This window comes from Ananas comosus, linkage group 7 (genome assembly GCF_001540865.1).
Source record: "Ananas comosus cultivar F153 linkage group 7, ASM154086v1, whole genome shotgun sequence".
Lineage (NCBI taxonomy): Eukaryota > Viridiplantae > Streptophyta > Magnoliopsida > Poales > Bromeliaceae > Ananas > Ananas comosus.
The window spans coordinates 3892110-3964198 of record NC_033627.1 but is presented as its reverse complement, the minus strand read 5'-3'; the positions used below and the strand labels follow the sequence as shown (position 1 = coordinate 3964198).

At 36.5% G+C, this 72089-nt stretch overlaps 3 protein-coding genes across 8 annotated transcripts in view; all 3 read right to left on the bottom strand.

Moving 5' to 3' along the window:
• The window catches only part of LOC109712813 (vacuolar protein sorting-associated protein 35B-like), a 12104-nt gene extending 7898 nt beyond the window's left edge, over positions 1-4206 (bottom strand). Inside the window, exons 1-8 of the mRNA XM_020236581.1 lie at positions 3901-4206; positions 3707-3803; positions 3488-3614; positions 2517-2702; positions 671-758; positions 410-466; positions 223-312; positions 14-136 (exon numbers count right to left, since the gene is read on the bottom strand). Of these exons, the coding sequence (XP_020092170.1) occupies positions 14-136; positions 223-312; positions 410-466; positions 671-758; positions 2517-2702; positions 3488-3614; positions 3707-3803; positions 3901-3996 (864 nt within the window). The 5' untranslated portion in view covers positions 3997-4206. The remainder of the gene's footprint in view (positions 1-13; positions 137-222; positions 313-409; positions 467-670; positions 759-2516; positions 2703-3487; positions 3615-3706; positions 3804-3900) is intronic.
• LOC109712933 (inositol hexakisphosphate and diphosphoinositol-pentakisphosphate kinase 2-like) lies at positions 15309-47160 on the bottom strand. Of its 6 annotated transcripts, none has more exons than XR_002217001.1 (33): positions 46966-47160; positions 46591-46650; positions 43183-43229; positions 42378-42461; positions 41357-41420; positions 38485-38638; positions 37725-37795; positions 36925-37029; positions 34235-34327; positions 33261-33335; positions 32570-32655; positions 32228-32434; positions 32048-32147; positions 31887-31957; positions 28354-28435; positions 26694-26852; positions 26307-26349; positions 25686-25768; positions 24999-25061; positions 24845-24919; positions 24069-24194; positions 23369-23610; positions 23171-23215; positions 22875-22941; positions 22396-22467; positions 21796-22049; positions 21643-21700; positions 21254-21421; positions 17437-17514; positions 17096-17311; positions 16472-16565; positions 16197-16344; positions 15309-16004 (listed from the first exon to the last, which is right to left on the bottom strand). XR_002217001.1 is itself a non-coding variant. In XM_020236751.1 (32 exons), exons 1-31 carry the CDS (start codon positions 47020-47022, stop codon positions 16476-16478), a joined length of 3195 nt encoding a protein of 1064 aa, XP_020092340.1. In that variant the 5' UTR covers positions 47023-47160; the 3' UTR covers positions 16012-16344; positions 16472-16475. The 6 variants fall into 6 exon arrangements, 1 of the variants encoding a protein (XP_020092340.1); XR_002217002.1 differs by having other exon boundaries at positions 15309-15981; XR_002217000.1 differs by having other exon boundaries at positions 15309-15599.
• LOC109712763 lies at positions 65813-71873 on the bottom strand (the record flags this gene model as incomplete). The annotated part of the gene is made up of 4 exons (XM_020236517.1): positions 65813-66411; positions 66495-66572; positions 70954-71153; positions 71237-71873. Coding segments are annotated over 4 exons (1338 nt in total), but the record flags the coding sequence as incomplete, so codon positions are not given.

Here is a 72089-nt window from a genome sequence, read left to right as displayed (position 1 = left end):
AAAAAAATCTTACCTGAAGCTGGGGAAATGCACTTAATAATGTTTCAAGAGTCTGCAAATGGTACTCATCCGGAAAGACTTGGATTAGGCAATCCATCAAGTAATATTGGGCCAGTTCATCCTTACAATTAACAACCTGCCAAAGAAGTGCTCTACTGAGATTCATTGTATGAATGTGCATGTAACATTACATAATTGCAAAGATCATTATAAGACTCTAACCTGTTCCAACACCCTAGGAAGAACAGTTTCTTTGTACATCTCAAGGTCAACACCTTCTATCTGACTTAGAACATGAAGATTCTTACCCACCTAAGAAAATTACCACAAGAAAAAATTTCATAAAGTTGTGAACAAGCTAATTTATATAGGTTGATTAGATTTGTTTGCCTGAAAATAATGATATTACAAGATCACGAAGTTCGCTCCTTTCCTTTTCCCTCTTCTCCTTCTCCCGAACAGGTCCCTGCAGACCAGACGGTTTTTTAAAGTCACAACTCACCATATTCTAACAGAAAAAGTATAAATAATTCAAAATCACTAAAATAAACTGCACAACCACTTAGATGGTTATGGTACAGAAACACGCCAAGTCTATAACATGCCCGTATTATGGTACTATACATGCAAAATATATAATAGGATTGATAAACTTAACACTATAGCCAACCTGATGCTGCATTCTGACCCAGAGTTTATTCATTTCTATAAAATTTTGGAGAACAAATTCAACAGCATCATTAACAGTGTCACCGTCCCTGCGAATTTGATAAAGTGAATGAAATGAGACAAAATCTGAAATAACATGCATTAAGGTAACTAGGTTATCATTGGATCTCTTATAACAGGTCAGAGTAATCTTGACAATCTATTTTATCACATTAATATTCACATATATATATAAGCAACATTAAGTTCCTCTTGATCTCAAACAAGGTCCCTAGAATTTGAAATTGGAAAAAATAAAAATTAGAACCCCTGATTTTACATCCAGTGGAAGACATGATCATTTCAACCAAATATTCCTTTGTCTTTTTTGGAACTCAAAACTGGCAAACATACCTAATTTATAAGCAAGAAGACCATATAAGATGAAAAGTGCATGGTTTGCATAAAGTAATATTAACAGGGAAAATTTGTGTTCTTAATGTAAAGGTACGTATTTGCTGATAAAAATAACTTGAGGCAATGCTAGCATGATTTTAGAATTGATTCATATCAAACTTACAAGAGTTTTAAAAAGTTTACGACTCCTGTCAATGCAGGGTATGCAGTAAGCAACTAAGCATGGTGTATGTAGCTTTGGTCTTTACTACAGAAGAGACTGTTTCCAGGGCCCAGACTCATGTAACCTGAATCATTAGATAAACCCTAAATTGACCTGTGGTAATGCTGTTAATAACTATATTACTCATATAAAAAATGATCATGTCAAAATGCAAAATATCAGCATCATGGACATTCATGGGTAAACAAATACTGCAGTTCCAAATGAAAAAATAGTTCTTCTACAGTGCATCCTAAAGTCCTGTTTTCCTAGATTTTGGACTGAACTTAGCCATTTTGGATGTTTTCTCCAGGATTTTAAAAAACAACCTGAATCTACTGCATCAAGTATAGTGCTCAAGTTCTGCTAGGAATTTCAGACCTTGATTTTGATGCACAGAAACAATTATCTGGAATAAGTTGTGTTCGGTGAACAGCATGGACTCAAGAGTTGGATCACTTACTATCCAGAAGAATGGGAAAAAGAGAACATCTCTCTTTGGGTAAAGGGAAAGGGTGAGGAAGGAAAATTTAGTTAGTAAATGAATTTAAATATAAATAGCCACTCCACATTAAGGGAAACGATGTTGCCTTTGGCTTAGGTGTGCATACTTGTACATCAATGATGTATATGAACAGCAAACACTCATGATTAATAGTGTGATCCACAAGACGATATTGTCAAGTATTAACATCTGACAAGATAGATATCCAAACATACAGAAACTAAAATAAAATAGAAGCACGAAGAGATGAATGAATGCTGCTCTGTATACAACTACTCTGTTAGATGCAAAAAAACAGATGGACATGTATGTCAAATTGAGTATATGTACACTAGGCAGTTATGCTCAGAATTAACCTGTCATGGGCCATGTAAACCAACAACCAAGCTATCTTTACTTTGCTATTACTCTTAGACCAAAGTCAAGTTGCAAAATAAGGGCCCCAAATTCTTGAAGAGAAATGTTATAGAATGAACAGCAATAAGTATTGACTAGCCTAGGCGGCTACAACCGTTTCAACAAAAGTATAGTGAAGAAAATCATAATCAAGTCCTAGTACTGTGCGACAACAAAGATCAAGTTGTGCTTTTAATGTAAAGGAAACATATGAAACAAATAGAGAAAAAGCATTTTATTCACATCACATTCTGCATGAATCATATGTATAATACATGCATACATACAAACATTGCTGATGAAAAATGCAACCATTTGGATTTTATAGATATCATAAATGCTCCTTACCCTTCATACTCAGAACCAATATCTGGCAGCTTGTCCCTGCTAATTTGACAGAGGTAACTCCTCAAGAAAAGCCCACGAAGTGGATGCTGAATTCCGCGGCACATTTCTACAAGATCTTTAAGAACATCCTTGGCAGGGGCCTCTTTTGATTTTATATATACAGAACCCACTGTGCAGAGGAGATACCTGATAAATAAAACTATTGAACTTCACATAGAGAATTTTAAGTAGAACCTGACTTGCATGACAAACCTCTTTTGATCTTTTATATACACACTCCAACAGCCACACATGCACATGCACAGAAGGAAGATGTGCACATATGCACAAAACACATGCAGATGCACAGACATGCAAATGTGCATGCATAAGGAGGGATACTTGTGCTGAAATGCGTGTGCAAGCATGCCAGTGCATGTGATATGTGTATCTAGTGATATGGACGCATTAACAGGGAAAGGTTAAAGTCTCATAGATAAAATGAAACAAAAAAGAACCAAGACTCACAAATTAGGAACTAAGTGAAAAAACAAGCCCAACAATGTTGTTTTTAGCATTTTCAAATAGTAAAATTCAAAATCTTTGTAATTCTCTATATTACTACTTCAAAACCTATTGTAAACATGGTATCAAGCTATATCATTTTAATTATATCTTTCCATCCTTCCACAACCTTACTGGGGACTCTAACTACCATATACAAAGCACCTTATGCTATATATACAAAACTTTCAATCTAATAAATAACTTGTGAATTCATAACTACCGGGCCAGTTGTAACACTACTAACATAGGCTTCAGCCAATGGTGAGTTTAAGTTAGTTTGCACATTGGCAAATGCCTACAAAGAGAAACAACATTGATATAGTACACAATTAATTCATCAATCAAACGGGAGGTTGGATCACAAACTTGGAGAATTCCAAGAATCGATACGAAAAGGGAGCAGCTGCCGCTGCGATCAAACTTACAGCCTGGGCAAGACATTCCCTGCATGCTGCACGAGCTCGTAGAGAGCGATGACGGAGCAGCTGCCGCGCGCGGTCTCGTCCCTGAAGAACATCTCCAGCTTCCTCAGCTCATCAAATGCCCGCATATCTAAACACACAATTCAACACGAATGAGACCCGAAAACACACTAGACGACCACCGCGATCGAAAGAATCATGATAGCTAGATCGATCGCGTACACATCTCGTAGTACTTGTGGGGCGAGAGCCGGGAGGTGCGGAGCTCCGAGAGCATCTGCGCGGAGAACTTGAGGGCGTCCTTCAGATTGTTCGAATCCTACGAGGAAGGAGAATGAGATCATGAAGAAGAATCAGAAGAGGGAGCTGCTAGGCTTAGGGTTAGGGTTAGGGTTAGGGTTGGGGGGGTTGGGTACGAGGGCGCGGTGCATGTAGAAGGCGTTGTGTTGGAGCCCAGCGATGCCCTCGGCGAGCCATTTCTCCTCATCCTCCGCACCCACCTCCGGCAACATCTCCGCCGCCGATCCTTCCTCCGCCGCCGCCGCCTCCGCCGCCGCCGCCGCCTCCGCCGCCGCCGCGGCGCTTGATCTCGGATCCCTCGAACTGGCCCTCGGATCTCGGATCGACGACCCTCTTCTTGGATCGAGGAGGTGTAGGAGGCGATTAAAAATTTCTTCTTTTTTTTTTTTTTGAATTCTTCTTTTTCCTTATTTGGGGGTGTGCTTCGGTTTGTTTGTGGATGCTGAGCTGGAGAAGGGGGAATGAATGCGTTAGAATTCTATGAGCCGGGTCTACCACGTCATCCGTGGTATGAAGCGGTTTACCGGTTTCCTCTCTCGGTTGACGGGTCAGTAATTTGACCTAATGCCAACGGAGTTTAGGTACATTATTATTTTTTTCCTTTTTCTTTTTTCTTTTTTTTTTAATAAAAAAAGCTTAGATTAGATGTCATTAGTTTAGGGGGCTTTTTTTACAAATAGCCCCCTGACAAATTTTATTTACAAAACTAGTCCTGTGTAAAATTTATTTGCAAAAATGGCCCTGGCCCTGCCACGCCAGCGCCACGTCAGCGCCACGCGGGCAGGGCCTGGGCCTGGTATTCAAGTTAAACACGGTGATTGGTTCACCGTGTTTAGAGACGGTGAACCAATCACCGTGTTCAGTGTGTTCTCCACCGCCCGGGGGTTTAGGATTGCATAAGACACGGTGATTCGTTCACCGTGTCTAAACACGGTGAACTGTTCACCGCGTTTAAACACGGTGAACCATTTACCGTGTCCTTCACTTCCATTTTTGGCCAAACACGGCCTGGCTACTTGTATTGGACACGGACTTAACCATTTTCGGGGTTGCTGAATACATTTGTATTGGACACGGTGAATGGCCAGTCACCGTGTCCAGAGAACACGGTGAATGGATCACCGTGTCCAATAGATTTTTATTGGACACGGTGAATGGATCACCGTGTCCATTACATTTGTATTGGACACGGTGAATGGATCACCGTGTCCAATAGATTTTTATTGGACACGGTGAATGGATCACCGTGTCCATTACATTTGTATTGGACACGGTGAATGGATCACCGTGTCCATTACATTTGTATTGGACACGGTGAATGGATCACCGTGTCCAATACGACTACCAGCCCACTAGTACTTTGCCGCAGAAAAATCAATTACAAGATTCAATGCAAGAATACGATACAGATACATGTTGAAGAAAAGTGAATTACAAGATTCAATACAAGAATACAATAAAGATACCTATCAATACACATCACAACATCACAAAAGTAATACACATCACAACATCACAAAATTAATACACATTATAACATCACAACCAATAGAATCTCAATAATATAATCAATACCAAATAATCAAAACAGAATATACAAAATAAATGCAAGTTATACAATAATATTGTTTGAAGTGAAAATTTTTTTTTTTTTTCTAATCATAATCGAAACTGATTAGATTCAGACTCAAACAATTTTGATAGGTCTCATGTTGACTAGAAAATTTTGGGGCCAATAATTACAATTTAAAATCCACAATAGGCCCATTCATAAATGTGAGTTGGTGGGCCTCATAAAAGCCCAAACAAATAAAAGAAAACCGGGGGGGGGGGCCTTATTCCAGCCCATTAAATATTATCATTTGGGCCCAATAAATTAAAGCGGGCCTGATCAACGACGGCCCACATCCACATTATATAAAANTTTGGGCCCAATAAATTAAAGCGGGCCTGATCAACGACGGCCCACATCCACATTATATAAAATATCTGTTCGAAATTCGATTTCAAATCACAACCTATTCAAAATTCGATTTCGAATTTCGAACTCCCAACCAATTCCCAAAACATCATCCAATAACCGATTCAAAATTCGATTTCGAATTTTGAATACCTAACCATCTCATAACCCATTTGAAATTCGAATTCGAATTTCGAATTCCCTAACCAATTCCCAAAACATCCTCCAACAACTTATTCAAAATTCGATTTCGAATTTTGAATTCACTAACCAATTCCCAAAATATCATCCAACAACCCATTCGATTTCGAATTTTGAATTACCTAACCAATTCCCAAAACATCATCCAACAACCCATTCAAAATTCGATTTCGAATTTTGAATTCCCTAACCAATTCCCAAAATATCATCCAACAACCCATTCAAAATTCGATTTCGAATTTTGAATTCCCTAATCAATTCCCAAAACATCATCCAATAACCCATTCAAAATTCGATTTCGAATTTTGAATTCCCTAACCAATTCCCAAAATATCATCCAACAACCCATTCAAAATTCGATTTTGAATTTTGAATTCCCTAACCAATTCCCAAAACATCATCCATTCAAAATTCGATTTCGAATTTTGAATTCCCTAACCAATTCCCAAAATATCATCAAACAACCCATTCAAAATTCGATTTCGAATTTTGAATTACCTAACCAATTCCCAAAATATCATCCAACAACACATTCAAAATTCGATTTCGAATTTCGAATTCCCTAACCAACTCCCAAAATATCTTCCAACTATCCAACAACTCATTCGATTTCGAATTCGAATTTTGAATTCCCAACCACTCCCCAAATATCCTCCAACCATCCAACAAATAATTCAAAATTCGAATTTCGAATTTTGAATTCTTAACTAACTCCTCCCCTCCCATTATAAATACGGGAACCGAAATCAAATTCAAGGAATTTTTTTTTACGGAGACGATACGATAGACAAAGAACAAAAAAAGATAGATAGATTGCTACACTCGTTTCGACATACAAAAAAAAAAAAGAAAAAGGAGATATCGCCGAGCCGCGGAAAGGAGGAGGATCGCCGAGCCGCGGAAAGGAGGAGAGATCATTGAGCCGCTTCATCGAATCCATCAGCAGGTAGTAAAAAAGAAAGATAAAAAAAAGAAAGAAAGTAAAACTAATAATAAAACAAAAAAAGATCTCTTTTCTTTCCCCTCTTTTTTTTTTCTTTTGTCCGACGATCGTAGCCATCTATATCATCTAGATAGCTTCGGTGGGAGAGTGGAAGGGAATCTTTGATTCCCCGTTTCTTCGAACCTCTCAATACCCCATTCGAAGTCGTTGATGATGGAATGGATGATCTACATTGCCGCGACCACCCCAACATCGCCGGTTTGATACTTTCGAAAGAAAAGGGGAGGGGAATCTTTGATTCCTCGTTTCTTCGGACCCTTCAACATTTCTTCGAAAATGTCAAATCAAATCCGATGGCCGAATAGATCCACGCCACCGTCATCAACTTCACTGACGACATCAACGACATCGCCGGTTTGATACTTTCGAAAGAAAAGGGGAGGGGAATCTTTGATTCCTCGTTTCTTCGGACCCTTCAACATTTCTTCGAAAATGTCAAATCAAATCCGATGGCCGAATAGATCCACGCCACCGTCATCAACTTCACTGACGACATCAACGACATCGCCGGTTTGATACTTTCGAAAGAAAAGGGGAGGGGAATCTTTGATTCCTCGTTTCTTCGGACCCTTCAACATTTCTTCGAAAATGTCAAATCAAATCCGATGGCCGAATAGATCCACGCCACCGTCATCAACTTCACTGACGACATCAACGACATCGCCGGTTTGATACTTTCGAAAGAAAAGGGGAGGGGAATCTTTGATTCCTCGTTTCTTCGGACCCTTCAACATTTCTTCGAAAATGTCAAATCAAATCCGATGGCCGAATAGATCCACGCCACCGTCATCAACTTCACTGACGACATCAACGACATCGCCGGTTTGATACTTTCGAAAGAAAAGGGGAGGGGAATCTTTGATTCCTCGTTTCTTCGGACCCTTCAACATTTCTTCGAAAATGTCAAATCAAATCCGATGGCCGAATAGATCCACGCCACCGTCATCAACTTCACTGACGACATCAACGACATCGCCGGTTTGATACTTTCGAAAGAAAAGGGGAGGGGAATCTTTGATTCCTCGTTTCTTCGGACCCTTCAACATTTCTTCGAAAATGTCAAATCAAATCCGATGGCCGAATAGATCCACGCCACCGTCATCAACTTCACTGACGACATCAACGACATCGCCGGTTTGATACTTTCGAAAGAAAAGGGGAGGGGAATCTTTGATTCCTCGTTTCTTCGGACCCTTCAACATTTCTTCGAAAATGTCAAATCAAATCCGATGGCCGAATAGATCCACGCCACCGTCATCAACTTCACTGACGACATCAACGACATCGCCGGTTTGATACTTTCGAAAGAAAAGGGGAGGGGAATCTTTGATTCCTCGTTTCTTCGGACCCTTCAACATTTCTTCGAAAATGTCAAATCAAATCCGATGGCCGAATAGATCCACGCCACCGTCATCAACTTCACTGACGACATCAACGACATCGCCGGTTTGATACTTTCGAAAGAAAAGGGGAGGGGAATCTTTGATTCCCCGTTTCTTCGGACCCTTCAATATTTATTCGAAAATGTGAAATCAAATCCGACGGCCAAACGAATCTGCACTGCCGTCATCAACTTCATCGACATTATCTACAACACCGATAGTTTGATACTTTCGAAAGAAGAGGGGAGGGGAATATTTGATTCCCCGTTTCTTCGGACCCTTCAACATTTATTCGAAAATGTGAAATCAAATCCGACGGCCAAACGAATCTGCACTGCCGTCATCAACTTCATCGACATTATCTACAACACCGATAGTTTGATACTTTCGAAAGAAGAGGGGAGGGGAATCTTTGATTCCCCGTTTCTTCGGACCCTTCAACATTTCTTCGAAAATGTCAAATCAAATCCGATGGCCGAACAGATCCACGCCACCGTCATCAACTTCGTCGACGTCATCCGCAGCATCGCAAGAAGAGGGGAGGGGAATCTTTGATTCCCCGTTTCTTCGGACCCCAAATCAAAATTAAAATGGGGATATCTTCGGACCCTAAATTGGAATCAAAACGGGGATTTCTTCGGACCCCAAATCAAAATCAAACGGGGATTTCTTCGGACCCCAAATCAAATCAAGATCAAACGGGGATTTCTTCAGACTCCGAATCAAATCAAAATCAAACGGGAAAATCAAATTCGGACCCCAAATCAAGTTGCAAATCCGAATCAAGTTCACATATGAACCCAAACTCAAATCAAACACAAACCCAACCCAAATCAAGTCCACAAATAAAATCCGAACCCATTCCACACATAAAACCAAAACCCGAACACAAATAAAATCCAAACCCATTCCACACATAAAACCAAAACCCAAACCCAAATCAAATCCAAACCCAACCTGAACCAAGTCCACAAATAAGACCAAAACCCGAACCCAAAATCAAACCCAAACCCAAATCCAAATAAACCTAAACCCAAAACCCAAATAAACCCAAACTTGGACCCAAATAAATCCAAACCCAAACCAAGTCCACACATAAAACCAGAACCCAAACTTGGACCCAAATAAATCCAAACCCAAACCAAGTCCACACATAAAAGCATAACCCAAACTCGGACCCAAATAAATCCAAAACCAAACCAAATCCACACATAAAACCAGAACCCAAACTCGAATCCAAATAAACCCAAACCAAACCAAGTCCACATACAAAACCAAATCTTATGGACCAAATCCCATGAACCAAAACCAAGTTCATGGACCAAATCCCATGAACCAAAATCAAACTCATGGACCAAATCTTATGAGCCAAAACCAAGTTCATGGACCAAATCCCATGAACCAAAACCAAACTCATGGACCAAATCCCATGAGCCAAAATCAAACCTCATGGACCAAATCCCATGAGCCAAAACCAAACCTCATAGACAAAATCCCATAAACCATACACCATACATCCAACCTAATACCCATATCCCATGAACCAATACCCAAATCTCATAAACCAATGCCCATATCCCATGAACCAATACCCAAATCTCATAAACCAATACCACCCAAATCTCATAAACCAATACCCATATCTCATGAACCAATTAGACTCTAATACATAGAGTTTAATATCGATTAGGTCTTAACACATATACTTAGGGCCTAATCAACCTCAAATCCAACTGAATTCTAATACATATACTTAGGATTCAATAAACCGAGACGCGATTCAACTCATCCCATCTATGAAGGTCTCCTAATCGAAGGTGCCCCAATTTACAGGGGGTAATTAACAGTAGATGCTTGCATCTATTGGAAGCCATGGACCCGCAAAACCTGATACCCACATACATATAAATACCAATCTGAATCATGAATACTACCCCACGGCCCCGAAAATCCATCGACCGTGCGAGGTGCGTCATTCGTGGTGGCAGACAAATATATAAATATAATATCATGTTCTCCTCCCTCGACCTCCTCGACCACGTCGCCTACCACGTCCGCGACCACGACCAACATCATGCTCATCAAAAGGCTCCAAGATCTCCAACTGGTCTAGATGCTCGATAGCAGCACCCTCAATAACCGGCTCAATCACAGCAGTAGCATGTGCCGGTAGTATGTCTGGCCGTGGAGGAGCTGAAGAGGACCTTCATCTACATAAGGAGGGTTAGTATTTCTTACTTTCCAAGCCGGCCATTCAGGAACACTAGATGATCCTGGACCTTCATCTACATAGGGAGGGTTAGTATTTCTTTCTTCCCAAGCCGGCCATTCATGAACACTAGATGATCCTGGCCCTTCATCTACATAGGGAGGGCTAGTATTTCTTTCTTCCCAAGCCGGCCATTGATGAACACTACATGATGGACCTTCATTTTGATAAAGAGGGATAGTGGTTCTGACTTCCCAATCCGTCCATTCGTGAACATAAGATGATGGTCGTGGACTTTGATAAGAAGGGACAGTAGACCTGTAGAGATATATAAGATTAACTATCCACATTNGACAGAGTTCGGGGGTGGGGGTGGGGGGGGGAGTGTATTCAAAGAGGACACGATGAATGGATCACCGTGTCTTGGACACGGTGATCCATTCACCATGTCCAATACAAATCTCTGGACACGGTGAGTGGTTCACCGTGTCCAATACAAATGTATTCAGCATCCCCGAAAATGGTTAAGTCCGTGTCCAATACAAGTAGCCAGGCCGTGTTTGGCCAAAAATGAAAGTGAAGGACACGGTAAATGGTTCACCGTGTTTAAACGCGGTGAACAGTTCACCGTGTTTAGACACGGTGAACGAATCACCGTGTCTAATGTAATCCTAAACCCCCGGGCGGGGTGTGAGAACACACTGAACACGGTGATTGGTTCACGGTCTCCAAACACGGTGAACCAATCACCGTATTCAACTTGAATAGCTGGCACAGGCCCTGCCCGCGTGGCCCTGACGTGGCGCTGGCGTGGCAGGGCCAGGGCCATTTTTGCAAATAAATTTTACACAGGGCTAGTTTTGCAAATAAAATTTGTCAGGGGGCTATTTGCAAAAAAACCCCTAGTTTAGGAGTAGAGAGGCGGGAGAGGAAAAAGTATAAAATATGACCGCCATATTATTAATGTGGTGTTTCTAATCAATTAAATTACATTAATAAATTTTACTCACCTCATCATAATTTTTTAAAAAATATTTTTATTATATTTTTATTGTAACGAAAGAAATATGATTGGGAGTTGAAGGGCAAACTCTTTAACGGGAGAAAAAAAAAATCTAAAATATGACAGTCACATTGCTGATGTGGTATCATTAGAATAATCAAATTGTATTTCTAAGATTTATCCATTCCATGATTTTTATTGGCTGGTTATTATTATAGATGATGCCACATAATAGACTTACTCCGTTGAGAGGCTGGAGGATACTATTGCTAACGGGCTTTTTTTGCAAATAGCCCCCTCACAATTTTTTTAAAAAAAATAGCTCTGTCCAAAATTTATTTGCAAAAATGGTCCTGACCCTGCCACGCAAGCGCCACGTCAGCACTACGCAGGCGGGGCTGGAGCCACGTGTTTAAGTTGAACACGGTGAACCATTCACCGTGTTTAAACACGGTGAATGGTTCACCGTGTCCTATACTAATACCCCAACTAAGTCTGGGTATTTGTATTGGATACTGTGAATGGTTCACCGTGTCCAGATACGGTGAACCATTCACCGTGTTCTTTTTGAATACACCCACCGAGCTGTCTTCCTCTTCCCCCTAACTTTTTGAATGGTTTACTGTGTCCAATACGCGGTGAACTGTTCACCGCATTTAGACACGGTGAACCATTCACCGTGTCCTATACTAATAACCCAACTAAGTCTGTGGTATTTGTATTGGACACGGTGAATAGTTCACTGTGTCTAGACACGGTGAACCATTCACCGTGTTCTTTTTGAATACACCCCCCGAGCTGTCTTCCTCTTCCCCCCAATTCTCTCTCTCTCTCTCTCTCTCTCTCTCTCTCTCTCTCTTCCTCTTGCTCTCTCTCTCTGGCCGACGCCGACACTGCCGCCATCCTTCGCCGTCGCCGCCGCCCTTTGTTGCCCGAGGTAGCTCCCCACCCTCATTCTCTCTTTAGCCCTAGAAGCCCCCCCACCTCTCTCTCTCNATCGAGACAGAGTTCGGGGGTGGGGGTGGGGGGGGGAGTGTATTCAAAGAGGACACGATGAATGGATCACCGTGTCTTGGACACGGTGATCCATTCACCATGTCCAATACAAATCTCTGGACACGGTGAGTGGTTCACCGTGTCCAATACAAATGTATTCAGCATCCCCGAAAATGGTTAAGTCCGTGTCCAATACAAGTAGCCAGGCCGTGTTTGGCCAAAAATGAAAGTGAAGGACACGGTAAATGGTTCACCGTGTTTAAACGCGGTGAACAGTTCACCGTGTTTAGACACGGTGAACGAATCACCGTGTCTAATGTAATCCTAAACCCCCGGGCGGGGTGTGAGAACACACTGAACACGGTGATTGGTTCACGGTCTCCAAACACGGTGAACCAATCACCGTATTCAACTTGAATAGCTGGCACAGGCCCTGCCCGCGTGGCCCTGACGTGGCGCTGGCGTGGCAGGGCCAGGGCCATTTTTGCAAATAAATTTTACACAGGGCTAGTTTTGCAAATAAAATTTGTCAGGGGGCTATTTGCAAAAAAACCCCTAGTTTAGGAGTAGAGAGGCGGGAGAGGAAAAAGTATAAAATATGACCGCCATATTATTAATGTGGTGTTTCTAATCAATTAAATTACATTAATAAATTTTACTCACCTCATCATAATTTTTTAAAAAATATTTTTATTATATTTTTATTGTAACGAAAGAAATATGATTGGGAGTTGAAGGGCAAACTCTTTAACGGGAGAAAAAAAAAATCTAAAATATGACAGTCACATTGCTGATGTGGTATCATTAGAATAATCAAATTGTATTTCTAAGATTTATCCATTCCATGATTTTTATTGGCTGGTTATTATTATAGATGATGCCACATAATAGACTTACTCCGTTGAGAGGCTGGAGGATACTATTGCTAACGGGCTTTTTTTGCAAATAGCCCCCTCACAATTTTTTTAAAAAAAATAGCTCTGTCCAAAATTTATTTGCAAAAATGGTCCTGACCCTGCCACGCAAGCGCCACGTCAGCACTACGCAGGCGGGGCTGGAGCCACGTGTTTAAGTTGAACACGGTGAACCATTCACCGTGTTTAAACACGGTGAATGGTTCACCGTGTCCTATACTAATACCCCAACTAAGTCTGGGTATTTGTATTGGATACTGTGAATGGTTCACCGTGTCCAGATACGGTGAACCATTCACCGTGTTCTTTTTGAATACACCCACCGAGCTGTCTTCCTCTTCCCCCTAACTTTTTGAATGGTTTACTGTGTCCAATACGCGGTGAACTGTTCACCGCATTTAGACACGGACTGAACCATTCACCGGGATCCTGAATACATTTGTAATGGACACGGTGAACCAACTAACCCTGTCCAGAGATTTGTATTGGACACGGTGAATAGATCACCGTGTCCAAGACACGGTGAACCATTCACCGTGTCCTCTTTGAATACACTCCCCCGAGCTGCCCACCCCCACCCCCCAACTCTGTCTCGATCTCTCCCTCTCTCTCGATCTCTCTCTCTCTCGCTCTCATCCTCTTGCTCTCTCTCTCTCTCTGGCCGACGCCGACGACTGCCGCCATCCTTCGCCGACGCCGCCGCCCTTTGCCGCCCCAGCCGCAGCCCCCCAAACTCAGTCTCGATCTCTAGCCCTAGAACCCCCCCCACCTCTCTCTCTCTCGCTCTCTTCCTCTTGCTCTCTCTCTCTTTCTGGCCGACGCCGCCGACGCCGACACCGCCGACGCCGCCGCCGCCCTTTGTTGCCCGAGGTAGCTTCATTCCTCGTTCTCCCTAGCCCTAGAAGCTTCTCTCTCTCTCTCTCTCTCTCTCTCTCTCTCTCTCTCTGTGGCCCACACCGCTGCCGCCGGCGACGCCGCCGCCGCCCTCACCCACCTCTGTGAGGCTTCTCACAGTGAGAAGCCCCCTCACAGTCCCTCACTGTGAGAAGCTTCTCACTGTGAGAAGTCCCCCCACAGTCCCTCACATTGGCTTCTCACAGTGAGAAGCCCTCACTATGACTACCGGCGACGCCGCCGCCACCCTCACCCGCCTCTGTGAGGCTTCTCACAGTGAGAAGCCCCCTCACAGTCCCTCACTGTGAGAAGCTTCTCACTGTGAGACAGTGGCCCACCACACCCCCTCACAGTGGCTTCTCACAGTGAGAAGCCCTCACTATGAGTCTCACAGAGGCTTCTCACAGTGAGAAGCCTTTGTGAGGCCTCTTACTCACAAACCCCCCCCCCTCACAGTGGCTTCTCTCTGTGAGAAGCCTCTGTGAGTCTCACAGAAGTTTCTCATAGTGAGAAGCCTTTGTGAGGCCTCTCATTGTGCAAACCCCCCTCACAGAGTCCTCTCATTGATTGTTTTCGGTGTCTTTGTCACAGGTCAATCCTTAGCTCTTAATTGGCAAAATAGTCACGCCGACCGTGCATGTACAATGATAATAGCATCTCTTACCCTCTCTTTTGTTGTATATTAGAAATGTGGTATGCCTTGAGTTTAATATTTTTGTGCATTTTATTACATTACTTTAGAACTCTATATCTGGCGATTGTGTTCCTTTCTATATCATTAGAATGAAAATTTTGTCAAGAATAATAATGTACCACGATATATTAGTGGCCGTAAAGAATTGGTTGCGGTCCAACGCAATATCTCATTTTGAGATTTAGAGATGAAAATATATACAATGTTACTAATTATAATCGAGTGGAAGACCGTGGTTTTTGGCGCCAAAAAATTTGTGAGGAAGCTATTTGCAAAAAAAGCCCATTGCTAACAAAAGTTATTACATTACATTTGTTCATTATCAGATAAAACGACTTTATTTTTCCTGCAACGACTTTATTTTTCCTGCTTATCTGTAAAAGCATCGTGGGGTTTGTTTGGTTGGCTCTTTTGTCACCCAGGAATCAGGAGTAGACAATTTTCATTTGTAGAGAAAGCGCCTCCGTCGTAGAGAAAGCGCCCATGTGCAAAAACAGAGCCCCTTGCTTAGAATTCAGAGAGATTTATTACCAGATCTGTTTTCGATGATTATGTTCTCCTGCAGAAACATAAACCAAGCCCATCATTTTCCATCCAAGTTGAAGGTGAAAATGGATACCGAAAACATGCAAGACGGTGAAGAATCAAATAAATAGTTCGACAACTAGATCAAAGCATCTATAATCAAGCCTCTTTCTTTCCTCTGAAATTATTATTATCCATCATTAAGCTTTAGAATATAAATATCAACCACACATGCCAGGGAGACTGCACAGGCATAATCGACGAGTTAGATCGGGGCATTAGAAGCAAAAATTGACGCAGATAAATTCCTACGAGCTATTAAAAACTGTACAAATACCGACTGGACCATCTCCAACCCATACGACCACAGACTGTCTGCAGGCCCATTGCGCTCCTGAATGGGGCCGAGGAGAAGACTGTTAAAAAGCACCTTCAAACACTGAATATCAAACAATAAATGCACGACGCAAACTATAATCACTTCCGAGTGCAGAATAATATGCAGAACGAACTTAAACAGTCTGACAGATAAACAATTTCAATTTGGCTGCAGTAACATTCGACAAGCATCAATGCTCGTTACTCGTACAGAAAATCTACTAACAGAAGCGAAAGAAGTCAACTCACTAACCCGAGCAACCTGAAATTCACCAGGCTAGGATGCTTTCTTTGCCTTCAACTTCTGTTTGATACCGAGTGTTTTAGCCTACCTCGCTCTTATACTCGTCGTCTCCAGTCTCTCGAGGATGCGGATAGCTCAGTTCCCCTAATGGCCATACCTAAACAAAAGTACACTTTCAGCAAGCTGCTTTCACAAAAGCTTCATGAGATAGGCACTTCAAAGGATCAATAGTTGAGTTATTAAGAAAATTCCAAATTTGTGAATATTCTTCTACTAAGAGTGACCTGCTCAACTTTTCTTTGGTTCCTTTGGAAAACCCAAAGTCCAAGGCTCAAACTTCCTCTTGGTGTTCAATTTGCAGTCCTCCTCACAAGCACTCTGCAATTTGAAAACAAGATCACGTCCAACAGTGGAAACGGGGAACTTCCCAGACATCTCAAAATGATGGTGCTGTGTCAACTCAACTGCGTGATTCTTAATACTGTCTTTTCCATCGATCAAACGGTAAGGAAATTGCAAAGAACTTTTTTTTAACACCACACAATGAATACTCACTAAAACAACAACAACCATAAGCAGCGAACAATTTTTTCACCGAAGAACAGTCGAAACGACTAAAGGAAAGAAAAGTCTAAATTCATCAGGTAAATCATCCATGAAAGTGAAAAACTGAGCCTGTGTAATCAACAAGAAAAGTACTTAACCTGCTTATCATGTACAAAATGAACAAATTTAAAGATCAAACCACAAGAGACCACTCTCCCGTTCCAGGAGAGCAAAGAGAAAAACAAGAAACGTCTGAGAAAGGAGATCGAGTAAAAGATAGTAAACTCTGAGAAAAGAGATCAAGTAAAAGATGGTTATTTTGCACTAGCAGTTTGGTTCTTATGGAAGGGCCAGAGATTAACCAAACGTTCTAGCACTCCGGCACTTTTCGAGAAGTAGCCTGAGAAAGCTTGGGAAGGGGCAGGAGGCGGAAAGTCCTCAGCCGGCATAGCGAATGGCCGGACCATCTTTTCAAACTTGTCAAGCGTGAGATATGACCCAGCTTCCTGCAACCTCTCTGGTCCCATTATAGGCAATGTGTGTTCTTGATGCAACAAAGAAGCTTCCCCACCATCACTCTGCACCACAAAAAATTTTATAGATTATACTGCATTACTTCATAATTTGCTTTACAAGGATCGAAGAACTCTAGATGAATTATTTCTTTATATTTTACTTTTCAGTAGAATGAGAATCAGATCACCTCTAAAGGGCTTAAATCGGCACCACGGCTAAATGTCATCTCTATTCGGAACCTCTTCGGATCTTCTAGAGCTGCTACCTGCAGTGAGGAGTGTATATACTCAATCAGCAGCAATATGATAATAGAACAACAATCAAGCATCTTAACACCAAATTCCATCCATCAGAATGTAATGTCGATTTCAATCTTATAAATACATGTATCCGCAGGTGTTATTATGTAAATGAATTCTAATTCACCCAAAATATCTGAGTGGAGGGGCCAACATCATAAAGGAAAAAAGGCATAGGACCTGTTATGTTGTTGCCATGTCTACAGGTTGAGTGATAAGGTTAAAAAGAAAGGAAAAGATATTAGGAGGAGCAAAAAATAGGCTAGAAAGGGTGACTTAATACTGTTAACAAGGCTATTAATTTCTACAAGCTAGAGTAAGAAAGCTTTTGATATCCTGTGCATATGTGCTCATATGCCTTTACCCTCTAATACAGAGGATGATCAAAATGCTGCAAACTACGGACTGGGAAGAACCAGTCAGCAGACGCTAGGGAGAAGCAGCTGCTGTTATGTTTTATGTTCCTTGCTACTCTTGATGTTTTCATTTGTATAAATTTATCGAGCCTGAATGTTGATCTTTTCTGGTCTTTCTCGTTGATATTTTAACTTTTTCTTGGGTTTGAATAAACGAATTTTTTTTTAATCTGACTTGTGATATGCCCTGTATATACTTGACTGTGTATGATGGTGGCAATGTAAAACTTACCTAATAGTTCTAAATAGAGAGGTCCATTCAATCATCCATTTCACTTTGGGTGGTTTCCTCCCACTCTCCCCCCCTCGCTCCCTCCCTCTCTCTCTCTCTCTCTCTCTCTCTAAACAAAGGTTATGTACAAATCCAAACAGCTGTGTCAAGTATCACGGCACAACTTACCATGCTTGTTGATTATTTTAATACTGAAGTAGTAACTCATTGTAGAAAATATGATGCTTTCTTCTGATTTCACGGGTACGCAGGGCAATTTGAAGAGATGGTATGCTGGACTTTTATCAGGTCAGTAATTGCATCCATCCACATCTAACAAGACCAAACTTTTACACTCCTATATTTGAAACCAACACTCGCTATAATACAATAAATACACTCAACATTTACACTCTCAAGCGCCTACATGTATTAACTAATGTCGCACATCCATAAATCGTGCAAGTACAGTAACACATACATAGCATACGTATAAGCAAGGATTGCCCGTCCTACCCGTGCAGTACCATACCAAGACTCTACCGGCATGTGGCAATTGATCCTGCCGATAATGTATTGACAAAAAGATTGTTTTTAATAGTTTTTAAAATCTTTTAGAGTTTTTTTGAGGTAAAAAGTTTTATACACGTTTTTTCATACTTAAAATATGTAGATCTTGTAAATCTACTTACATTTGGAGCAATAGTATGCTCCATTGCATAATAAGACCAACTCTTAAGTGAAAAAGATAAAAATAAATTTCCTCCAATTTGTTTTATCATTTTAGAAATAGTGAATTCACCCATGGTAATATTTTCCAACAAATTTTTATCCAATTATGATTTTGGTTTTAATTTCTTGCATATACTTTAATAATATATATAAAATAATTTTTTAGTTATAATGATGTTTATGATTCTATTTCTACTAAATAGTGTGAAAAAAAAACTATAAACTATTTTTATCATCACTAGAAAAATTTAAACACTCAAAAAAACTAATTTCGTGATGATTTAATAAAAAAAATTCATGCCAAGGCGTGCCAAGCACCATTGGCATGGGGGGGTGTGCCGACATTGGCACGCCTTGTGCTGTTGCGCCTATGCTAATGCATGAGTCGTGCCAGTGGCACGACAATCCTTGTATATAAAGTAATAAGACTATATGTACATCCATCTGTACCTAAATTTTATAAATAGCAAAAACTAACAAAAAAAAGAAAAAAGATACAACTTAAGAATTATTAAGTCTAACCTCTACTAACCTCCTCCTCAGTTGACTCCATTGAGAAAGCCAAAGAAAGAGATCCCACTGAGGTAGCCAAAGAAAGGCCTTTACGACGCCTTTCTTTTGTCATGTTGGCCCCACTTTGGCGCCAAATTTGACCCGAAAGTGGGGTCGACAAGTAAGATTGTGCTGCTTTAGGCGAGCTCTAAAACAACGCTATCCTTCAATCTTGTGGGCAAAGTTTAAAATGTCGTGGCACGGAGGTGTGCCGTTGTCTGCCTGGCACGGTACGGCACCGGCACGCTTCCGTGTCGACACATGGTACGCTTGCGTGCAGATGAATACACATGACCTCCTATTGCACGCTTTGGCACAAATTTATTTCAACTTTTTTAGTTCCAATTAGCTCTTATAATATTATTTTGAAAGATTTAATCAAATAATTATGAATATTTGCTATGTATAGCTTCAATTAATATATTTGTAAGTTTTTTTGTATGTAAAGTACAACTATCGGCCCGAGCCCTCCGCTTCTACCACAAACATCCATTTTTTCTTCGCAAAATATTTGTCAAAATTTGTCGCATCGCGAAGCTTTCGGTGAATCAGGGGAACAAAAATCGATCTCCTAAACAAATTTTGATCAGATATTTTTTTAAAAAATAAAAATATGGATGTAATATCGGGAATATGACTTTCTCACAATACCAGCAATACTTATATCAACATTGTCAAATAAATCTTATATCTGCAGATGACAATATGTCATATGATCAAGCGCGACGATCTATGTCGAATAAGCAGTCATCTCTATGTAAAGATGTAAATTTAAATAATTATTGTGCTTGTGAATTTTATTATTGTATTTTGATTTCTATTCTACATCAGGTATCGTTGTATTTTACTTACAAAAAGCTTACATGCATGTTAATTGATGAGTATAGTAAGGTATACATAGTAAATATTTATAATTATTTATTTAAATCTTTCAAAATAACATTATAAGAGTTTATTGGAACAAAAAAAACTGAAATAAGTCCGTGCCAAAGCGTGCCAGTAGGAGGTCATGCGTATCTATCAGCACGCAAGCGTGCCACGTGTCGGCACGCAAGCATGCCTGTGCCGTACCAGGGACATAACAGTACGCCCCCGTGCCACAGCACTTTAAACCTTGGGGCCAAAAGGTTCCTTTTTTAGAGAAAAAAAAATCCTAGCTTCTTTTGACCCTACACCATCTCTCTTTTCCCACTCTTTTCAACCAAATTTAATATAATTGATATATTATTAAGGCTCCAAAGGCCATACCAATCCCACTTAGGTGCTCACTAAATCTCTCCACGCAATTTGTTTAATTGGATTGTAAAGTATAAGGTATGTGCATTGATCTTTATTTACTTTTCTTTAATTTTGAATTTCATTGATCTTTATTTACTTTTCTTTAATTTTGAATTTATTCTTTTTTGTTTATGAATAGTAGTTGTTTTGTATTGTTATGGTACATAAAAATAATTAGCACATTAATTGTTTGATGACTTATATAGAAAAAGATGTATTTGACGGTATTACCAATAAGACTATTGTATTGTTTCCAAAGCATGAAACACGTTGAAGACAATTGTAAATAGAAATGGTACATTTTTTTTGCTTATACAATATTAATGACTAGTTTACTTTTTTTTTCTTTTATTTATTATATTTTCTCTTTGCTATACCCATTATGAAAAATTGCTGAACCCGCCAGACTAGAGGCAAATTAGAGGTTGTTGAGAATTTTGCTAGTATGCTTCGTAATATTCTCACAGATTCTTATCAATAACCAGCTTAACCAGGATGTAAGCAAAATTTTCATACCTCTGTGTTTTCAAACATCCTTAAAACAATATAGCTCATGTAATCAAGTTCCCTTGTTTTAAATAGCCGCTCCAAGGCACTTTGGCAAACAAGGCTATCCTCTCCTTGCAGTGATTCATCCAGGTTGCAATAGCGAAGAACATTCATTAAAGAGTGTATATGAGATTCCTGCCAATTAAGACAATAAATAAAAAATGATTTCATAAGATCCAAAAAAATGATTTTCATCCGAAATTTACTAATTTAGCACCAATGTTTCATATCTATTTTAGTTAAATATAAGTGGAGGCATCCTTTTGCAAGAGAAAGAGTGATTAATGCAAACAGTTTTAGCCAGAAGAAATTTTTAAGACTAATAACAAGTTAGAAATCTGGACATATATACATACTGATGTGAAATAAAGCCTTGTACGAACGTGTCGCTCTGGTGTTTTCACATTTGCATACCTGAAAAGAAATTAATTGACAATTTAAATGCATCAAATGATTAGTAAAAAAAACAAAAACAAAACTAAAACAAAATTAGTAGGTAGATTACAAACTTCGGATCTAAGCGATATTGGGTTTCTTTATCATCATCGTCATCTTGGTCCAGTGACTTTTCACTTGTGGAGCTAGATCTTCTACCATCCTCATTCTTGTTTGTAGGCTTTTGTTGCTTATCTGTCTCCTCTTTCTTTGTCTTACATAAGGCTGAAGTTTGACTATGATTGGATTTTGGCTCAGCAACACTGATAGCCTCTTCTCGAGTGTTACGCAAGTCGATCAAAATCTTGCCCAACAAACGACGGGCTATCTGAAAAACAGAATAATCCATAATAACATATTACAGGAATAACAATAAGCGCAGAACCTTACCAACAGCAAACTTAATAGAGGGGTTAACAATAGAACCCCACTTTTTTAACTGTTACTACTAAAGATCGTGACTTGTCATTTAAGTGTTATTTCAGATGGTGCTGTGTCAGATGCAGTGAATAATAATTCTTCCAGAAATCAATAAACCTTATGGCTAACCTTCAGAGAAAAACTTAACAAATTGAACCGTGCAGCAGAAGAAATCTTCATGAGTTATGAAAGTTACAAATTTAAATTGTGCACATTAGAAATCTTCCTGCTATATACAATTTTGCAAATTATACCTTTGAGCCAATTTTGAGTTTCTGTTTTGGATTAATTCCATACTCGTTTGGTATAACGCCATCGGCAAGCAACTGCAGGAAGGAAATAATAACAATTAAATTGCAAGCACAAAGGAAATAACAGAGTAATCATTTGTACTAAATTACTAATAAAACAAAACAGAAGAAAAAATCAAAGCAAACAGTCAAGTCGTCTACAATAGGCTATGTACAGATTAAATCAAGAGAAAAATACTGAGTAAATGTTACTTTTAAAACTATTGTATACATGCTATAAACCTTACAGCACGACAAACAACAAGATGAGCATGCTCAATAAGTTGGATTGCCAGCCAAGAATTCCATGTATGATTTACTGTTCTTATTCTACAACTTACTAATCCATACATCAAGATTTACCATGCAAATAGTAGTATTAAGCTAGTGAGTACATTGTTGTATAAAACAAAAGAACAAATGAAGCATTTTCTTCCTGTTACCTGAGCGACTTTCAAGAGCTCAGCTAGACCTTCAAGATTGAGATGGGCATTATGTAGGAGGTCATATCTGTCATGCGATACAACAATTTCAGTTAAGAAGATCACATAAGCATAATAATGGAAGGGTATTATAAGAAAAAACTCTCAGTCAAAGTATTAAACTCATGGCAACCACAACAGAACAAGATGATTCCAGCATTTAACAGTTCCATAACTGAACTTTAAATATTGCATTTTACCATATTATTGGCAAACATATTAAATCATCAGATATTTGATGAACTTGGGATCCTTACTTGCAAGAATCATACACATCTGGAATTTGTGTAATGTCGAATCGGCTGCATAGTAACAGTGAGAATATTATTTATATGACAGAAAAGTTTACAATAGTTTGCATAAATGTAAAAAAGGATGAGAAAGCATCTAATTTCTCATAAGTCATAAGATCATCTGATGTAAAAAACTTTTATCTGCTTATAGGTGTCACGTACTCTTTTCGTTCATTATATAAGTCTTTTTCTAGCTTCTTCCAGCGAGCGAACATCAAAAGGAAGCCTTCACTACCACAGGGCAATCCAGCAGCAATGCGAGCCACATCAATTGTTGTTTTCCCCAGAGCCTTTGCCTGGTCGTATGGAGATAATGCAGACAAGGAGCTTGTCTTCGCAAGTTTGTCATCTTCATCTTGAGCAAGCAACTTCACTTGTGCAGTTATTTTCTTTGTCAATGTAGCCTACCGGAGAACTCAAAAAAAAGGGAAAGAAAGAAAGAGAATACACTTATTCAACTATTTCAATATTGAATGGAGAGATTTTTGCTAGAAAGAGATGCATATTGCCATATTGAGACTAGTAGAACCAGACACCACAACAAATTTAGCAATATTATTTTAGTTACAGCTTGCTGAAAATCTTGCTAGTCCAACAGATTACATAGCATTTCACAGTTATGGATAATGGATAATCAGCAAAATATTAAGTTACTCAAAAGCAGCAGCATGCTACAAGATTGAATGTACGGGATCTCTTGAGAAAGCAATCAGTATTCCCACAGTGATCAATAAGAGCAGCAAAATATAGCACAACTAGGAAATGTGTCCAAACCCTGTGTTTGTACAAAAGTTACATAAAATTCAAGGTGCCAGATCTAATGGTGAATGTGCGAAGATATAATAGTCCAAAGTAACAGTACCAATTTGGGAAGAAGTTGAGATGCATTTGTAGGCAGGCCAGCACCATCGACCATCCATGGAAATTGCACAGATCCATTGCCATTTAGTGCTTTAGATTCAGAGATGATAATATCATGTAATCTAGCCTGTAAAGTTTAGCTGATTACAAAGATATGACATCACAGAAATTGAACAAGCACTGAAACCATTCAGCTTGACATGGATTACACTTTTAAAGAAATTACTTGGAGAAGTTGATCAATCTAGAGTGCTCTAAAGCATGATACAAATGAAACAACTTGACAGAGTTATCATACAGTAAATCAATGTTGAGGCACCACCAAATTTTTGCTAAAGAGAAGCAGCGTATATGGTTGTTATATTGTGAATCAAAGCCAAATAGCCAATACAACAAAAGATTTTGCCATGACATAACTCAATGAATTTTCATAAAATTACATGCACCGGTCTATCCTTATCATGCTTATTTCTGGTAATCACAAGAGTAGCTCAACGAAAAAAAATAGGACCAAATATTTTATCTTCCACAGCAAATCATCACAATAACAATGAGATTCTAGGGTACTAAACCACGAAAAACATACCAAGCAACCAATTAATTAAACCTGAAAATTGATAAGTTATGTATTGTCCTATGGTTATTAGTAGTTACTTCCTATATATGTTCAAGCCATTATGCTATAAGCAATTTACAAAGATTATGAATTTTTAAAAAATACTTCAAGCAGCATTTAACGTTACTATGGTTAGTATAACAAATCAGCGTCAAACAAACCTTCGCTTCATCCATCTCAATGCTAGCATCTTCCAGTCCATCTAGCATGGATGAGTCTTTACTAACAAGTGAAACCTGAAAATTGAAAACGCTGGTAAAATGTAAATTTGGCCTAAACTCATACTTAAGTATTGCTGAGAAGAGGGTAACAAACCAGAATGGGAGTTAGCTGCCCCTCTAAATCAAGAAGGCCTTTGGCAAATGCTGCTGCAGACATCTGTCCAGCGATTGAATTAGTATCATGGACAAAACCAAAAACAGTGTGTCAATAATTTAATGACTGACTTGGTAGAACTGAGCCCGGCATTTGAAACTTTAGCTCAAATCCTGCTCAACTTCATGTGAGTATTTGGTACAAGATCTCATGATCCAGTTCATTCTTGCAATTTTGCTACTCTGGGCCTTATTCAGTATTGAGCAAGCGAGTATCAGGATGGATCAGTCATATAATCGGAACAGGACCAACATGAGCTTTTTTATCCCAAAAATTCGAACAGACAATGAATGGGAAATGTTCAGTTCAAGAATAAAACTGGTTCAACTGGGGGATCCCAGTGGATCAACCACCAGTTCGAGTGGTTTAATTAACCAAATTTTCACTGAACCGGATTAGGAATTGGTTCACTGACAACCAGATTTGTTCAACTGGTTGGTCAAACTCTGTTTTTTTCAGTTCAGGCATATGAGTAGGATTGGCCATTTACAGTGCTAATTTAAAAAAAGAAAAAAAGAAAAAGAAAACCGAAATAGTTAGAACAACCTCAGCAATCGGTAAAAAGACATTAACAAATAGGAAATAGAGAAGGCTAAACTCAAGTTAGAAGCTATGTTCTAAATATACCTGGACACGCCCCTCGTCTGAGCTGTATATCTTCAGATCATGTCGGTAAGTGCTATGAAGGCGAAGCAAGCCAGTTCCTTCACCTAAAGATACCGAAACCACTAATGAGACAAATTTTCGAGCTATAGAGCATACTGAAACAGAAGATCATATGGTGAAGCAGTGCACCCAAAAAAAAAAATGAGACTATTATTCAATAAGATATCTTTTTGCCAGTTAGACATAGAATGTCAAAATCACAAAAAGCATCACTATTTCTTTCAATTATCCAAATGAATTATTCATAGGAAAGAAATTTATATAGTTTGGTAAATTGAAGATAATAATTTAATTAAAGCAAGCATGGATCATTTAGTTCAGTGTACTCCTTTAACATCTCATTCAGTGTACTCCTTTAACATCTCAATGAAAACTCTTGGTCATTTTTACAAAAAAGCTTCCATTGAGGAGAAGTACAGTACTTTATCTTCATATTTAAAACAAATAACTTGTAACAAGATTTTGGAGCCAAGACTACAAGTCTACAGTGAATATAATGAACAACTATATGATTCCTTCTAGTGACATATGAAATGAACTTTTCTAATAAATGGTCAAATATATATTTGATTGACAAATAACCTGGATACATGTTGTTCCTGAAGAATCTTCCCAACTCTTCAGCCTGAATGGAGAGGAAAAAGAAAATGAATAGAACACCATTAGTGTGATAGACTATGGCATGTGCATTAAATATTTACAAAACATGTTATGTTCTTCAGTAGTCAAAGGCAGTAAAAGGGTTCTGTCACCGTTAACTGAACAACTACTAGCTGATATAGTCAGAAAACAATGTACCGCAACTGAAAAGTCAATTGCAGATATTCCTCCACCACAAGAGTAACAAGGCTGGATATTAGAAAAGAAACTCTACTATACAGGTAAAAGGTGAAATGCGTATTTGACCTATGAACCAAGGCCCAGAACAAACAATGATACAAGGGAAATACAAAACAGAAAAGAAACGACCTGCTTTCTTCCAGCATGAGTAAGCACCCCACCGTACTTGAGAACCATTAGAGCTTCAACAGGTCGCTCCTCTTCACCATCACCATTACTTTTGGGAACTTTAACCCATTTTAAAGGCTTTAGTTGAACTTTCCTGTAAATTCCTGAGAAATGTCCACCCTAAATACCAAGATGACAGAATTAGCTTATGCATTTCTAACCATAAACATTTCTCTGAACTCGGTGCAATTAGAAGATAAAATTACAAGCCACGTCCATACGGGAAGATTTACCATTAGGAAAAAATAAAAAGATAAAAGAAAAGATAAAATAAAATAATCAAGTATACATGCAGGCACGATTTGGCAGGATCTTGGAAAAACATGTGGATATGCAAAACATGTAAATATGCAGTCCATGCAACAAAATTTAGATTTACAGGGCAGGCAGTTCTACTACACAAAACCTCTGTTTTACTTTACTACAGTTAAAAAGCCACGCACTTCAAATTCTTCCTCATCAGGCATCCACCCAGGAGCAAATCGCATTATTCAAATGTGTTAAATGGATTCAATTTATAAAGATCAAGGAATATCCAACAAATATAATCAACCTACTACAATGCTATGTGGTTGTAAGTAGATGGATGTACAGGTGTTTATGAATATATAACTAAGTACTAACGCCAGATCCTACATGTGACTCGTGGATACAGCTAAGAAATCCTAATCCTGCTCGATAAATTGTTATACATGACCTCTTAAGCAGAAGTAACAAAAGAAGAAAGGACCGTATTAAGGTCTTATGTTAGGCAGTTGGAGCAGGACTCAAGGGATAAGCCATTACACTCCAAGCGTTTCAAGCTCAATGAATTGAAATCTAAGGCAACTTCTTAATATCTTTGAACTATATAAAAACTTTTTAACAAGTTCGAACCTTCTCACAAGGATAACTTGACAAGCACATAGAATGAAGGATAAAGATGCCGATGCAAGGTCAACCCAATGACCAACCCAGCAAGCGCGAGCACGAGAGAGAGAGAGAGAGAGAGAGAGAGAGAGTAACAACATGGCCCAAGATAAAATGTGGAATAAGATTAACAACATGACACAAAATGCTTAAGCACAAATTACTAACACAAGTAAGAGAGTCTGATATAGGACTATTGGGCCACAACAAAAAGCCTCATAGATGGATCTTACTATTTGTAAGTCACATGTGATGTGCAAGATATTAGTGGTACGATTCGTTTGGCAAGAATGTGGAGAAAAATAGCTTCATTAAAGATATGTCCCAATAGAATTGAACTTGCAAAGAGAAGAGATAAGATGAACTTGCCATCATTTCATATTTTAGGAAACAGAAATGAAAAGAAAATCAAAAGTAAACCAAAAAAAAGTGCCTTGTTATCTTGTCCCCTCTTCCGTATGCTAAAGGAATAAAGGTGCTTGCACTAGTATTAACATGAAGAAGGATTATTGTTTGCTCTACGAGTGGGTATGTAACTTCAGAAACCACATGTGACCACAGCTGCTAAGTCTAGACAAAAGAGTGGTCCTCTTGTATCTATCATCATGTAAATAGGTGAGAAAAATCAATAAGGCATGACAATTTGTTTGTATTAAGTAGAACTGAAACAATATGGACCTGCCAATATGAAATATAGTACTAGTAAATTTACCTCCTCCAGCACTGCTTTGACTTGACGAAGTTTTTCAGCATGCTCTAAATCTTCAGCATCACTATCACTTTCACGCCCAGACCTAGATAAATGACATAGGGTTTAGAGTTTTATCAAATAGAACTTTTGAAGTACCATCTGTCAGGGCTTAGGATCGTCCAGCATGTGCTATCAACAAAAAAAACACTAACCAAGAACTAGCGAAAAATAATAGAAAAGAAATACACAAAGAAGAAACAGCGATTTATGTGGTTCGGCAACTTGCCTATGTCCATGAGGAAAGCGAGAGAGATATATGCTTTATATGAAGAAACCAGAGTATTAAGCCTACAGCTTTATGTTTCTCTCAACTTAAATACAAGAGCTTTATAGTTATTGTCACCCTTCCCTTGTAGCAAGAAAAAATCCTAATCTTTATCCTAAATGAATTTTTCTAAAACAGTGAGAAACTCAACAAGCTACTAATTAAATTCCCGGGCTTCACCTCACACTTCTTGTTTCACTTGTTCGCGGAGCATGGCATTCCTTTTATATGCATGCAAAGTGCACATGCACATGTAAATTGGAGCAGGCAACTTTTTCAAGTCAACATCCATTAATTAGCCTATACATAGACTATGGAAAAAAATGAGCATGCATGAGTTTCATGCATACATAAGCAAAACACATGCACGTCTTCACCGTACAATTAGAGCATCCCATTCACACTTTAAGGATTTTAGTAGATCCAGTGCACCGTAAACCAATTTCCATATTCATGCCTATTTAGCATTTAGAAAACCTTATAGGGCAAAAAAGTACCTTTATGGCATATACAAGAGAAGACATATATCCAACATTCTCCATCTTGGCTTCTTTTGTTCTTCATGCAAATTCTCTCTTCTTAATGCCGTTTCTCCCTAGAGCTTCCAGTATTCAGCAATCATGTAAATTTGCCAAGTTTAGACAATTCCTAAACTTTCAAGCTATTACCGGATTTGTCATGATGTCAGCTATGTTGTCCTTTATAGACCTTCACAAACTGAATTTTTTCATCATCTTCGTTTGTGAACTCCCTTAATTTGTGATACCTTGTGTCTATATATTTAGTCCTTGCATGGTACACATGATTTTTAGCAAGACAAATAGCAGTTTGACTATCACAAAATATTATTACCTTATCCTGTATGATATCGAGTTCACCTACCAAGCCTTCAAGCTAGACTGCTTTCTTGGCTACTTCAATTGTCACCATATATTCCGCCTCTGTAGTTGGCAAGGCTACAGTGCGCTGCAACGTGGACTTTCAACTAACAGATCCGTCATCCAACAGAAAAAAGTGTAACCTATTATGGATCTTCTACTGTCTAAATCTCCAACATAGTCAGAGTCCACATGCCCTCTTACTTCAGCACTACTAGATTCTCTAGTGTAGAAAATTCCTGTATCAATTGTGCCTTTCCATTTTACTACCTCCTAGTGTTGCTTCCCTAGATTCGACAAATATCGACTAACAACAATAACTGCATATGAAATGTCAAGCATAGTGCAAATTATAGCATATTATACATTAATCAACCAACTGCGCTAGCATATAGTACTAAATGATATGAGATTCTAGAGGTGGTTCCTACAGATTCAAGCAATGGCTCTCACCAAACTCGTAGTATAGTACTTTGTCCCGCATAGCACTTAGCTCTCACACTTCCGGCTGATATTAGGCTCCGATACCAAATGTAACGATCCTATCCACAAGCAATAATAACTCATTGGACTCTAAACCAACAGCCCAAAATGCTTATGCCAGTTATTATTACTAGGGTCCCTAATCCTTATATACCCAATCATAATCCCTTTTCTATCCGATGTGGGACTATTAGGGCATTACACTTAGGGCATGTTTGGTTCACCTATTTTAGACTATGGAATCGGAATGGAATTCATTGATTCCAATAGTTGCCGTTTGTTTTATAGGAATCGGATCCCGATTCCGATTCCACTTCGGAATGGGAATGGCCAAATCCATTTATGATCCAATCCGGCTTTGAATCTCGGATTGGCTCATTCCAAAGTAAATTATTCAAAATCCTTTTTTATCAACACCTACCTCCTCTTTCTTTATCACTTTTCTCTCTCTTAATCAAAACCCTCTCTCAAAAATTTTAAATTTTCATTCCGATTTCCATTCAAATAATGAACCAAACATTTTTGGATGATTCATCATTCCATTTCCCATTCCAAAGCAATCCAATTCCATTTCTCATTCCTATTCCAATCATGAACCAAACATGCCCTTACACCTTATATATTACTTGAATGTTAAAGTAAAACAAAGTATAGTATGTATGCACGATTGTACTATCGTATAGGCAAAGAAACTTTTCCTCAATTTGGGTATTAGATATTATAAAATGCACAATGACAAATCCATTCAACTGAAGATAAAACCTTAGATGCAAAGGTAGCATAGCAAGATTCAATTAGCCTCCTATGGCTTAGAGCTTTTGCATTTTGCTCTCTTTTAGTTTAAAAAGTTATACTTTGACACATTATGACTTCATTTTTTTATATTTTGCTATAACGCCGTGGCATTGAATTAGTAGATAATACATTTTCGAAATTACAGATTAGTAACATATAATATTTTCCCATCTAGGGTAGTCGAAGTTTGTTCAAAAGCATATTCAGGCCCTTTGCTGTTTTTCTCATAATTATTTTAAATTACATCATTAATGAAGTTACTGTGTATTTACAAATTCAGAGCAAATTTTGTGCTTCTAAATAATTTTCTGCAGGAAAAGCACAGATTCTGTGCTAGTATTTAAAATTATTGAAATTTACAATTTAGTGCCTCTGACTTGAAATCAAGGATTAAAGTGCCCATCGGTATGGGCCGTATTTACCGTGCCGTATCGTGTCAACAAGATATCGGCACGATACAGCCCCCGTGCTGATAGGACAACTCAAAACCCTCTATTCTTGAAATTAGTAAGTAATTTTCTCAATGCAGTTCAAAAGATTTGATAAAAATACATAATAATAATTGACATATTTTGTTGCTAAAAAAAAATAAATATTTCATGCCATTACATGTCGGCACACATTTTTTTTGTGACCAGCACGTGTCGGCATGGCCCGGCACGCACCGTGCCGTACCATGCCAGCAAGTTTCCGGCACGACCCCGTGCCACGGCATTTAAATCGTTGCTTGAAATATCAAACCTAGACTGGCAACACAAAGTGTTCACTATTCAATATATCACAGAATCTTTTTCTTCTCAAAAGTTTTAAATCTGAAAAAAAAAATTCACAAGCTACCTTTGATTTGCAGATTTAAGTAGCCATACTACTATATGACATTTAATGGCAAATCAAAACTGAGCCAAAGTGTAACAAGGTGTGTAAGTGTGTTGGCCCAGATTGAAGTAGCCTATCAAGTTGGAAGTATAATAGCAAACCCTATTAACAGGAGTGCAAAAATAATATTTAAACAAAACTAATGCAAAATAAATCTTAAACTATTCATCTTTGTTAGAGAAATCTGCAAAGCATACCTAGTACGTGGAACTAGTATTCTTGTAGCATCTAGCAGATCTTGTAACTGAACAGCACTTTTGAGCTTTGTCTACAAGCAAAGGTTCAGTAAAATAAACTTACATTCAGTACTAACAAATTTACAAAAGAGTTAATGAACCAATTTCAGAGTAACAAGTACCTCAGCTCTTGGCTTTCCACCATTATACTTCAACATTAAATTTAGAAGCTTTTCCTCCGTAACCTTCAATTTTACCTTCTGCTTTGGAGTCCGATCACCACTTACAACATTTTGGACAACCATCAGGAAAAAGAAAGAATGAACAGCAGCTTGTTATAATGCAGAAAGGCATGCGCTTACTGGCGGATAATAGCTATCACACAACGGAGTTCCTCCGATTGACCAAATGTGCCAATAATTCCACTTCCTTGTCGTGTCAGGCCTTCAGAAGGTTGGACTGGTTCGTTACATTTCCACGGAAGACTAGGAGGAATAGTAGATGACAGATGAGGAGCTTTGGCATCAAGAAACATTTTCCTCAAAATGCATGCAGCATCATCATAGTATCTAAGTGATAAGATCTTGGATATTAGAAGTAGGGCAGCGATAATTATGGTGGTAGCAATAACAATGGACGTATTGTTTTTCAATCAAAACAAAATGAATAGTAACTAATTTAAAAAAATTAAGTGAAGTGTTTACTTGTGTGAATTCTTCACAAAACTCCACCCATTCACATCACACACATAGGATCTTCCTTCACACCTTAAGAGATCAAAGCCACACACCTACGCGGTAGATAGAGAGACAAAAAAGGGAGAAAGTTTAATAGAGAGAACTGAGCAATACATGTAGGAGACTAGGACACACTTCAAGAAAAAAATCCAATACCATTAGCAGGGAACTGTCACACTACCCATCAAATTCAGGTATACCCTTCTTTTTAATGGTTTGATGATTCTAGGCACATTTGAGTCATTTGGATTTCATGTGATAGACAATTGTGCTAAGGAAAATTAACAGAAGTTGAAGTGGAGTGATTGATTGATTGAAACAGGTAGAAAGTACATGTGGTTTATATTTACCAAAAATGTCTGGGTGGCGATCTGCAATCGCTCTAAGATTCAGCAGCTCAAGAATTTTAGTATGGGGAAAATTACCGGAAAATTACCAGATAATTATCATTGCTATCTTCAATGCTACAGATTATGCCCTCATTTAAAACATACACGTGCAATAAGTAGAGGGATGCATGGATCGCATACTTCAACATAGCATGGTGAACAACAGAAACAATTATATAGTAAATGCCTGCTAAATGGAGAGGAAAACTCTCTTGCATGTAGGCAGGAAGAAAGAACCACGTGTAAGAATCAAATGTAAATAAAATTACCGCTTGCCTGAAAGCATGACAAACACCCCTTGCCATGTGTTTCTCTGCCGGAGTTAATAGTACAGGATATCTCACCTTCAAGAATAATGCATTATTAAACATCTAATACACATCATTAAAATAAAACCACAAAAATTAAGCAATGCCATCAAATGACTAAACCAAAGACAAAATCATTAATTTTAAGGCCAATTTGTTTGCACAAGCCAAAAATCAATAATGAAAGAAACAGGATTAGTCCCTTGCCACTTGAGTTCATGGCAAGCTCATAACCGGCCCAAAAGTTGAGAGTTGAGACCAACAAATACTGTAAGTCTGTAACAAATATATAATTAACCCTTGCTCCTGTCTAATTAGATTTTGATGTTCAAAGTGTGGTGAAGAATGAAAAAGAAAAAATATTACACCATCATGAGAGCCAAAGGACTACAGAAAGCCATCCATTCCACATAGTATTAAAGCATATTAAAATTGTTGTGATTTTAATGCAGATGACGTGTTTGATCTTTTTACTTTATATGACACTAGAAGCAATGATATCAATTATAATCAAGATCTTAGGTCAAATTGTCCCCCAGAGTTGAAGGCATCTCCTTCCTCTAAGGTCTAGAAGAAACTTTAGAGGATCTCGCCTTCATTACATTAGCCAAAACTGGAACACCAGGGTAACCTCTCCATCAATACAAACCTCAAAACTTTCACCGAAAGCCCAGTTTTCATCCTGATTTTCCTCCAGTTAGGATTTTCACATTATAATTTAGAGGGCTCATTAACCAAATTCTTTTGGTATATCACTATCATGCAGGGAAAGGGCTATAATTGATTTGCTGACGAGGTACCTATAGAGGGTAAATATTTGGAACCAACTCCCACAACACATTTCAGAAGTGTTATTCAATGCATACCCCACTAGAAGGTAAAAATCTATACAACTCAAACAAATGAAAGGACCACAAAAATCCCTATATATTTACCTCTTTTCCATCAGGATTCCTCATAACAACGCCATCAACAACAGGAGATTTGCGTGCTTCAGCATGTGCATACTCTTGGCCAACTGTATATACCTATAATAAAAGTAAACACCTAGGTTCTAGTAACATAGCATGAAACGACATAAGTAGTATACGATAACATGGCTTCGTGGTACAATATGACAAATATAGATATACCACTCAAGATTTTGATGTACTAAATAGATTTCCCATTGCAACAAATAGAAGCAACAGAAAAATGCAAAATAATAGTAATAATAATAGTCAAATAAGAAATAAGATTGCAAAGTGCCAAGAAAATTTCATGGAACCATTCTTATAAAAGAACCTTATAAAAGAACCTGAGTAAACTATTGAAGTCAACCATGAAATCAATTTCAGTCAAGGTTCTAGGTGCTGTGGCACATACCCATGTCGACCAGTATTCACGCAGAGTAACTACTATAAGGGGTTGTTTAGTTGGATGTAATTGTACATGCAATGTGGTTGGAGATGCATGCAATTGGAAGTACAACAGTTACAACAACATACATCTCGTTTGGTTTAATGTAGCAAAAAAAAACATACCAATTATAAATAATTTGTTCGATTGCATGCAGTTGAGAAGTGCATTTATAAAATATTATACCGTAGTTTCAATATATTTTTTATTTAAAAGGTGAATAAGGAGGCAAGTTTACCTTTTGTTTAAAGTTACCCTCTCCAACTATTTTAGTTGAAACTACGGCCAATTTGGGCACAGTTTTAACTGCTGCAGTTAAGCCTCCAGGTGTTATTCCAACTGTAGTAGTTGGATTCAAATGCATCAAACCAAACAACGGATTTGAATCCGTATTCAGTTACAGCTGAATGTGCAATTGCAACTATACCCAATCAAACAACCTTTAAATGAAGTGCAATATTTAAACAGAACAATTTGGAAGCGAGGACAATGCAATCTATAAACATATTTAAAGCTGGAGTCCTAATACTGCGTGGCATCTCCATATTAATTTGGGGGGAGGTGGGGTGGGGTTGGGGCCCGCCTTTTTTTCATCCCAACCCCTCTATCTCATCATCCAATAATTTCGCAGAGGGACTAGCATTGGGCTCTCTTTCATTATTACAAAAATTTTAAGTATATAATTTTTACATATCTTTTTATATAGTTTAGATTACTTATATTAAGTATAAATTTTAATTTTATAAAATTGATCATTTAAAAATAGATTGAGCAGTAAAAGATGAGAGAGAGATTGATAGAGTTTAGCTTAATTATTTATATTAATAAATATATAGTTGCGAGAATTGCATAAAGTATACTAACTGAATTTGTACAGATAAACGATGCATTTAAATTTTGAAGTCAAACTACCGTTGACTATGTCAAATCAAACAAATTGAAAGGTTGTATAGTAAAAACAAAATTTGAGAGGTTGGATAGCCAATTAGGAAATCTCTACATGTTTTTATTTTAATTTTAATATCAAATTTCAATGTCATATTTATAGTCTGATGAGCAATCAACTTCACATTCAGAATCTTCTGAAATATTCAAAACATGATTGGTCGACTTTTAATTTTAACAATTAAGCATTCTAAACTTTCTTAAATAATTTAACATGTTCTTTTTTAGAATGAAATCACTAATTGAACAAAACCGATCGATGCGCAACCCTTACTTCGTTTGGAAAAAAAAAAAACATAAAAAAGATAAATTACACCTTTAAACCTTAAGCTATGAGATGCATAACACTTGAGTTCTCGAATTTTAATGCGTTACAACAAACTATTAGTCATGTGACACTTTAGTCCTCAAACTTCAATTAATTACAATTTCTGGTTTGAACTATGAAGTATGTTATATTTTAGTCTTCAACTTTTACTGATGCTATAAATATAATTTATTATTCTTATGATTTTGCTCTTATTATCTTTTTATCCTTCTTACACTTTATTCTTAATTTATTCTACTTTTATTATTTTTTATTCTTTGACTTCTTTTTTTTACTTTTCTTATATTTTTACTATTTTTTTGTTCAGCTTTTTTTATTAATTTGCTTTTGCGGAATCCACCCGCTGCAACGCGCGGGTACCTTCACTAGTATAAACTTAAAACACATTACTTGAAAAATAGAACACGGCAAGGTCATTACTCGCTAGAATATTTACATATAACCTAAAATCTAGCTACATGGTCCTTCAATATTTACAAACCTAGTATGAAAAGGAGTTAGCATGAGAAATTGCAGGGTAGAGATGATACAGATTGCAGTGGATAGATGGTTTGTAGTAGCCTACAACCTAAGGCAGTGACATAGTGTGCTCTCTAGTAGCTACTCCTCTACGAACACCTCAACAAGTCCCAACTACTAGTACAAATTTTGCACAGTAATGCAACCAGAGGAAGCTAATTATTCGTAGAGCACATAAATAGTAAAAAAGAAGGCCCAAAAAAATTCAACTTGGCAATGCTTCAATTTCTTAGCTCATTATGTTCAATGAAAGAAAAAACACCAAACGTCGGTACTTTATAATCTAAGAGATTGCTACGTCATTTCACAGTCTAAGAAGAGCAATTAATATATAGATGTCACATATAATAACAAATCTGCATTATTTTCTATATGAAAAAAAAGAGTAAAAGATTAACCAAATGAAAGATAATAAAGAAAGAAAGTCAATGTAACCTTGACATCTGTTCCCCCAGTGGGCATGAATTCCTCGTAAATGTAAGATCCCTCACGACGCACTCTCCTAACCTCTGGATGAAACTCGCTGGAGCGATTGCCAACCTATATATATATGCATTTTGAAAGAATCTCATGTTGCAGAAATATAATTTTTCAGGATATCTATGAAATGGATAAGTAGCTTACAATATAAGTTAAACACAAAAGAGATGTACTAGAGAATATTTCTTTATCTTTAGTTGTTATCTAATAAATGACCATCTTAGCCCTTTGAAAACACGACCTACAAAACATAATCTCAACATTAGCTATTCAGGCTTTCAAAAGTCAGCATGATATGGACTACTAAAAATTAAAACAAGTTCCGATTAAATAATTTATTTATTTTTATTTATAACCTAAGTGTAGATTGCTCAGCCAACATGGACAGATAATTTAATCAAAATCTCAAGACAGAAATGCACCAACTTAAACATTCATATAATCATGTTCATCAAGAAGACAAATCAGAGCATCAAATCATAATGTGAAAGCATCCAAAGTTCATCAAAATCTCTCAATCTACGAACAGATGGTGCAAAAATCTAACAAAATAATTAGATTATATAGATTAGACACTTTCACTTCATTTTTACTTTATAACTCTAATTAAATTGAACACCGGAGTGGTTGGCACCCCCCATTGCTTAAAGGAGAGGGGGTGGTCTCAAGTCACTGTCGCAGGAATTTGATGAGGAATCTAGCACATTATTCTCAAACAACTCCTTTGGAAGAAAGGAAAAGAAAATGAACAGTACCTTTCGAAACAACTCCTTCATTCCTCCACCAGCGGAACTAGGATAGTATATCATTATGCTGTGGTCATCCCCTTCGTGAGAAAACATGATGTGTCAGAAGCTAGAAAGCAGGGTTCGTAAATGAAGATTACTCAGATAAAAAATAATTACAAATGGAAAATTTTACATCTCCTATTTGATTTGGTAGTTACAGTTACAGTTACACACTCCAAGACACATAATGTCCACAGGTTCATGTCATGCAAATGATGTCATTCAGTTCATTTGCACTCACACTATAAAATGTATCGAAGCATTCGCATACAGAATACATATTGAAATTCTATCAAAAAATTACGTCTTTTAAAAGTTGAAATGGCTTCACGATTTCGCTCGAGATCCTCCAAGTTTATATAGATTACATAGATTAGAATAATCATAATGAACTTAATCCATACAATCGTGATGTACTAGAATGTTGTTGTCTCGTTGATGCTACTTCTACGTAGAGCATGGCACAACATTTGTTTCACTATTTATCAAAGAGAACAAAGTATTGATAAAGAAAATAACAAGGGTCGGGACTAAATATGTATTATCAAAACCTTCGATCACCCATTTTGAACTTTAGTCTTTTTGAAATGGTAGAAAAGCAAAACTTTATGCAAACCGATAACAAGACAAACGAGTAAAATTCAGTATGCAGGATGCAAAAGCAAGTGCCACAATACCAAAAGGAAAAAAAAGAAGTCCAGAGAAGTAATGAGGAACAAAATCCTACCATCGATAGGTTTCTCCACAAAAGGCTTCCAAAACCGCTTCCCATGAACCTCAACAAAATCTTCTTGCTCAACAAAGTAGTCTAGTTCTTGACAAGGATACTCTCTATTCACCAGAACATAATTTGGAACAGGAATACCAAATGCTTCCAAGCACTAAAGAAAGTAAACAAGATCAGGTTGCATGATTACTATGTACAATTTATAAAAATTATAATACTTAATACTAACAGGCCGTAATTACTTGGCCAGTCCCAAGAAACGACAAGGAAAAATTTTAAGAAATAGAAAAGAATCAGAACTTGTATAACCAATAGAATGATATGCAAAAAGTTTATCAACCCTTCTTAATGAGGAAGTACATGAATAAGCCATATGAACTAGTTTCGCTCTATCTTCAGAAACTCATCATGTTGCATGCGAACAGATTCATTGAAATCACGGTGTATTCAATTTTAATTCCTGTGATGGTCCAACCATAAATTCTTTGTGTTTGGCAGCTGCACTAGTCCATCGGTTCCTTCCAAGTTTCAGTTATGAAATAAATGAAACCAAAACAATTCAAATAAATATCTACTACTAGTAAGATCTACATTCAAGAGAACATTGCATGATCATTATATCACGATATGTTATATTATCTACATTTCAGACAATAGTTTAATATTTTCATACTGGAAAATAAAAAGACATTAATGTTGTTGGGTATATGTCTTTTTTTTTATAGAGCACAGAGGTATTTATTTGGTCCATAAGGTTATTATATATAAAGAAGCATGTGTAACGAGTCTCAGCGATGCTATGGGGATCTGTTCCTTGGCCTCTCCTCACCCTCACTCGCTGCTTTGGCGACGCCGTTGTCGCCGTCACCTTTGCATTCGTAGGTGCGATTACGAAGCTTATTGAACCTCTCTGTTGCTATTTTAGATTAAAATTTTAGTTCCAATATTATGTTCTTTGTTTGTTTTTTAAAAAATTTTTGAGAAAACAGGGAAAAAAATTTGGGGAATTAATGGGAAAAAAAAGAAATAAAACCTGTGTGGCCGGAAGGGGAAGAAAGAAACGCACCGAATCCACCAGCATAAACCCCTTCACCACCCTAAATTGAGCACCAAATTATCAAAAAATACAAAAAAAAAACCTAAAAAATTGACGCGAATTAGGTTTAATTTTAGTGGAAATTGGGAATTTGAGGGTCGTACGATTAGATTGAGCGATTTGAAGGAGGAGGATACATCGATCTCACTGCCCCCGCCGTTGATCGCTGGGGCGAAAAAGCCGAGCTCCGCGGCGGAGCTCGCCGGGGCAGCGCAGGTGCCGTTGCCGATGGGATCAAACAACGTGTAGCGCGCCACTGCCGCCGCTGCTTCCGGTGACGAATCCTCACCCAAATCCCATCCCCACCACCATCTCGCCAGCGCCGCTCCCCATCTCTCTGATGCCCACGAAGCGCTCCGCGATCAGCTCGGCATTTCGTCGAACAGGGCGCGGGCACCAGGGAGAGGGCACGGGGGCTCGAGAGCTCCTCCGGCAAAATACCACCACGCTTGCCAACACCGTCCGTGACTCCATGCTCACCACCCTCCTCGACGACTCCTGGAACCTCCCCTCCGCTTCCTCCGCCGCGGAGGTGGGGGCGGGGGTGGCGGACGGCCCGATCCCTGAGTACTTCATCGACCGGAGCCTGGCGTGCTTCAGGGTGCTCCCGGACCTGCTTGGTAGGAGGGAGCTGCACTCACCGGCACACGTGCCGGAGCGGCTCCTCCGCGAGGCGCTCTTCTACTAGCTGCTCGGCCACATGCACACCACGCGCTGGGGCCGCCTGCTCGACAGGTCCCGCATACGGCTCGCCTGCTCCATCCCCGGCCACAACCCCGACAACGGCACCGTCGTGCGTGCTCTCCTGACGGCGGTTGCTACGTGGCCCACGGCGTGCTTGCCCACGTCTATGACTGGGCTCTCGACGCCCACCCCCCGCTCTCCCTCGACCACCAGCCCCTCAAGAGATCGGAGAGAGATCGGAAAAAGAGAGAAAGAGAGAGACAGAGAGAAAGCGGATACATCACCTAGCCACAATTAATTAGGAAATCCTCACCAGAATTCTGACCTGCGAAGATCGCGACGCAGATATCGGCGACGAGATAAGAAAGATTGAGGGAGAGAGAACAACGGGAGAGAGAACAACGGAGGGAGATCCTTGCCAGATCCCCCACCGGCGAAGATAGCGTCGCGAATCCCGGCGGAAGATCGGAGAGAGCGTGGATCCTGGCTGGAAGATCGGAGAGAGCGTAGATCCTGGCGGGGACATCGGGCGGTGGAATGCGGAAAGAGAGAGAGAGAGGGGCGGGGGGGGGAACGTGGAGAGCAAATGGAGAAAAAAGAGAGGCGGCGGAATGCGGAGGGAAAGAGAGAGAGAGACGGGGAGGTGGGGGGAGGGGGGGGAACACGGACAGTAAAAAAAAACCGACAGAAAAGCAAAAAAGTGACACGTCAGACTCTGAAGGCCCACATTTCCTGTATTTGTATAGATGCTTTCCAATGTCTCATAAGAAAAACAAATAAAACACAACTAGATTTTCCGATTATTGATTAATAGTATAGAACTATAGATATTCTGGTTTCTTCTAAATTTTGAGGTAAGTAAATATATAACTAACTAACATAAGAGAAATATAATGATGATCTCATGAATAATGTGATTACAACTATAAATTAATAGGAATCAGATTTCTTTAATTGGATATTTACAAATATGAAATTATAAATTCTTGTAAGTTCATGCCAGAATCTATGAAGTCTTATGGGATAACAAGAAAAGGCATGTTGCACAGAAAAAGCTAAACATCAAATACAAGGACCTCACAGTAGCTGTACCTCATAAACTTTGCGGCGATCATGGAGAAGATGCTGCGACTCCAATTCATTGACTAGAAAAGGCCTAAATTGCATTTAAGTATGACATAATAGTCATAAATTATAATAATAACAAAACTGCAAAAAAGTTACCTTTCTTATACTCTATTCGAAAAAACAGCAGACCACAATATGCTTGTAAGTTCATAATGTTTAATGAAAGTAAAAATTCAAATTTCATTTCAACTCAAAATTAGAAGATGATTTATGCAAGAATGGTAATTTACTTGGCTAATAACGATGACTTCTATTAACTAAAACCAAAACCTGGCAGGTGATTAGAGCTTAAAACTGATTGGAAAATATCAGTCCAATCTGGCATCTAAATCTAAGCTTTTGCCAGATATGGGTCTAGATTTCTGTTTCCATAATTAAATCCAGATACCTACTTCTATTGGGGGTACACTTTTCCAGATATGGACATATGTTTAAGTATTCTATATGCACGTATATCCACTTCGTATATTAGAATGTAACCAAATATAATATATAAATTCAGCAATGTGCATACTAACATGCTCTTCCGTAGTCTCTAATGTCTTTGTTCAAACATATAAGGAATATATGATATCCAATTTTTTGTTTCAGAAATGTTCTAGAGTAGAGAAGTTCCAGAAAACAAGCCAAATAAGCACCGAGTGAAATCCGAATTCAGAATTGTAACAACTAAAAGCAAAGGGCAAAATAAATGGCTAGAGAAAAAAAGGAAAAGAAAAGAAAAATGGCATCTTCTGAGAATTACCAAATGCATAGTATTAAAGGGAAAGTGTAATTGTAATACTTCCAAACAAAAAATGTTAGACTTAAAAGTCCATAATAGATGGATGGTAAAGGTAACTTGAACAACCAAAAAATGGTGACATATAATTATTTCTATCTTTAACATCTGTGACAGCTAGAGCAATCGTCTGAATAATGAAACAAAAACCAATAAACTTCATGCTAACTTAGAAAGATTTGCGGCAGAATGAAAGTATTGCACCTTCGTAGGGCTGCATATTTCTCAGCTTTTTTGAGTGGATAACCAGATGAATAGAAGGCAATCAAGCAATCACAAATTGGCCAGCTGTAAAATCACAACCATATTGTGAGAATTCATTGCTAGAAAATAAGCCTTTTTCTGATTGTGAGTTGTTGTTGCACGGCACCTAAACACCCAGAGCTAAAATAAAATCTCAAAATGCAATGGAGAGTCCAAAAGCAACATTGAATCTAAGATTTACATTGAAATGGATAAGTTGAAACATAAATACAGGAATCTGAATTCAAGTCGATCATCAAAAACCAACAATTATTTAAAAGAACTTATCTATGACAAAGTCACCAATTAAAAAATAACTGCACACAAAAGTTAAATAGAATATTATTGCAGATGCAGAGGAATGAAGAGGGCATGTTGGCCATCAGAAATTTCACATTCTTAACAATCATCCCTTGTGCCACAATTTCATCTTTGCATTGCAAACCATATACTTATTGTGTTTTTCATCCTAGTTCTTGACGATTATGTACGGACCGTTCCCTTGAAGGAATAGTCAATGCAAAAAAACAGGAAGCGCATTCTGTTTTCATAGATAAATAATCTGGTCTTAACCCATGGACAGGACTTTAGAAGGAGAACATAGCCCTAGAAAAGCTGTTGTAAAAATATAAATAATTGAGCATGTAAAGTATATGGGAAGCAAGAACATGGATGACCAATCTCCTCATTGACAGGAAGTAAAAATATAGCTGAAAAAACAAAAGTAGTTAAACTATTTTTTTCCAGCTCTGTCCTGAGTAAGCACCTCTCAACTGGATCCTCAAGAATAACCTTGTCACCAAAGAATATAATCTACAACAGAAACAACAAGTATTAGCAAAGAATCTAAATGCAATAAATGGTGAGGAAAATGTAATGAAATGTTTCTTGCCCTTAAGAGAAAGAAAAAGAATAGAATGAAAAGAAAATGTGCCAAAACGACCTCTCAACCACAAGAAGTAAGAAAAGTAAATTTTGTCAGTTAATATTGTGTCTCCAGAAGTTGAAATGGATGGGGTGAAGGATGAAACCTTGTCATATGCACTACCATCAACACCAAAATCAAACTCAGCACCTCAACATCAATTCATAATTCTACAAATTTAGGCCATTTTTCTTCTTCTTTTTTCCCTCGAAAGCAATATACATACTACTATCATCTTTATGGTAAATAGCCTTTTTTAGCTCCAAACACATTGTGAGATCCAAAAAGAGATAGTTCCATGCAACAATCTACCAACAGAACAAGTAAGAAATCTAGTCCATACACAAAGCACAGATACTTCATGTGTAGATAATGTCCATAGAAATACATAATTATTTCTGATATCTGCCAAGATACTAGCATTTGTCCTGCATGTACAAGACACAAGTTGGATGACATTTTAAGGAATTGCATATTAAGGCAATCTGAAAAGGGAGAACATCCTTCTAGCTCCTCATATACTTGGTTGCAATTTGTACGCATTATTTAGTAATGAATGATAAACCATGCTGATTCAAAGGGACGGTTGTTAACCATAGAGCTTCACAAAATTAATTAAAACAAATTTATAGAAAGAAAAGGCATAGTTGTAATGTAATATGAGCACCAAGAAAGGTAATTGTGAATATCACAGTTACTAAAACAATGTTGAGGAAAAATGGAAGGAATTGGATAGGAAGAAAATAAATAACCAACCATTGATCTTCTTTCCTCAAATCAATCGAAAAGAAATAAATTCTGCTAGAACAACCACAAAAATGCCCTTTTACCTTTAATTTAGTCAGGATTCTAATTAGAGGAATTAAAATCAAAGACAATTAATTTGATGAACCAAACCAGCGAGGCAAGATGGCAACCAATGTTCAACAACTAATGGATTTCTATTCATATGCCTGGAATGATAATAATCTTTCTGTTGACAAAACTGAAATATGTTACTGGTCACATGACACAAAATCAATAATAGAAGTACAGAATATACTTGTTATTGTGTTATCATGATATATACACATTCACTGGTTTAAAATTTGGAAAATATGCGGATACAATTATAAGTGGTCTGTCAATGCCTTGAGCCTGCCTACCTCACATAAGATCTATAGTTATGAAGTCAGACAGAAAACCTAGCTTAATTTGGCAATCACAAGAAAAGTATATTAGAGAAAGTGGAGACAGATATTTGATCAAGAAGATACAGAACAATACATGACATGCATAACTAGAACTCAGCACCAAGTAAGAAGATAGGGACTTCGACTGTGTGAACATGTCACGAAAGGGATAAAAGTACCTATTCACAAAACCTAGTTTTAACTTGGGAATAACAAAAATCAGTAGATTAGAGAAAGTGGAGGCAGATATTTGAGCAAGTAAGTATAGAACCTAAGTATGACATGTGTAGCTAGAATTCGACACGAAACGACAAGATAGGGACTTTGATCGAGTCAAAACGTCATGAAAAAGACAAATACCTATACATCATGAACAGGACCAGCAACTAAGAAAGTTTCAACTTTTATCCAACAGATCCTTAAACCTTAAGGATAAATGAGAATCATTTCATAACAAGCTCAGATTGCCCATGTGTCAGAGAAATGCAGATCCACCTAATTGTCAAAATTCAATAAGTATATTATCCGGAGGAAGAAAAGGCAAAATTTTGACGATTAATAGGTTACCTTTCTAATTCAATGAGAAGTGCAACTTTTTCCTATTCAAGAATTATGTTCTCCTTCTAAATCAAGGTTCTTTCCTAGAGATCATTACTCTCACCTACAAAAGTTATGATCCGGATATTGAACTACAATTTTTATCCTCCGTGTCAACTGATCAACGGCATTGACTTTCCCTCAGAACAGACATCAGTTGAGGTGCTTTACTTCATTAACCACGATGTCCCCACATCAAAGCGTGATTTTACACCATTACCTCTCACATGCAGACACAAATATAGGCACACGTACATGCATGCACATGCATATGCAATGATGCATAACCAAGATCTTAAGAAGAAAATAAACACACACCAAAGAAATAAACACACACCAATTAGCTTAAAGAACAGCAATCGTGAGCAACTCATAAACCATAACAGCAATAAAATCTCAGCACATTACTTATTTATATAAGAAGAAAAAAAAAAAGAAAAAAAGAACAACAGTTAAGCTAGCATAAATTTGGAAGCACTTAGACCTTGATACTTCTAGATATATATACTAAAGCATTTGAATGGATGGTCTACATCACCACATGATCACTCATACTTACAAAATTGTGAGAATCTCCTATCTAAAGATCAATTGTCTCAAAATCAACAATCTAATGGCTTATATGAGGAGATTTAACAGTGTGGAGCAATCCCAATTTGTTTGATTTTTATTTTAAAATAGTTTTGTATATCCAAATCAAGATCACTGGACGTTTCTCTCACATCAAAAATCTTGTCTCATTTTTTAAAGCCTTGTTTACACAGTTCTTTTTTGTCCAACTGATGCAATGAAAAAAAGTTCATTCAAAAATTATGATTTTGGCTTCAAGAAACTTCAAATGTTCAAGGTAATATGTAATAATAAAATGGCTATCCGTCTCGTCAATTTAAAGAAGAGCTATGTCCTCTAGAAGTATTCTAGCCTTGGTCTGGGTATTAATTATTATTAACACCTCAAAAACTCATTTAAGTGACCAAAACTTAAGGACATCACCCAAGAAATTTCCAATTCATATCGACCGCGGTAATTAATGTAATCTAAAGAAACCCAGAAAATCTAAAGAAACCCAGAAAAGGAATAGTCAAATTCGAATACTGTTTGCCCAACCTGCACAAAGAACTACTCCCAATAAAAATTTAATTCCAAATCTCCAACTTGAATGATTCTACTCGCATGAATGCGAATTACACATGCACATCCATTCAGGCACAAAAAAACATAAATACATACATGACTATACACATATGCAACTTACGTATGCACGTCTCAATCATACGAACGCAAAGATTCGCATATGTTGCATCAAGACACAAAACAAAACAAAACAAAACAAAGGATTCGTGAATAAAAGATTGGAATAACCAAAAAGTTATTCCCGGTATTCTCAGACGAACAACAAGAATAATCAACAAAAAGTAAGAACAAACAAATTTGATATTCCTCTCAAGAATCATCAAATAAGATACAAATCTGACGATACCTCAAATTCGCCGAACGCTCGGAGCCGTTCAAGAATCTGCTCCATGGGAGAGGAGGACACCTATTTAATCCACAAACAAGTGATCAAGAATCCACAAAGAAGAGATATTTAGCAACAACATTCACAATATCCTCACATATCAATGCAAATAAAAATCGGAAAATCACAAGAAAAAAAAAATCAGAAAAGAAGGGGAAACATCAAAAGAAACGAGAATCCGAGGTGAGAAGAAGAGATAATTAGCATCCGCATTCCCAATGTCGCCGAATATCATTGCCCAAAAAAGAATCAGAAAATTCAGAAAAAAAAAAGCAGAAAAAAAGCAGAAAAAAAGGGGATCAAAAGAAACGGGAATCAGAATCCGATTCTTTTCACCTTCTTTTCCATGACGCACACGCCGATCGTGATCTTGTCCCCGCCATTCTCCGCCATTTTTCTCCTCCCCCCACTCTCTCCCTCTCTCTCTCTCTCCACCTCGCTCTCTACCTATTCGAGTCGCCTCTTCTCCTCTCTCTCCTCTCTCTCTCTCTCTCTCTCTCTCCAAATCTCTTAATAAATCTCTACTTTCTCTCTCTCTCTCTCTCTTTCTCTCTCCAAATCTCTAGATCTCTACTTTGTTTATTTATTTATTTATATTTCTTTTTGGAAAATTCTGGAAATAAAAGAGAGAGAGAGAAAACGAGAAGTTCACCTCACTAGAAACATAGAAGAGTACAGAGGAGAAGCCGAGTCCTCGGTAAACGAAGTTACTTATAGAAAATCTAAAAAAAAAAAATTATAAAAAACAAAATAAAAATAAAATTATAATTTTTTTAAAAAAAAACAAAGGAGACAAAAGAGAAAGCGTAGCACAATCACAGGCCTCCTCACTACGCCTTTCTCTTTTAGTCACGGACGCATTAATTAGAGACTATTTATTTATATTTTGTAACATTGTAAAATTATTTTTTTTTTTTATTATTATAGGCCCATTATTTATTTTTGCATTTAAATTTATTTATAATTCCTGGCACAGGTTTATTCAACGCGTGGAATCGGTGGGGGAAGTAAAGGGGGAAGGAGACGAGATCGGTTTTGGCTCTTTCCCTAAGATAGAAGATGGTTTTTTTTCCCCTGAACCTGGTGCATGGTTACATTCTGTACACTGCACCTTGTTATTTTTAACTGTATATATTTTTAGAAAAAACTTCAAACACCACCTCTTCGATTTCATACTTTCTCACTTTAGTATCCTGTGATTTAAAGTGTATTAATTTAGTCCCGTGTTGTTTTATTTTTATCTTTTTATTATCGATTCTACTAATTTTTTTTTGTTAAATCAGTAACAAAGTTTAAACTAAAGGATACTAAAGTAAATATTCGATAAAACTAGATGGAAAATCTGAAATTTTTTATATATAATCTAATGAAATATTAATAGAAAGCTGAAGAAAAGATAAAAATAAAACCATATAATACTAACTTAATAAATTTTAAATCATAGAATACTAAAGTGAAAAAGTGCAAAATCACGGGAAGTGGAGAAATATTGGAGTGGACGTTGAATGAAGGGAAAAGAGCGTGAGGTGCGTGGGATGATGTGGTGAACTGATCACAGGGAATTATTGGACGCTGAAGTTAAAAAATCAAAAGAAAAAAGAAAAAAAGAAAAAAAGAAAAGTAAACAAGAGCTGCGAGAAGTCGCCGCTCCCCCAGAATTTCCGCTTTCCGTTAGTACCTTTTTGACCGGGTGGTGGGAATGTTTCATTTATATTCATTTCATTCACTATGAATTCTCGTCACATTAATTTTTTTTTACTAAAATATTTTTAAAATTTTTTAAATTTCAGAATGATAGTGTAAGATATACATTCTTTTAAAATATACAAATAGAATTTCTCATAAATTTAAGAAAAAAATTTCAAATATTATTCTTGTAGTTTCGTATTTTTTTACTTCAGTGCTCTGTATTTAAAAATATGATTTCACGCTTTCTTACTTTAGAATCCTATAATTTGGAATGTGCTACTTTAGTACCGTGTGATTTTTTTTTCTCTCTCTTTTCGTTATTTTCTGTATTAATTTTTTTGTTAAATCAGTGACAAAGTTAAAACCACAGAGTATTAAAATAAAAATTTGGTAAACCACAGGGTACTAAAATGAATATTCGATAAATCATAAGTAAGATAACAGAGAGCTAACGGAGATACTAACGGAAAGAAAAAAAATAAAACCACGAGATACTAAAATGATACACTTTAAATAATATGGTACTAAACTAAGAAAGTGCGAAACCACATAGGTGATTTTTTAAGTTTACCCTAAATTTAATATAATCACAATTATGATAATTAGTAATATTTTAAATTTTGTCAAAATTGATTAGCTTGTAAGGCCGAATAACGGGTGCTAACCTATTCGAAACAATCAGAAAGCTAAAAATAAAAGGATTAATTACATACAGTATAAATATATCGAATAACAGATATATTCCTATAAAATTTAAATTTTCATATTTATTTCTACAAAAATCCTAACGTTTTTAAATATACCCTTAATGATAGAATTCATTAGAAAAATATAGTTAATTATGTAGAATATTTAATAATTTATTAATATTTAAATTCATAATTTATAAAAGTCCTAACATTTCTTTTTCTGGAATTCAATATTATAAAATATTGTTGCTACTTGTCTCGATTTTCACTTCCTGTTCATTTTATTTTATTATTTTGTAACCAATTAAATTTATTATTTATCGTTTCAGTTGACTTATTAGTAAATTTTACAATTCAGGGATAAAACCGGATTTTAATACACTGCAATCTTTTAAGGCCAAGATTTGATGTGTTTTTCGATCATTTTTTGTTTGGGTTAATTGGATATATATATATATATATANTATATAATATATATATATATATATATATATATATATATATAAAGTCATAAAATTACATATTTATTCCCACAAAGTTTTAGTTATACTAAATATCCCTCCAAAATAGTATAGTTTGCAAAGATATTTCTCTCTATTAGTTGATCAATTTACTCACTTATGTTTTTTCTATAAAGTCACCATTATCGTCAATCAAAAATTATTTATTAATTTTAATATTTTTATTCTAATTTTTATACTGTTCTATGTGAACTATAAATTATTCAAAAAAAAATTTACAAAAACTATTTTTTGTAAGGGCATAATGATCCTACCTGTCAAAATTTAATGGTCAACTAACGACTGTCAACTACTAGAAATATATTTGTATATTTTAAACAATTAAAGGAATTATATATATCTGATAATCTCTATTTATTATTTGGAGATGAAATTTGTTATTTCCTTTGTTTTATTTTTTAAAATCACATGGTATTAAAATTAAAAGAGTAAAACTATAAGGGTGGTATTTGAAGTTTGCTCAAAAAAAAAAAAAAAGAAAAAAAATGTGGCGGAGTGGGGACCACGTTGATTCGGGAGAATCCAAGTGCCGGAGTGTCTTTTCAGACCCCGACTGGGTGGGCCACTTGTAATGCCTTTCCCATTTCGTCCATATCCGTTTTTTTTTTTTTTTTTTTTTTTTTTTTTTTTTTTTTTTTTTTTTTTTCTTCTTTTTGTTAGTGTTAATTTATACAGCTTGTTATAAATAAATGGCCCATTTGCATAAAAAATCTACTAGTTTTAGGTTTTGCAAAAGTGGACAATCTTTTCGTTTTTATAGATTCGATCTGATTTTTTAGCAAACTGACCAAAATACTATTGTACCTTTTTCCTTTTTTTTTCTCTCGTTCTTTTTTTCTTACTCTTCCCAGAGAGCGACGGAGGCAGAGGCGGAGGCGGAGGCGGCCTGCTTCGGTTTTGTCCAGCGTATCTTTACCCTCGCTCGCGCACCTCCCCGCCTTCCTCGCCTCTGACCCCGCTGAGACCGCGCTGCAAATTTTTTTCTTCCCCTCTCCGACCCTCCTCCACCGCCTCCGACGACGACACCTATTTCACCCTCTCTCGTCCTTCTTGCCCTTTCCCTCTCTCTTCTCTTTCGCCTCCGACGACGACGCCTCTCCGCCGACATCGGAGCCGCGAAGGTCGCTGCGGCACCTCCGCCCGTACACCCCCGTCTTTCTCGCCTCCGCCTCTGCCTCCACCGCTCTCTCTGGGAAGAGAAAGAAAAAAGAACAAGAGAAAAAAAAAGAGGAGAGAGAAAAAGGTACAAGGATATTATGGTCAGTTTGCTAAAAAATCAGACCGAATCTGCAAAAATGAAAAAGATGGCCCATTTTGTAAAAGCCCAAAACTAGTGGATTTTTTATGCAATTGGCCTAAATATATCGAATATTAAATATATTTTGATAAAGATTATTTTTTTATATATTTTTACAAAAGTTTAGTAAATATTCATATTTGTTAATCTAATTTGTTATCGTTAGAATATTATTTATTTTTTAACAAAAAATAAAAAATAATATTTTCACCCTCACAAATATATTTTTTTAAAAGTCCAAATTGTTAGCATTATACAGAAATATTCTCCCAACAATTTCTAACGGTCATCTTCTTTCTTTCTAACATCACAAATAGAATAAAAGAGGTGAAAAGGTCAATTTAACTTATTCACTAATAGGTTTGAGTATTATATCTATGTCTAATTATATTTTTTCTAACGGATCCTAACATCGGGGTTTATTTAAAAATGCTAGAACTTTTATAGTAATAAATATAAAAAATTAAAGTTTATAAGAATATATTTGTTATTCGATATATATTTACAGGAAATTAATTTTATTTTATAATACAATTTCTCTACATTCACTGTTTTATTGTACTTAGAGAGTTGGCTAGTTATCGATAATATAGTGTAAATAATACATAGTAGATTTCCTCCCCCTGCTAATTGAAGCTGAAGCGTTTAAAAATAACTTATAATATTTATCTAAATTTTAGGGGCAATTTCACCACTACCCCTCTCAAATATAAAAATATCATAAATACCCCTACAAAGTTGAAAATATCATATATACCCCTTCAAATGCAAAAATTTTTCACAATTACCCTTCCATCTAACGACTGTTACTAAAACTATGGTTGAAGTTGGGTTAAATAAAAGTTGAGTTACAAAATGACTAATTTAGCCCTAAAAAGGTTAGGTATTATTTTGATAGCAAATAATGAAATAATTAAGGGGTAATTTCATAAGTACCCTTCTAAATTTTAAAAATAATATCTCTAGCACTAATTATTAGTGGGTAAAAAATAAAGAAACCCCTCACTTGTAAATCATTTTGAACTAGAACCCTTTAAGTTTTATTTTTTAACACTAAAAGAGACCTTGAACTATCAGTTTTTTTTTATTTTGACTTTACTTAGTTAAAAGTTTTTTAATTGAGATCCCTCGCATGAATTTGATAAAATTTTTAATTTTGTTGGAAAAAAACACTCAATTGCTAAAATTTTTTAAAAAAAACACTTAGGTTGAGAGGGTATATATATATAAAGAGTTTTGTTATAATACTATCGGTAGTACAACTTGGGTTACTATGATTTGTTTTCGATGATAGGATTTCCAAATTGACAATTAGCACCGTTAAATATGATATAAACCATTTAAACTATCTGAAAATCAAATTTCACGCTTTTCTGAGTTACGATCATGTCGAAGTGAACTATAGATGAGAGGGTTTTCATAAAATTTTACTTTATTGTTAACAATAAATTTTCAATTAAAAAAATTTTGTTTAAGCAGATCATATAAGTAATACTCTAATATAGAGAATTTTGATATCAAAATATTTTTAGCATGAGATATGTGAGTTATTTAAATAAAATTTTTAAAAATAAATCTTTAAATAGTTAATGTTGAATTCTACTATAGACAAATTGCATTATAACTATGTATAATTTAAAAGCGAAAAATCATAATGAGATTTAACTATCACACTTAATAGACTATGGATCTTTAATTGTAATATTTTAGAAATAATGTTAAATTATTATGTGATTCAAATGTTAAAAATTGATCATATAATTAATCTTAAATATTAAATGTTTAAATTGTTGCTAGGGGTAAAATTGGTATTTATAAAATATTGGACGACCATTTGACTGAAAGTTAAGCTAAAGGGTATCTGTGAATATTTTTGGGTTTAAGAGGGGTATTGATGATATTTTTCAGTTTAGAGGGTTATCCATGAAATTATGATTTTTCAGAGGGGTATTGATGAAATTATCCCTAAATTTTAAATCAACTTGTACCTCTCTAAACTTGTAAATTTTCATCAATCATTAATTTTTTTTTTTTTAGTTTTTCTCTCTTCTCTATCTTCTCTTTCTTTTCTTTTCTTCATCTAAGAAATTGTTTTATTTTTCTTTCCGAGTAGGTTGATTATTTTACCTTTTTTTATAAACTTAACATTTGATGTATAATGTAACTTTCAAATAGCAAAGAAGTTAAACTTTTACAAAAAATTTTCTTCTCAATACGAAATAATTTAAAACTGGATGAAAAAGAAAGATGTAATTTGGTAAGAGATAATTTTCTTATCTGAAATTACTTTTTTTGGGCCAGTGAGATTGGCGGTTAAAGAAAATTTAATGAAAAAATTTAATTGAGTGTATTCTTTTATAAGGTGTTAGAATTTTTAAAGGATATATAAGTTAACTTAAATTTTGGTGAAATTTATAAGTTATTTTTAAACTTTAGAGAAGGGTACACCAGTATTTCACTTTTTTTTAATTTAATCCAAAGCATAGGGGACCCCCCCAAAAAAAAAAAAAAATGCAGAGATGATTTAAGCAATTTGTACGTTACTGATCCATGCAATGGCTCACCACATAATTTTTGTTCAACCAAAACTAGCTTTGATCCCTCTGTTCGTGCTAAAAGGGTGTTTTTAATATTATTTAAAAATAGCTTTTTAGCGGAAAAATATTTTTTTTTGCCTGTTTGATCACCAAAAAATAATTTTTCTGAAAAACTTTTTCTTTTCAGACTTTATGAACAATTACAGATTTCATTTTTCATACTTTTTTCTAAAAAATAAAAATATTGAAGAATAGTACTTTCCATAAAAAAAAATTTGAAAAAATTGTTTTCCCTTTTTTTTTTTTTTTCGAGAAATCAAACATTCCCTAAACAGCACATACGAGACAATTAATGCCTCAAAAATACGTGCATATATATTTTGAGTGTTGAATTTGTGGTAAAGGATCTGCACTAGAAATGACTTATAGTCATTGTTAATAATAGATAACAATAAACTGTTGATTGTAATTTACAGTACAGAAAGGATTTAGATGTTGAAATTCAAATTATATTAAAATTTATTTTTCCAGTCATAAATAATATTTCTTTTATTACCGTGACAACCGCGTCTCTGAAAGTTTACACCCAAATTTTAAGAGGTCACCAATTATAGACTAGTTTTCGACTGACGTGGTGGACCAGGTTCAACAAATAATTACCTTCTCCAAGAATATTGCCATGTTGTGATACCAGTTACTGTTAGAATCACTTGAATCTTCTTCTTTCTATGGTATATGGTATTTATCAATCCATCCAAAGAGACAAAATTTACTGTTTGTATTACTAAACCTAACATTATTCTTTTCACACCTTTTGAATCAATCACTTTCACTGTTTCAACTATGAGCACAAGTGGCCCCTTACTCCATCTCACTTGATTTTGCCTTTAATTTTAGTGCTACTGATCTACATATTCTTCACTATGCAATGTTATCCTCCTAAAATTGGCATATGATTTTCATGATCTATTAAAACCTCTTCCTTTTTTCTTTTTCTTTTTCTCCGTCATTTATTATTAGCTTTTGCTATTATTAAGGATGCAAATGGAGCAGACATAGGAGTGGGAGGGGTCCTTCACCGTCAGTCCTGTTTTGTTGATGAGTCGGAATGAATTTGAACGAATTGATTTTTATTTTATTTTTTGACGTCCAACTTACCACTCAATGTGGAACTAGCGACAGGAGGGAGTTTTTAGCAAATTTTTTGCGGATCCCCCACCTCATATTTTATTTTTTAGGTAGATCGAGTTGGATTTGGAACGAATTAACATTTTTTCCTTATCTTTAGTTTCCGGCTACTAATCCATTCGAGGCGGAGCTCCACCAACCTGGATCCATTTGCATCCCTATTTGTAGCGTACTTGGCCAAATTTATCTAGTTTATCTGGTTTTCAAATTGTATACACCCTCTACAAAATTGGACCACTAATTCTCTTCCTCCTAGTTAAATTACCTAGTACAGAGCCCGCGCTTTGCAGCAGGTAGATAATATTTCAGTCAACTTAAATATTTTAATTTCTATAAATTTTAATATATATTATAAAAATTTAAAACCCTCAATATAAAATTCTCAATATATAAATTTAAACCTTGATATTTTTTATACATAGATTTTAATTTCTATATAATGTAGATCACATTTATTTAATTATATTATAATCTTATAATATGAATTATTAACAATAACGGTAGATGTGTGTAATATTTAAAAACTTAGTCCAGACAATTTTTATCTTGAGAAGTGGGTTGGGAGGAAAAATTATTTCATGCACCTGGTGTATACATATATCTTATATATACAACTGGTAAATTTTTTTATTGAAATTTAAAATTTGTAATATACATATATATATATATATATATATATATATATATATATAGACTTTTTATATGATGTAGATCACATCTATTAAATTATAATTACTTTTAGAATTTTAATAATTAAAATTATGTTTAGTGGATGTTATATTTTAATAAACCGGGTAGATGCAAAAGTTGAAGTGAGAAAATTGAAGGGAACACGTGATTGTTGACATGAGCCAACTCTCTATAGTGAAAAAAAAAAAAATAGAGAGAGGAAAAACTTTTCGTTGCACCTAGTGTATATTAAAGTTTGATACGCTATACAGTATATGATGATTGTTGAAAAATCTCATGATTAATATTGCAAAATAATTTATGATATAATATGTATAATATAAAATATTTAAATAATTTATTATATTATGAAATTTATTTTTTATATATTTTTTAGAGTTGTTTTACGGTGCACCGGGTGCGTCCAACATTCTTTTTGAACATTTTGCATGCTCCTATTGGCTCCTCCCTTAAACGGTGATGCCGTATAATGTAGAGCCATTTTCTTGATGTGATGGAATGGAAGTGGCAAATTTTGTACTCTATTTTATAAATTCTTTTTGTACATTTTGCATGCTCCTATTGGTTCCTTCCTTAAGCGACGAGGTGGTTTAATATAGAGCCAGTCATTTTCTTGATGTGATAGAAGTGGCAAATTATGTATTCTATCGATATGATATAATATGTATAATATAAAATATTTAAATAATTTATTATATTATGAATATTTATGTTTTATATTTTTTTTCAGAATTAGTTTACGGTGCATCGGGCGCGTCCAATTAATATTCTTTTTAGACATTTTGCATAATTCCATTGGTTAATTTCTCCGTTAAACGGTGACGTGGCTTGATGTAGAGCCTTTTTTTTTATGTGATGGAAGTGACAAATTATGTAATTCTACATAGATGATTGTTGGACTAAATTTCACCAGAGTTAGAAATAGGGTTGACTTTTGTTTCATTGACTAGACAAAATAAAGATTTAGTCAACATCCGGGTCCACGTTGACCTACCCTTAAGTTATTATTAGCTCAAAAGCCTTGCTGGGTTAATAAAATTTATGATGCAGTGGTTGATTGAAATAATCTAAAATTATGGTTTTGGTTGTTCATACAAATTTTTCATGTATAAGAGATTTAAAATACTTTTACTTGAGTAAAACTAGGATCTTAAATTCTAAATTCTAAACTCTAAATCTTTAAATATAGATAGTCATATGGCATGTTCATATCGATGGGTCTTAATTTAAGACGATTCATATAAGATATAAATTGGGGTTTTTCCTAATATATTAAGGATAATAATAAATTATATATTTTTTATTAGATAAGAAACGTATTTCCTAATGGATAGTTATTATGGATATCCCAATCCTAATACTTATCCTAATTTCTTGATGATATTCAGGATATTTAGGAGTTCCGTTATTCTATAAATACGTTCACTTTTCTCTCGTATGAACGATCGAAAAAGAATCTAAGATATCTTCTCTCTCTTCTTTCTCTTTGGGATTTCCACCTATGTTTCCGGAGTTTTGCAGTGTGGACATAAAAGAGAACTCTAGTAGCCCTCTTTGATTTACATCCGTCGCATCCGACTTGACGTATTCGAGGCATAGGCATAGGAGAAGGCGAGATGTATGGGAGATCTAAAAGCATCGAGATAAGGACGATCCAAGAAGACTACTAAAACAAGCAACATGATCCGATTCCGATTTCTGGATATGTTGGCTATTCAGTTTGTAAGTTTTCGCTGCTCATTTATTCCAACAGGATTGAATGAAACCAATAGAAGGATAAGATGTTCAAATTCAATTTTCTAATAATGTAAAAAGGATCGAATAGGCTAGTGATTCCTACGCCAATTGTAGTTTTTGAGGTCAGAAGTTTGATTCCCGATTATGCTAAGTAACAAATTCGTGACCTCCAAGTATTGGGTATGAAAGCACATTCAATTCATCAAATAGTTTTAATCACAATCTGCTACAACTAATAGAATTTGAAAAAGAAAAATTTAGGACCTGGCTTGTAGAGGATTAAATGATTGGGGACAAATAATAGAATTTGAAACCTTGAATATTCCTTTTTTTCATTCCTAAAATACACCAAATTATGCATAAAATGTCACCTTTTAATTTGGAGAAAGCTTAATTGGTGTAGCAAGAATAAATTAACTAACTCTCTTTACAGCTTCAGCTTCATAGTGGATGGGGGATTGAGAGATGTGAATAGCCTGCGATTCTTCAAGCTTAAAATATCCGTCAAAGTTGAAATATTTGTATGGTTGACATTAAGAAAAGGACTCCTAACTTGTGACAATCTCCAAAAAAAAAAGAAAAAAAAGAAAAAAAAGGGGTTAGTTAGGTGACCAACTCTGCGTCCTTTGTGCGACCATTTGTTCACAAAGTGCACATACGTCAGGTTTATGCTCTTCTGCGTAGACAAAGATTTCCACACACTAGAAAATATATATAGAAGAAGTGCGAGAGAAACAATAAGCAATTTTTGTGCGCTACACTGTCGAATCGTTGGCGCTAATCATTAAGCCCAAAAACTCGAGTTGTTAGAAATATGCAACTAAATCACTTAAAGCGTACAGATACAGCGCCTACGGGTTTCGATTGTGACTCAGTCCACCTAATCTTACATCACTTTGAACATGACTCGGCCCATTTAAACCAACAATCTCCCCTCCAGCATCTGGATACATTTGCAATATGCGGAAATCGAATCCGTGACCTCTGCCTCTGATACTACTTGTCGGATCGTTGGTGCTAACCATTAATCCTAAAAGTTCGAGCTGTTAGAAATATGCAACCAATTCACTTAAAGTGTATAGATACAGCGCCCTCGGGTCTCGATTGTGACTCGGCCCATCCAGCCTCACGCCACTTCAAACATGACTCGGCCCACCTAGTTTCACACTATTTCGAACATGACTCGGCCCAACATAGCCTCTCACCAGAAGGCAGAACGCTGACCCATTTAAACCAACATACACGATAACAAAAGGTCTTACTATATTAGTGGCCAATTAGTTGGCGGTTTGATCAGAAGAAAATAATGTTATTTTTAGAAACTACTAGTCTAATCCATTACAAGTCTTAGCAGGGATCAGAAGGTTCTTTTTCTTCTTTTTTTTTAAGAAAAAGATCAGAAGGTTCTTGAATTCTTGATTCGAATTTTGTTATTAACTGTTTTTTTTTTTTTTTTTACGACTACACTTACTCAACCTTTTCACTTTCTTTCCGAACAACCACTTTTCTCTTTTCGCTCTCGATTTTTTTTTCTTGATTTTTTCCTCTTGCTTTTTCTATTTTGCTCCTCTTTTCAGGAGGCGTCATTTGCCTTCTTCATGACGCTAAGTTTATTTTTCTTATTGAATAAAACAAATTGTTTACTATCTTTTTCTCAACAAAAAAAAAGAATATTTACCTTGATAATTTTCATTGTCTTTTTAGGAAAAGCATCACAAAAAGCTATGTCAGAGAGAGGGGGATTGTGAGAGAAAGAGGTGAAAATTTCTTTGGAGAGAGAGAGAGAGAGAGAGAGATGTGTAGGTGCACACTCTATTCCAGAGAGTGATGTAAAGATAAGTACATGCCTACGTAAGAGAGAAAAAGAGATGATTAAAGGAGGCGACATGGCTCAACTGCGGAGCACGTTTGGTTCTCCTTTTATATAGAATTTTAATAAAACAACTAAGGTCACAAAAAGAAAAAGAAAAGAAGAAGAAGAATATAAAGAAATAAAGAATGATGCATCAACGGCCACTTTGTGATAGTATAGTTATGAAAATCATCTACTTAAGAATACAGCAAAAGATCTATCTCATACGAGTTAAATTATGAGACACAAGTAGATAAGAGCATAATGCGCATCTAGTTTTTTTTTTTTTTTTTTTGGCGGGGGGAATGGTATGTGAAGTTCACTATTTCAGAATTTCTAAACTCTTGACGATTTAGTCCCAATCGTCCAGATTCAAACTATTTCAGAATTTCTAAAACTCTTAACGATTTAGTCCCAATGGTTCGGATTCAAACAAATTCTCTTTAAAGCGAGAATAATATTATTCTTCAGTAATATCAGGTACAAGTGAAACTAAAACAAACAGATCAACTTTGGAGCGAAAATAGTATTACTCTTCCAGTAGTATCAGGTGCACGTAGAACTGAAGACACAATCAGATTAGAACATCTAAAAATTAAAAAAGTAGAAAGAAAAGAAGAAAGAAAAAGAAGGATAAGGCTCAGACCATGCTTAGGATAACAAAGTTCACAAAAAAAGAAGCGCTTATTAAAGAAGCAGCACTAGCCCATAGTGTCAATTGTGAGGTGTCAAGGAACTTGTTTTCTTTTAAGGCACTTTTTTGTCACCCACACACCAAAAAAGTGTAATAATGAACTTTAATTTGATAGTAACTCTCCTTTTCTAATTTTTTTGATTCCACCACTTTTGTCCTTGCATAATTTATGAATCACTGACAGTCTCTAGAGCAAGTGGCAAAAAATTTGATGATTGGTACCGGAGGTCCCAAGTTCAAATCTTATCTAATTCATATTTTCAGGTAAGTTTATTTCTAAATGAAATAAACGAAACGGATAGCGTGCTATCTATCTCTAAAAAAAAAAAAATTATGAATCAAGAACACGCTTATCGAGCAAGTGAAAAGATAAAAGAGCCATGTCCTCCCTTTAGTTCTGCTATAAAGAAAATGCATGCATTATCTAATACTTTATTAGATATTTTGTAGTAATTTGGGATAATATTACTGTGTGAATTAACCAATAGATTCTGATAAGAGATGTCCTCGTTGAATTATTAAAATATTAAAATATAAAACATTTTTTTTGTAAAAAAAAAATTAGTTATGTTGTATATAGCATACGATTGCAAATACTCCTTTATTCTTAAAGTATATTTATATTTAAAGTACCCTTATAGATTTTTTTGATACAAGTTAAAATTTTAAATTAATTTAAAGTTTAAAAAATTAAAATGAACTTTAATTAAATAAACCAACTATAATTCTACAATTTGATTTGATTAGACGATTATAATTATATAATTAATTAATTAATCAAAATTTTTTAGTTATATTTTTGAACTTTAAATATTTTAATGTAAAGTGTACACGTTTTAATGATAAACCGATCGGACGTGTCCGCATGGGCTTGTGTGTGCAAGAAAGCCTCAATGGCCAATTTGATGGGAGCAGCTCATTTTTTTTTTTTTATTATTATTATTATTATTATTATTATTATTATTATTATTTATTTTCGTGTGCGTGTGTATCGACCGTCCCTAGAGCAAGTGGCAAAGGGCTTGTTGGTTGGTACCCAAGACCCAAGTTCGAATCCTAGTTGATTCACATTTCCAGCTAAGTTTATTTCTAAATGAAATAAACGAAGCGGGTAGCGTGCTACCTATCTCTCTCTAAAAAACAACGGTATCTTAATTTATAGATGACTGAGGAGTCGTAAACATTAGACCTTTTTCTCGGCCCAACTCTGCCAAAAGAGTTATAACATTGATATTATTTTGTGCAAGTTATATATATATATATATATATATATATAGAGCAGGGCTGCTGTGCTCTCAGGAGCACGGAGGCCTCCGTGCTCCTGAGCTGTTTTCGATGATGGAATTTTCGAATCGATGATCGGCTCCGTTAGACTTGATCTAGCGCATTTGAAGTTTCTAGAAATTAATTTTTGCNTTTGCTTAATTATTACTCACACATTTCCTTTTCTTAATTAGCTCATCACCCTTTTTTGCTTTTATTTCTATCACAAAAGAAAATAGCATACCACTCTTTGCCAGGATAAATTTGTGAACCATTTGTGGGCGGAAAAGCTCTAAAATGTAGCAATCACATTAGTGAAGTGGTATCTCCAGCCAATCAAAATGCATCTTTGGAGTTTACCCATCCTATCATAATATTTAGAAAAATATTTTTATTAATTTTTATTTGAAAAAAAAAATATGATTGACTGATTATAGATGATGTGATATGACTGCGATATAATAGATTTTCTCCATTTGTAAAGCCAAACACTGCAAGTCAAAGGTTTCCTTGGATAACATTTTTTTTTTTGAAAAAAAAAAGATATATTCTTTCTTCAATATTATTTTAACTTGATGTTATCAAATTATTGTTAACTTGCTTTTGGCTGTTGGTTAGACCCAAAACATTTTATAGTGCCAAAAGTGTAATGCGACAGATTTTTCGAAATATTATTTTGATATAATCAACATATATGACTTTATTATGATTTCGAAAATTTACGAAATTTATTTTCTAGAAATTTGAAATACTCTAAATCATATTTAACGGAGTGGATCATCGATTCGGAAGCACCATCATTTAAAACAACTTATGAGGACAAGGACTCCAATACTTATAATAGTATAGTAGACACGGCCTATTAATAGCACGAAACACTTGGTGCTACCAAGTTATTCGCCGTTAGATCTACCCTTTTGATCATTTTCACCCATTAGATCATACTATTCAATCAACCATCCACTCAATCCTATGGGGCCCACGTCATTCTAACCGCACATCACTTAATCTAATGGTGGAAAACTTGGTAGCACTAAATGCTTCGTGCTATCAATAGTATATTAGCCTAGTTCTATATATATATATATATCAATTCTATATATATATATGATTTAAGACATTATATTATAATTAAGAAATGCTAAGATATCAACAACATAACATACAATTAATTCTTTATGAAAATCTCAAGTATATTTTTTTCGATTTTTTGCTTTGAGAGAAAGATAAAAAGCTATCCGCCTCCATCAATTATTAGGAAAAAAAAAAAAAAATTCGGTCAGAAATATAAAATAATTATGCTTCGAACTTGAAACCTTAGTTACAATCATAGAGCACCTCAGTTACAATCATAAAGCTATATAGGGGCCGTCTGGTTCTTCAAAAAATTATAAGAAAATTTTTTTCAATAAAAAAGAATTTTTACGATTTTTTTTAAATTTTTCACTTATTTGGTTCAAGAAAAAACTATCTTTTTTAGTAAATTTTTGTACGGAAACTACTATGTTTGTTTTTCAATTTTTTTAGAAAAATAAAAATGCTAAGTTTTATTAATTTTAAAAGTTTAAAATTTAAAAAAAGGTTTTTCAAAAAAAATTTAAAGAAAATTTTCTTCTCNTTCCTTAGAGAAACTTTATGTCCCATATCTAATACCTATGAAATGGGAATTATCACATGATGCATTTTGAATCACAATGTGAGAGAAAGACCTCTCTATAGTCAATAAAAAGAAAATAAATGGTATCCCGCCCAATTCCACATAGAATGTAGAGATTAAAGAGTGGGGAGTTTTGAATTTCATCACAGGTCTTAAAACTTCTAATTAAAGTTGGGTATATATATATATATATATAAAATAATTTTCTATATATCCCTAAAACTTCAAAAATATTTTATTTATCACTACTTTTTTTTTTTCAATATATTCCTCGTATATTCCTTTATTATTCTAAAATATCTCTGCAGTTACCACCAGTTTAGTTAATTTGGTTTAAATGTTAGTTAAATATTTACTAAGGTTAAAAAAAATCAAAATGCTTCTTTTGCCCTCAAGAGTAAATAAAAAAGATGATTGTAGAAGGGTATATTTAAAAATACTAAAAATCAAAATAAATTTTGTGCTCCTAACTTATGGGTAAATAAGAAAAATTGGTAATGATAGAAGGATATATTTGAAAAAAAAAAAAAAAAATTTATAGAGATAACAGCTATTGCTAAATTTTAACTCTAGAGGTATATTTGAAATAGATTGGAAGGTAAAATAGATATTTTTAATATTAGCTTTTTAAAAAGGATAAATTTAAAAGTCAAAATTTTTTTAAAAGTATATAAGCAATTGCTCCAATATAATAATACTCTTTGCCAATCAATTATTATATTATTTTTGGATAAATATGCCATACAAAATGCTCGGCCCTCCAACGAGGCCTTCGTAAACAAAGTTCTACGACTACATGCTTTCGAAAATAGTAATGTTTCATACTGGATCTTTTTTTAGCCGTAATTCGAGGTATAAATATGAGATGAAAATTCGTTCGTTTCTCCACGAATCATAACCCACGATTAATTTTATTTGTTGCCAAAACTTCGTAATCTACGGATTTACTCTTCCGTATACTCTTCATAGTTATAAATATAAATAAATATATTTTATGGAGTTGAGCTGAAATGCTATCGGTAGCAAACGGGCTCCGTTGCCACCCATTTGTTTTCGATGATGGTGCTTTCAAATCAACGATCAGCACCGTTGAACATGATCTATATCACTTGAAGTATCTAGAAATCAAATTTCAAATCTTTTCGACATCATTTACCTAATGATCAAAGGATTTCAAAATTAGTAATTTTAATGGTTAATATGAGGGATTTTCTCGTTTAACGGTGTAAAGCTATCCAAATCAATTAAATTTTGGTTAGAAAATTCTTTAAACTACTTAGAACAAGATCTATACTCTCGATCATGATTATAAAATTTTTATCATCACTTTTTAGAGAATATTCATTTTTAGCCATTCATTTTTACACCCACTTGATGGACAAGAAAATAATATCGGAAAAGTATGAAATTTGATTTCTAGATACTTCAAGTGGTATAGATCATTTTCAACGGTGCCGATCGTCGATTTGGAGGCTCCATCATCGAAAACAAATGGGTGGCAACGGAGCCAGTTTGCTACCGATAGTATTCCAGCTCAACTCACATTTTATGTACCATCTCCAGCCATCATCACCCTATAGAGTACAACAAAAGAAACATACCAAATATATATTTTCTTTTCTTTTTTCATATATAGTGACCATAAATATTGATGGATCTAAAAAGGCCCTTATTAAACCTATTCACACGCACATACCCATCACATATAAAGTAACTTCTCAAATAGGTCAGCAGAGAAAAAAAAACTCGGACTGCAAGAAAGAAAACAAACACACAATAAGCACAGAAATGGTTTCAGGTGTAAAAGTAATAATTATGAACAGTGACATGTGATGAATCATCAGCTATAACATGCCTCTAAAAACTTGGGGATTTGATATTTGCCAAAGCAACATTAACTATTGTTAGAGCACATAAATTGTATCTAACCATATTCCGAGCCATTTTGCCATGACAATCATAGATACTGCTCTGGTTAATATCAACTTCCATAAACTTGCCTTGGCAGTATCAATGACAATGAACAGCTCCAACTGAAAATGGAAAGGCACAGGATAAACAAGAAATAATAATTCCGCAGCATTCAAATAGAATGAGACCCATCTTTCAGACTAGCAACTAATGGTGAGAAAGAGTATCATTTTATTACAGCTGCCATGTCTAGAACATAAGTTTGCAAGAATTCAAATTCAAACTGGGCTGAGAAAAACGGCAGGGAGAGAAACAACACATCCGAGTTGCGTTCTTTAGCTTCGATGCATACAACAATTCGGTGAAGGTAAAAAGCAAAGAATTCAGTATGCTTAGTATAAACATGGACTACAGGAGGTTTCAGTCTCTTAACACGCTAAGCCCCTTTACAAACACCATGCTGCTGAGTAATCACAGGGGGGTAAAAAAAGGGTTAAACCGTAAGCAAAAGGCAAAAACGGAGAATAGATTTCAACACGACTAGAAAAGGTTTGAAATTGGAATAATTCTTTTCCCAACAGAAAAAAAAAAAGTGAAAGCTTCCGCACTAAATCTGTGCCCCATTTTCGAATAAGGTGGTAGAAACCGAATTTAATTTTTTGCCCTTTTAACCTTTTTTTCTTTCTCTAAGTATAACCTTGCAAAAATGATTGCATTGCACCTAACTGACTTTCTTTTCTTTTCAACAGCAAACTAGTTTACACACAAAGGTCCATAATCTAAACTTTTTTCTCTCTCTAATTATAACCTTGCAAAATGAATTGCGCCTAAATGACTTTCTCTTTTTAAAAAAAATCGCAAACTAGTTTACACACAAAGGTCCACAATCTATTGGGATCAAGTTGAATAGTGTACAATCCCTCTCTATCTATCTTTCAATCTGACTGCTAGAACTGCAGATTATGTTATCAAGTTCCGTACCATCGAAGCCTATTACATGAAGTCATATAGAGCATTGACCTCCTTTTACTCACACTGGCAACGGTAACACCTACATGAGAAACTCTAACTTAAAAAAGTCCAAACAAACAAGAATCTTATATAGTTTTCTTGCAAAATAATCGGAAGAAAGCTTTATTCTGAGGTGACAAATAGCACAGTTCTAAATCTCTAATTTCTTGCAAAATGATCTGAAGGAAGCTTTATTCTGTGGTGACAAATAGCACAGTTCTAAATCTCTAAGTTTTCTATCAGCTATGCTAGAAATGCAACAGAAGAGAGAAAAATAACTAGCAGTTAAGGCATCTTTACAACGTTAAATTTTACCCACAAATTGAACAGCAGGACATGGCGCTCGGCATTTTCAAACAATGGAAGGAAAGGAACGCAACCAGAAAATAACTTCTAAATGGCAAAAAAGTTAAAAGAGGCAGTAATCTACTATTAAAGCATGCAACAGATCTCCGAAAACCACCCCCTCATTAAAATTTGATTGAGCCCTATATAAAAGTCCCATGTGACAGACAAACAGTGTATGACACACCGAATTAGTATGTTTTTAAATAAGAAGTGCGTCACAAAATGCATACCTCCATCAGATCAAGGCAACTTTCCGTAGCAACACAAATAGAAAGCTAAGAATTAGCACCCGAGTGAACACTTGCAGGCGGTGCATGACCACCGTGAGGCCCTCCTCCATAATTGTTGTTGTACATGGAAGAACCGCCAGATCGTCCTCCCCTCCCCCTAGGGTTATAATAGTTTCTCGAATAGTATCCGGGTTCATAGTATTGGCTCCGGCCATTCTGGTAACCATTACCACCACCTCCGCCTCGACCTCCACGACCACCACGTCCATTCAGATAGCCCCTGCGCCCCCCGCCGCTTCCACTGCCGCGGCGCTGACCCTGGTAAGACCTCCGAGGGACATACTGTTGATCTTTTGGATCTGCATCTTCCTGGTTCTGTTCTTCTACATCGGGTTCAAGTGTTTGGTGCTCTTTCTGGGGCAAGGAAACATCATCACTAGACGGACTTACCGAATCCGCTACCTCACCCTGCAAAGGCAAAATTTGATTTGAGTTTGGGGCCAAGTATCGTAGAAGAATGCAAAGTTTGTCATTAAGTTTTTAGTAGATACCATCTTCGGGGCTTCATCTACTAAAGTAGAATGATGATCCAAATGAACATCCGTGTTTTGAAAATCTTCTCTCTCATCCTGGAAGAGAGCACAACAAATCACAAGTTTCTACGTATCACATGACAACTCAATTATAGATAAGGGTTTCCTTCACAAGCTAAAAACCTTCAAGTTATTATTTGCATTTCACTACAGGAAATTAGTAAAGAGAAACAGAACATACAGTGGCTTGACTATTTTATGTGAAAGTATTTTCACACAACATTTCTCATACTTGTGACTAATATGAGAAACACAAAGACTAGCATAGTCACTCTAATTCAATCCACTAAGGGGAAAAAAAGAAGAAAAGTATTATAAAGGGAGCAATCAAAATTCCTGTGGACATGACAAAAAGTTATATCAAATAAAATAAATGTTGATGCCAGCAGATAATGTGATACAATCACAAGACCCTCCGTAACACTGGCTCAAAAGCGGGGGAAAAAAACAATTAGCTTACAAATTATTTGAATTATACATTTAGTGTATTTTATCCCATTTGTTATGTCTAGCCTCTTAGTTTGCAATTATTGGCATCTTGATTTTGTATTTTCCTACTTCAAATTGCTGCAAGTGTTCTAACGCCGCCTTCTCAAGATGATTCAGCCTTCACATCAAGTGCTTGAATACATAAAGATTCGAAAAGACTGCCAAAATTGCTGTTTAATAGTCAAGATTAACCAACTCTCCGATCAGAAATTATTATGAAAAGCAACAAATTGCAACACCAAGAAATAATAAATAACTTACGCATGATTTCACAAAAAGTTTTTAAGCCTGAAATTCCAGGAAAATTTAATGTTTCTGCAAGGCAAATTTTACCACGACAACATATAATTAATGAGGATGAAGATGTTAGATCAAAAGGGGTTAAAAAAAAAAGAGGAAATTGTATATCCACATCTGGCTTTTATTTGATGCACAGGAGATGCTAAAGATCTATTTTCCTATACTAATGCTGGGAGCATCTTTCAAGCTTGCAAAAACATTGTGGTCACAGTCATGTGGGATGCAGTGAAAGAGTAGAAAACAACAATGACAGCATTAACAAAACAAACCAGCACAATAGGACCGGTCATCTCTCAGAACCTAAACTGAGTGAGTTAGTCAGATGATACGACCAAAATTAAGTACACAATTAGCACTAAGTAGCCAGACAGACAAGCAATGAAAATTGCATTGATTTAAGGGTAACTAAGATATGGGATATATCGATTCTCTGCTATGATAGCAAGAGTAAAGTGCTTAATTATCAGGATAGCCTATGGCTTGTTAAAGGCAAAGGATAATGATCAGCTGTTAATTTGTTATAAGAAACAGGAAGCAAAAGTGGGTGAACAACTCTTAATCAACATCTTGTTCTTGTTTACCTACCTGGAATGTGATACATCAGAAGAGAGGTGAAAATTTTGATAAATCATCATTTGATACAAGCAACTCACTCAGAATGTTTCACAGACATTCAATGTTCCAATAAGAATATCAAACAAGACAAAGAATATCAAGGTTATAGAATACAATAGCATTTCCAACAATCAAAGTAGCCGGCAAACAAAAGAAATTTAAAACAAAAATTTAAATTATTGACAAGCGTGTATTAACCAATCTCAAGAACTAAACAAGAAAGAACAAGTACATGACAAAAATTAAAGAAAAGACAAGCTGCAAGAAATTCAAGTAAATATTATCAAGAAAATTTAGGAGCGTATGAACGCATGCGCTTTGATGCTTTAAATGGCTCAAAAATTCAAAAGTGCTTTAAGGCATTCCTCCTCCACTGCATTCTAATTGTGGCGGAGACCGCCTCTAGAGAGAGGTATCCAGCTAATGCTCCTCCAATGGCAGGTTTCACCACCATTTTAAAATCAATAGAGGAAAACTCTAAAGCACTGGTGGATTTTTTTTTTGACCCTCTAACAGCATCAAAGCAGACGTGTTTGGAAAATGCATTCCCAAACAAGCCCTTAATGCACAATATACTCATAACAATAACTGTACAAGTTTCTCAGGACAAATCTTCTTACAAGACCTGGTCGGCAGTGAAAATCATGAAGAGAAGAATTAGGAGAATTTGTTAGAAAACCAACTGAAGAAAGTGCCAATTCCCTAAAAATAATAACATAGGGATGGAATATTTTAATCTAAGACACAACAAGACAAAGAAATGGTTCCAGCGTACCAAGATAACTACAACTTCGTCAAACTACATATATGAGAGGGTCTCCTTTTTTTTTTGAGAGAGCGAGAGAAAGAGAGAGAAATGCCTGTAGGCAAATTCGTTGAAGCTTTATATATTACAGCACATCATATCAAAAGGATTATAATATAGCCATCAGTGGCGAAGAAATCCTTAAAAGTGGAGAGATATAGTTGCACGGCTCCATCAACTGAACCTAGCTGAAGGGAAGATAAGGTGAAAAGCCCCACCTGAAAACCTGGACTCAAGAGTCCAAGAAAAAGAGTACCAAGCCTTGGAGAAAATGGGCACTACATCCAGAGAAGAGTGGAATGTGTCTGTAGTAAGAGAGAGAAAAACCAATACCCAACATAAAAGTGACCAATAGAAAGTCCACATGGGGCACACAGTCCCAATGTTGCTCTGATACTCCTAGATGTCTTGTATTATTGCTTTTATTATTGTTATTTTTAGACGCCTTATACGTTTTAGACGTATGGCGGGTCTGGGTACGCGCCGGGCGGGCTTCCACTGGGTCCCGGGGCGTGACACGTATGGACTTACTAAATCTAAGGTCACATAGGACATTGGAATCATTGACATAGTAAACCTTCACTTGAGGCATAGACTAGACCTATGGGTTGCTAGTGAGTAATTCCATGTTTTCGACATGAGGACTTGATACTTCAGACAGCCTTCGGGTGGGTCTCTGAGAGGAGTCCACCGAAGCCAAGGAGCGCAATGTAGTGGCAGGTATGGTGTTGGTTAACGGTGTTCAAGCAAGAGCTCTTTTTGATACTGGCGCCTCACACTCGTTCATTAACCGATCGTTTACACAAGTGCATGATATTGAGATTAGTCTGGGGGAGAATGTGTGGCGTGTAGAAGGACCCGGACGAGCATTCCTTGTTAGGAAGCGGTGTTTGGCGTGCCCAGTACAAGTAGGTGACTGGATTATGCAGGTCGACCTGTTAATGCTAAAGAGGTTGAAGGAGTTCGATGTCATTTTGGGCATGGACCGGCTCTCGAAGTATTATGTGTCTATCGACTGCAAGACTAGAGTGATCACATTTCGGGAGCCGGGACACGAGGAATTCATGTATCGAGCTTGCAAGAGTTCGTGTTTCGCCGCGACGGTGTCAGCGACAAGAGCGAGGAAGCTAGTTAATAGCGCGCTATTGCACCTCGATGCATGCAAGTCCCATAGCTCATCTAGCACAATGTAGCACAAGAACACAAGCACACATGCATGGTTGCCTTGCGCATTCTGCTGCATTTGCTGACAAACCATCTGCCCTCGTCATGCCAGTGCCAGAACCCAATTTCGGCCAATCAGCGACCAATCCTCCAACCATCCTGTCAAAGCAACTCGCTCTCCCGGCAAGACCAACGAAGAACACTCTAAATCAACCGGATCCCGACCTCAAAAGAATGAAGCGGGAGATCCACCAGCCCAAATGGAAAGAGAAACAGGACCAGGAACAAAACTTAATTACAAGAGAAAGAAAGAAAAGAAAAAACTTGGTTGAGGAGGGTGCTCGGGGAGCAAGAGGGACACAGAAAGAGAAGAAGAAAATAAGAAGAAAACGAGGAGTAGGTGGAAAGTGGTTTTTTTTTGCCCCCCTCGTTTCTTTACAATAAAAATGGTTCCCTTTCTCTGGAGAGAAGGGGGGCGATAGCACATATATGAGTTACAAGTTATGAACTAACTAAATGACAAAATTCACAATGATTATGTACAAAATTCCAAGATTATGCAAACTATAACTGTTTGGCATACTAGCAGCTTTCCAGGAACTGCATGATCAGGACTACTTATGGTCCTTGTTTTAGACAAAATTAGGGAATTGACAATAGATATTGCACTAGTTCAATGAAAGAATGCAAGATAAACTACGAACCCAAGCCCGAAAACCTTCTCCAAAAGTGCAGGAGTGACACTCGTCAAGCAAAATTTGACAAATAAAATTTATCTTACGTATCTAACAAGTTAAAACCTGGATAAGATGGAAACAGTTCTTCCTTCACAACAATCTGTTATTAAGAATATTTGAGTACAATTAAACTAGAAAGCATAGGCGGAGAGAGAGCGAATTATAACGTTGCACATGGTGTACAAATTAAACCTTCAAAGCAACGAAAATATACTCGAAGCAATCAGATAGCACAGCCACAGTCTAAGAACAAAAAAGTAAAATAAATAAACGTAAGACTTCACACTGTAAAGTGGTGAAAGTCAACCTTATCGAAACCATGGGTCGGGCCATCTTCGGCATCAACAGCTGGTGTCGGTACTGTGGCGCTCTCCGGAATCTGCACATGGGATGCACTGCCGAAGTTCTCCACCGCGGCGGCAACATCAACTGGGGCCTTCATCTCCGGCGTCGTGGTGAAATAATCTGATGACAAGATCTTATCCAGCTTCTCCCTCAATCCAGCATCTACGTAACCAACCAAACTCAGGTGAAACCCTAAAACCATTAAAACCAAGAAATAAAAGGCATTGTGCTAAGTTGGCTCATACAGGTCACGGGGGCATCGGGATGGATGGGCCGATCGGATTTGCGGAGCCAGAGCCTGGCGTGCTCGACGCACTCCTTGAGCGCGTCCCTGTGGGAGACGCCGGATCGGGCCGGGCGCGAGGTCACGTGCGCGCCGAGCGCCGAGATCGCGTCCAGATCCTTCTCCCCGAGCAGATCGGTGGCGTCGTCGGTGACGTAGTCGTACGTGAGGCAGCACCCGCGCTCGTGCGTCCTGGTGAGCATCGTCGCCGCGAACTCGCTCTGCGGCTTCACGTCGAACAGGCACCCGAAGTAGAGCATCGTCACCAGGTCCTGCACGGCCCGATCCGAGGGCTTCCCCTCGCCCTCGTCGCCCTCGTCGTCGTCCTCCTCCGTCGAGGCCTCGACCGCGGGTGGAGGGGGCGCGCGGGAGAGCTCCTCGGCGAGCGCGGCGGAGAGGGGTTGTCGGAGCTTTTCGAGCTCGTCGATGAGGGCGGCGACGAGGGGCTTGGAGCGGAGCACCTCCTCCTGCTCCTTGTTTAGGGTTTTGCCCTGGGCGAGGCCCTCCTCCATCTGGAGGATGCGGTTGTACTTCTTGCGCAGGGCGCGGATGCGCTTCGCCACCACGCTCAGCACCGGCCCATCCACCNGCAGTGAACACGGAAGCTCCTGGCTGATGGCCAGTGGTGTAACTCGCGATTCGGTTTGCGCTCCTCATCTGCTATGATCATGAATAATATGTGCTTGGCTGCTTGCTATAACCGCAGTTGTGCAAGAGGTGATTAGTGGTCTCGAGTTCGTCTTCGCATAAAACACAAGTCAGCTCGCTCATCCAACCTCTCCTCACTAGGTTGTGCTTAGTCAGCATCCTGTTCC

Excerpts from the sequence above, each read along its gene's own strand:
- LOC109712933 (XM_020236751.1), bottom strand. The coding sequence starts at position 47,022 with ATGGCGGAGAATGGCGGGGACAAGATCACGATCGGCGTGTGCGTCATG. Across the intron at positions 38,639-41,356 it reads ATCGCCGCAAAGTTTATGAG|TGCTTGGAAGCATTTGGTAT; the intron begins GTACAGCTACTG and ends TACTTTCTTTAG. Across the intron at positions 22,468-22,874 it reads AGCTCTTGAAAGTCGCTCAG|TTGCTTGCCGATGGCGTTAT; the intron begins GTAACAGGAAGA and ends TCCTTCCTGCAG.